We start from the raw sequence: 72089 nt of genomic DNA, 5'->3' as shown, positions 1-72089 counted from the left end.
ACTCATCTCGATTGTTGATGTCGGTGCCAGCGAGGTGGTGTGGCTGTCAAATCACATACATTGTCCATGTCCCACTCATTGGTTTTAATACCTTTGGTGCTGGGACCTACTTAAAGGTTGATTCGTTTTAAAACAACTGAAATTAATTAGAAAGCAGTTAAACGTAGCCTTTTAGTTATAATTTAACTATTATTAGCTGTTATTTTCGATACGCTGGCTGGTTCCAAATTGTCGCCATTCATGGATGTTTAGTCCGCAAAATTTTGACAATTTCACACCCCTGGTCGGTGCTTCCCCACAAAATGCGATAGCGTTGGCATCGCAGCCGATAATACAGTCTGTGTTGACTTCTATGCAGAATTTGACGAACGCCGCAACCTCTTGAGTTGCAACCTTAGGAACGTCTCCAGGAAAATGGGGCGATGCTACGATAATATCGGATTTCCCTTGGCGATTGATACCTCAACTCTGATCGCCACTATGTCTCGTTTGATGAACTCTGTAATGGGCAAACAATTAATGTTTGCGTTGGCCAAGACAGCAGCTCTCGGAGGATCATATTTGTCATCATAGAAGAACTTACATGTTCTTGTTTGAATACCTTGTATTCTTCCTTTGTAGACCCAGGGCTCTTGAATCAGGGGTGGTATTGCGATTTTCGTTTCGAGTGATTTTAGTTCGTTTCGCCCATTCATTTAACGTGGTCGAAACGAACCAAAATCACTCGAAACGAGAATCGCAATGTCACCCCAGGGCCAGGTCCACGCCGTGTTCGATAAACCTCCTGAAAATTACGCCCGAAACAGCTTTCGCAAGTGGAAGGTTTATCTGCACTGTATTTTTGTGATTTTTCCGCTCACTGGCATTTAGGAGAGACGGAATTACCGGAGGTTTGGCCTCATGGAGGCCGTAGTTTTCTTACTACCAGTAGCCGAACACACTTTGGATCGAGGGGGAGCTGGCTTCGTGTGGTCTCGCCTTTCCCACGTATATTACCGGAGTTTCCTAGAGACCACTTTTTTGGTTCCGCTCGAGGTTTCCACTCCTAGCGCCGAGGTTGCGACCCCGTTGACGGCCGAGCGTATCATACTCCACCCGTTTTCGAGGGTCGAAGCATCTAGCTTTAAGCGCACGTGTACTGCTATTAGGTAATTGTCCGAGTCGGTATCCGTACCCCGTAGGGAGTGTACGTTGGTGATATTCGAGAAAAACCGGCCCTCGATGTGAATATGGTCGATTTGGTTCGAAGTTCATTGGTCAGGTGATCTCCAGGTGGCTTTTTGGATATCTTTGTGGGAAAAGAAAGTGCTTCTGATCACCATCGCTGGTGATCATGCATCGCTGGCCGTTGTCGTTCGTATCGGTGTGCAGGCTATGGGACCCGATCACCGGTCTATACATTGCTTCCCTGCCGACCTGGGCGTTCATATCGCCGATGACGATCTTGATGTCCTGTCGTGTGCAGCTGTCGTACGTTGCCTGCAGCTGCACATAGAACGCTTCCTTCTCGTCGTCGGGTCTACCTTCGTATGGACAATGCTCGTTTATGATGGTGTAGTTGAAGAAACGGCCTTTTATTCTCAACACACACATCCTCTCGTTGATCGCTTTCCAGTCCATTACGTGATCCTGCATTTTTCCTAATACTACGAAACCCGTTCCCAGCTCGTCGATCGCTCCACCGCTCTGGAAAAATTTGGCTTTACCGCCACGGATCCTCCACACCTTCTCGCCTTTGCGACAGATCTCTTGCAGTGCCGCGATAAAAATGTGAGCCAAAATATTTCGGGGGATGGGCCAAGGCCGCCAGGCCCCCCTGGCTACGTGGCTGCTCCCACCATTATTATTACGGCAGATAAAATAAAGCTAATAGTATTTAAATATTCACCGTGATTATATAACATTTCGCCGAATTTTCGCGGAAAACCAATTCTCAGTTGACCATAATGCGGAATATAGTGTTAGCGGAATACCATTTCGCGAAAACCCTTTTAGCGAAAAGTACTATTTCGCGGGTGCGATCCTCACTTACCCGCCGTCGCTCGTTCGGACCCAACTGAAAGAAAGTAATAGAGGGCAGTAGACCTAGGAAAACAAATAAACCTAGACAGAGGTGTTTTCTCTGGGGACTGCCCCCCCTCGTAGTGGTCAGCGCTTCCGCCGGCAGTACTCGCGACCTGCGGCCGTCTCGCCCTGAATCATCTAGTGCATATAAGCAGTTTTTAGTGATCTTGATATTGACTAATGTTTATGGAAGAATTTTTCTCGAGTTCAATTAGTTTTTGAGTTTTGCAAAAATATCCGCTTTATTTGTGTGAGTACAACCCCTTCCAGAGAAGGGAAAACCCCACCTCATCCAAAATTTGGTTCAATTTGCTTGATTGGTTCTCGAGATATGTAAAATTTGGGTTTTATTTGTATGGGAGCCACCCTGTGTAGTATAGTAAAATATTTATAAACTCTATTATCCGTTGATCTAGTAAACATAGATTCTTGGATATGCTATTTAATATACATACTGGGAAGTACAAACTTTACAACTGGGCGGCACAGACGTATTTTCATTAGCAGCACTAGCTAGTACAATAAGAACCTTCCCTGGCCCTAAAAACCGCATACAAATTTTCACTCCGATCGGTTTAGTAGTTTCCTAGTCTATAAGGCACATGCAGAACAGACAAAATTCATTTTTCTGTATACCCAACAAACATTTTTGTTTAATAGTATACCTTATTAAAACCATTGTATAGCTAATACCGAGTAGCAAACGCCTGATAAGTTGTTATATAACAAAAATATTTGTTGGGTACAATATTTTCTTTTTCTTTATATTTTCCGCAACATATTTTTAAGAAAATTTGCATCTGTTACTTGCTTCCGAAATATCGAACATAACCGGATTGCAGCTCTTTACAAAAACTAGGAATGAGCCAACACCATCCAGCAATCACATTTAGCCTCTATTGTGCGAACGGTATTGTTGCCGGGTCCAAGATCCACGTCATAGATCTTCTTGATTCGTCGTAAATACAATACAATGATCACGGTTTGCTCACCAACAGATGTTTTATATCGGAATCCACAGGCCAGTGAAACTTTTTATTTTATTAGGCCAGTGAAAAAAAAAGAATCAATCCAAAGTTTTAATCGTCGTCATCATAACTCCATACCGTACGGACTATAGGAAGCACCATTTGTGCTTTAGGTAAAGAAATAGAAAAATCATCTTTTATTATCTTCAAATACACCATAATAAATAACTCTTTTTAGGACCAGCAATGAACTCGATTAGGACTGTTTCAAACGGTTGAGGCTAATATGTTGTTTTCCAGGTACAGTGTTTTACTGGATATTTCAGCAAAAAAAAACAGAAGTAAATACGTTTCGACAGAGGAAAGCGGCAATATAGTAGACCGACAGGAATCAAAAGTTAGTACATATTTTTCCTGACCGGTAGAGTGGCAGGTGCGGAACAAGCGTAGCATCCAGATGATCAGACAAACCAGTTCGAACATCCTGCCACACGTACAAACAAAAAGCAGGTTCTGGAACTGCCAACGATGGCTGATTCGTGTCGGGAATTGAGGATTACACTTTCGGTACCTTCAGTCGAATAATTCAAAATGACATCCTATGTAACACCAGCTAGACCAGTGATGGCCAAACTGCGGCTCTTGAATTTGGCCTTTGCGGCCCGCGAACTGGTTTGATAGATGGCGGACGGACACTATAGGTTGAATTTATTAATGTCAGAAGTTATTTAGGGCCGCGGATCTATTGGGGAGATCTGATTTAGCCCGCAATATGGTTGTACCGTGGCCACCACTGAGCTAGACCATCGTCAAACTATTTCCGTCAGCAGACACTGGAGCACAATAGACTTCTAAAACCGATCAGAGTCACAATTAGCAACTCCGAGACTTTGAAATATTTCAATCGTAAAATCTACTTCTACCAGCAGTTATGACGTCCTACTTGATCGGAAGATTTCGGCCGGCCTTTAAACTACCCCGAAACTACGGCATATCCAACGAACGAACGAAGTGAGTATTTAATTTTTGTCGTATTTCAATGTTTATTCAATTTTGTTCATTTCAGTCGTCTGTTATTTAAGTTGCTGACACACTACGAACGGCAATAACGAAAACATCGCTCACAGTCGATGGTATTTATTATGTGGTTAATTCAGGATTTGTTGAGCAAAAAGTCTTCATCTCAAAAACTAGAATGGAACGTAAAACGCTTCCGATGCTGGTTCCAAAAATTTAGCGTACCGATTTGACCACAATGATATTTCAGCTAGGAATTAACGATTTCCTGCAGTTTGATTTTATGGATGCTCCGCTAGTTGAATTACTGTTGCCTGCTTCAGACCTATTGCACTCTTTATCTGCATTAGACAACGAAAGACAGCCGGCATGATTAGATTGCCGTATGACAGACTTTCCCTTAGAACCGAACATATATAAAATGCTAATTATGTCGGTTGTATCAACCTGTTCTGATGAAATTGATCAGAAACCAATTGTTAAATCACTTGACGGAGATCACCTTTGCTTGCCGTTTATAACAGATGAAATAACAATATTTTCAATGCATGGTGCACGGTGGAGAATCTTATCCTGTAGTTAAGATCATATCCTGTCCTGTGGCATCATGGATAGGCTTAAGTTAGACGTGTTGTCTGCAGTCAAGAATACGGCATATGTCCAGAAAACTATTTCCAGGATTATCGATTTTCCCATCCGTACAGGATTCTGCTGCATAATGCCCCCGGGAGATGTTTCCAATTTATTCGAAGTCCCAATAACCGATGATCGTCATTGGATGTGCCATCATGATAAGGATTTTTAGAGTAGTAGCTACACGGGCTCGACAACTTTGAGGTAAGTATTGGTATGTGTTAGTTTAGCACACGTCTAAAACCGCTTCTCATCCCAAATAGGATAACGTGAAGTCTATGCCACATTCGATTAATGTTCAGGCTGTTCAAACTAATAGGTAGCCAGTGGTTTCACTTCAGTATATTCCAGCTAAATATGCCAGATCTGACCGGCTCTGCTGCAGGCTGAACATCGCAAATTGTGGTTTTAGCCGCGGATGAATCTATACTCGGAATGCAGGTAACCACAGTCAGCAAACCTACACTGCAGAGCCACACCAAAAACGTACGTAAAATTCCTGTTAAAATTATAGTAATCTACGATATATATGTATAGACATAACCGATTGTTTGTTATTTGGATTGTGAAATAATGAGAAATCCGTCTAATTTATTTATATATTACCGTTCACATTATGCTTACTTCGAAAGAATCATATGAATCTTTTGCAATAATTGAATGTGGTGCATCTGCAAGTATACTTGAAAGTTTCTCTGCAAGTATACCTGCAGGTGCACCACATTCATTTATTGCAAAAGATTCGTTTGATTCTTTCGGAGTAAGTATAACGTGAATGATGATAAAAACTATAAAATTTATAGTTGAGATGACTACGTTCATGGTTATTTCAACAATAGTTAATAACGTCATTTTTACCACGAAATTGTCACGACAACCAACTCGTCCCGTTCATTGCGTGTTTAAGATGACTATTTTCTTGTCAGCAATATCATACAAAACCTGGTCATGATAACAAAACCATTGTCATGATGACAATTGTATAGTTTTAAATTATAGTTGTCCCAACCATACATGGTCATTTTTACCATAAAATTGTCACTGCAACCAGCTAGTTCCGTTTATTTTTTTGTCCAAGATGACTATTTTCTTGTCAGTAAAACTATACAAAAAGTGGTTATGATAACTAAAGCATTGTAATGATGACAATTTTATGGTATACAGATTATAGTTATGCCTACTATGCGTGGTCAACCGTACCATGCGTCCATTGTTCAAGCTTATAGTCGAAATAACCATGAAAATGTTGTCTAGACCAGTTTTCCCAGTCGGTTGAAAACCACCATACTTTTCTGGTCAAGCTTACCCCTAAAATGGTAGAATTTACCATGAAATTTTTCTGTGTGTACATTTGGGATGACATGTCGCCACTCTGTATATAGCACGGGAATGACACTTCCAATACCAACCTATACAAAAAAACGTAGCCAACATAGAGCGGGCCCAAGCTGACAGCTTCATAGATGGGCTCAAGCTGACAACCGAGTCGGATGTATAAATTGTTAAATTTTGTTAGTTTTAGTTCGATTTTAGTCAAGGTTTTAGCATCACATAGCCAATTTCAGGCAGACAATTAAGCGAAATACATGAAACTGTGAAAATGGTTAGATAAATTCGTTTTGTGAAATCGCTTTGCGTTTGCCGCCTTTTTCATGTGAGCAACGAAAATGTGACGTCATATCAGCCCCCTGGTATATAGTCACTCTAAATTCAACCAATTTCAACCAACTTCAAAAGACAGCGTGACAACGACAAGGCACAAGGGGTTTGAGCATTTGAATAAAATTATAATATTCTTAGTGCCATTCAGCTAAATATTTTGTATAACAGAAGCGCAATATTTTTCAATATGGTTAGTATTGAGGACGTTACAAAGGCTGCCAATTTTATGAAAGTTACTCCGGGAAAAATCGGATACAATTCTGAAAAAGTGAGTATATAACTGGGTATATCCTTTTATAGAATTAATAAAAATTTATCATTTTAGATAATAACCAGGTATATACCAAAGTCTAACGAAAGTATTTCTGGATATTGCTCTATTTTGTTGTCTTTGGCACGAGAAAGTAAAAATGAAATTATTAAAGATAGTTTCAAAGATATTGAAGTCGAATCGCAAGTAGCACAATGGATTGACTATTCAGTCTTATTTGTGTTACCGGCAGCTAAGGATAAACATATTGCAAAGATAGTTTTAGAGGTTCGTTTAACATTATTATATTATGCTTATCGCAAAATACTGATTAAATTATAATTTGTTTTACTAGGAATTGAATAACTACTTAGCCGTGCGTTCATATCTGGTAAATTACACTCTCAGTTTAGCAGATGTAGTAGTCTATTATGCTCTGCATGATACACTGGTAAGCAGGTTTATTTTGTTTCAATATCATATTTTGAATACCTACTAAAATGACGTCATAATAAGAGCATTTATTGCACAAGTATTACCGTGGACCCCCGTTCGTTTGACCGTTCTTAATCTGAACACTTTTTAATTTGAACCCCGTTGGTTTGCACGACGTGCAAATTAAAAATGGTTCAAATGTCATTCTCAATATGGCATCATTTGCTTATGAAGACAATGCACATAAACACGATTTGTTTGTACTGATCTAGCGTGTTTATTCTGTTTCACGTTGCGTTTTTCCAACGATTATGATAGAAATTCGATCGTAGAATGAAATATTCGCTGCTTGCAACTGCAAACTAATCAAACCACCAAAACAATAACAAAGAGACGGGCGACCAGTTCACACAAGTTTCTGCATATTTCGGGTTACCAGTTGTTCAAATTAAAAATTAACCCCGTTAGTTTGCATGAGTAATCGTTCAAACGAACGGGGGTCCACTGTATTACTTTTTCCGATCACTTGATTTTTTCTCATATAACATCTGAAACTTAATCCAAAAAGGTATCAAAACAGATAATTTTTCATTCACGATTTTTCTTCAATTGTCAAATATTGGTAATTAAGGTTCAACCTGAAATTTCTCAAGTGTGATTTTATCATTTCTTACCCACATAACCAATAAATGCTCCGTAAAATTGTTTTGGCAAAATATACGGCTGCTTTAATGCTAACCTTCTTGTAGTGCTGACAATGCTTATTTACAGTTGATTACTGACAAGAAGAATTTGAGTAGTTTTGAAGGCTAAATTACAACTATACGTAATCAAAAGCTAATAGCGTCTTTTTCTAATTCCCGTCGTAATAAGGAAAGCCATTCTAATTTTCATCTTTTGCTGGATGGATTTAGTGAATACTCCAAAAGTTCTTGTACTGTTTTGACTAAAACACACTTACCTTCCGATCCGTGAACTTTGAAATCACTGAAAAGCGACTATTAAAGCATATTATTGAAATTACGCAACTGACTTTATTGCTAAAATTCGTCGTACCGTTTTAAAATCCGTCCAACAAAATTTTTCATCGTCCGAACTAAAAATCACAACAATGTTTACGAAGCTAACGCGCATGTATTTGTGTAGGACGGCATGACAAATGTTATTCTACAAAATTTCTGCAGGTCAGGCAAGTTTTTCTGGCTGTAGAATAACGACAATGCCTTGCGTGAGTTATTTTCATTTATGAATGACGGAAATTAAAACGATTAGTCGACATTGTCTTCTTCGTCGCACGAAAAAACGTAGAAAATTTGGCTGGTAGGACTTCTTTAATGATAAAAAGCATTTAAATAGATCTCAGCTCACTTTGATTGATTGCGTATGATAGACAACTAACTAAAATATTAGGGAATAACTAGTTTTGCATTGTGTGTCATAAAAATGCTGATATTTTTAATAATTTGTGTTGGATAGGACGGGAATAGGCAATTACGACGATGTAGCAACATACCCTATATACAGCAGCTTGCAGTAAAATACGCCAAAATGAAAAAAAAGTTATTTACTGCTAATGTTAATACCTATGGGTTATCTCGGTAAAAACAAAAGTCAATGATACAATTTTTATACTAATAAAAAAAAACTGAACGACGAGAAAGTCGGTAAACATGCAAAGCCGATTATTTTATTCAAAAGTTTAAAAAGTGAAACCCTTGTGCTGTTAAACACGCTACATGAATGCATTTTTATTGGGTAAATTTTAATTACGAGACTAAATTTTTTACACAATATTATAAATGTTGTTTCGTAAATAGTACCTATCAACGTTTCGTTATCATGCCTTGAACACTACCCTAATGATATTATAATCATCTAACTCAACAACAATCACTTGTTTTAGGCCACTTTATCACCGTTGGATAAGGAAAATTACCTTAATATTTCACGATGGTTTAATCACTTACAACAGCAAAACGGAGTACGCCAGCAGGAAAGTTTGATAAACTTTTCAACCTTACACTTACTAGGATGGGCAACCGGAACCCACGTTTGAATAAATTTTCTCTTCAAAATTACATACAATAGGTAACTAAAGCAAAAAAAAACCAATAAACTCAGAATATAGAACACTGTTAAGCATACCTTACAGTAATTGAAATGTTTTTGTCTTTCTACTTTATATATAAAAACCCGATTTAATCCACGTAGTGGTGAAAGGAACCTTTGTTATACCATCTTATATGTCATTTAATATGGGCATTTCCAGCTCAAATATTATTTTTGATTTGTATTTGAATTTATAATTTTTATACAACTGGCAGAGTCAAATTCTATACGCATCACTTTGAACTAAATTCTTAAATAAACTGTTTCTAGGCCCAGTCATTCTCAAGTTATTCAGATGTGAAATCTAAAAATTATCTATTAGAGTTAACACATGCAAAGTATCCGATAAGAACCGTGTAATCGAGCTTCACTAATTTGAACCAAATTTTATCAGATTGTTCATTTTAGGTCAGAAAGCAAAAATCTTAAATTTGGTGCCGGTTGATACCCCCCACGATTAGTGGTAGTATCTCCTTTTTAAAAGAAAAGTCCCGTTTTGTCGAACCTTTTTATTTTTTACTTACAGATAAACATTAAAATCTCGACCAACATGTCAAAAGGTCCAATATGCAAATGAGAGATTCTCTTTGCGTCTCCTCTCTTATGCTTAATACGGCGGCATAAATGCATTTCAAGCTAATTTTTCTGAAGGATTAACTTTTCAATAACACCGGCAACCGTTTCATGCAAAATAGACGCATTCAAGTGCATTTATGCCGCCATAGTAAGCGTAAGAGAGGAGACGCAAAAAGAATCTCTCATTTGCACATTGGACCTTTGGTACTAATGAAATCCGTCCAGGAATAGATTTTTATCCATTTTGAGTACATTTGATGGGTTTTCCACGAAATGGCCACTCCGGAACAGGTTCCTGTGGGGCCCTATGAGGACGCTAATATATTTGGGTAGAAACCCTAGCAATATGTATGTCAAAGGTCATGAAATCTCTCCAGGAGTTGAGTTTTATCAATTTTGAGTCCATTTGATGACTTGTCCCGGCAATGGCCACTTCGGGGCAGATTCCCATGGGCCCTGTATGACCACAAGCATGTTTGGATAGAAACCCTAGCAATATGTATGCCAAAATTCATGAAATCCGCCCAGGAATTGATAATTATTTATTTTGAGTACATTTGATGGGTTGTCCCAGGAATGGCCACTCCACTATTGCTATGGTTTCTATCCAAATATGTTTGTGGTCATAATAGACCCCACGGGAATCTGCCCCGAAGTGGACATTCCGGGGATAAGTCAATAAATGGATAAAAATCAACTCCTGGAGTGATTTCATGAACTTTGACATACATATTGCTAGGGTTTCTATCCAAGTATGTTAGCGGCTTCACAGGGCCCTACAGAAAACTGCTCCGAAATGACCATCTCGCGAACAACCCATTAAATGTACTCAAAATGGGTAAAAATCTATTCCTGGACGGATTTCATGAGTTTTGGCATACATGTTGCTAGGATTTCTATCCAAACATGTTAGTGGCCTCATAGGGCCCCACGGGGATCTGCTCCGGAGTGGCCATTCCGGAGAAAACTCATCAAATCGACTTAAAATGCATACAAATCAACTGCAGGAGTGAATTCATGAATTTTGATATACATATTGCTAGGTTTTCTACCCAAACAAGTTTGTGGTCATACAGGGCCCCACGAGCATCTGCCCTTTTAATAGCGCCAGCTGGGAAGCAATCGCTCGTTCGCTGGTTAGCATGACGGTTCCTGTGTATCTGCAGGATTTTGAAAAGTTACTTTCAGAATCGTACACTGATATACGAGACAGACAGAGTGGAGAGAAGGATTACAATCACGGCAGGCGTTCCCCAGGGCTCCATCCTTGGCCCGCCGCTATGGAACGCGATGTACGATGGAGTATTGAAGCTGAACCTCCCCAGGGGTGTGGAGATTGTCGGCTTCGCTGATGATGTGGCGTTGATAGTAACTGGCGAATCAAGAGAAGAGGTGGAGGTACTCGCCATGGAATCCATACATATGGTGGAAGATTGGATGGGAGAGAATAGGCTGGTAATAGCTCATCATAAAACCAAGGTGGTAGTGATTAACAACCGAAAGGCAGTGCAGCAGGCAAAGATCATAGTTGGAGAATGCATCATCGACTCTAAGCGTGACGTGAAGCAGCTGGGCGTGATCATCGACGACCGACTAAATTTCAATAGTCACGTAAATTATGCCTGTCAGAAGGCTGCAAAAGCGATCACAGCGCTAACCAGAATCTTGCCGAACAATTCGGCGATAAATAGTAGCAAGAGGAGGCTCCTGGCTAGTGTAACCACGTCAATACTCAGGTATGGCAGCCCTGCATGGATCTCGGCATTAAGAACGAAAAGAAATCTATCGCGTTTGAATAGTACGTACAGACTAATGAGCATGAGAGTAGCGAGCGCTTACCGCACCATTTCACTGGAAGCGGTCTGCGTCATTGCCGGCATGATTCCCATTGGATTGGTATTGGAGGAGGATCTAGAATGCTACAGAAATAGAAGCCTCCGCGGAGCTCGAAAACGAAGACGGGTAGATACATTGCGTAAGTGGCAAGTGGAATGGGACAACGCAATCAATGGAAGATGGACTTATCGGTTGATCCCGAATGTGTCCACGTGGATGAACAGGAAACACGGGGAAGTCGACTTCCACCTGACTCAATTCTTGTCAGGCCACGGTTGCTTCAGAAAGTACCTGCATAGATTCGGTCACGCAGAGTCACCTCTCTGTCCGGAGTGCGCTGAAGTAGAAGAAACACCGGAGCATGTAGTGTTTGACTGCCCACGATTCGGGGCAATGCGAAGCGAAATGTTTGCCACCAGCGGTGAGGATTCCAGCCCAGATAATGTAGTCCAAAAAATGTGTCGCGACATTCACACGTGAAATATAATCAGCCGAACCATCACACAAATCATGTCGGCGCTGCAGCGAAAATGGCGCGAGGATCAACAGTCGAGTCCTTAAATAGAGTCTCATGTAATCGGTCTCGGGGAATGTTTCACCGCCGGGGAACTTCTCGTCGGAGTAGGGTAGCTTCACCGCCGGGAACTACTCGAGTCGACGATAGCAGAGTGAAAGTTGACAAAATAACAACACTCACGGAAAGAAATCCTGCGAGGGTGGCCGTGAAGGGATGGACGTTAAGTTGGTCGCCGTCTCAGCATCGGTTCACGTCTCGACAGGTGTACGGAGCGATTTACAAACACAGCCTCCCCCCGAAGTAATACTTAACGGTAGTTCCGGGGGGGTTAAGGTCAGACGCCCGTGAGGTTTTTAGTGGGTTAGAGTCCCACACTGTGCCACATACATCATTAATGTGCCTGGCATAGAGCGTTTCCTCACGTAAAAAAAAAACACACACACAGAGACATTGCTCAGTTCATCGAGCTCTATCGATTGGTATATGTGACTCGGCCCTCCGGGCCTCGGATCAACTGCGTATTTTTCGACCAATTTCTAAACATTTGTTATATACTATAACAAATTTAAAAAGGACTACAGTCGTCTTTCGTTGGTTGGGCCACCACCTCGGCCCAACTAGTGAAAGTGATTCGTTAGTTGAGCCAACTGACAAAAGGGAAAGATTTCATGAGGGGTGCATGAATCTTGTTTTGTTGGTGTTACAATTTTGTAAAACAATGAATCGATATTGAGCTAAGCTGATTTATTAAAGTGGATTTGCATAGCCGTAGACTTAGGCGAATTTAATCATTCAATACGTTGAGAACAAAGTATCGGAAGCTACGCGACTTGAATTCTTTGAACTAATCCAAGCTTGGTAAAGTGAAATGGGTAATATGCGGATGTTTTTCTTTTTTAAATAATCTGTGAAAATTTCAAAAATTGATTATTGAAAATTAACGCGAATTACAAGTTGATATGCTTTTGCTTACCCCTTGAAAGAATCGAGGAGTGATTGTCAGTTCTAACTTGACAACCAATTTTAACATCCAGTTTCGTTTTAGTTGGACCATAGCCCAACTAGCGAAGGCCCAACTAAAACGAAGCCCAAGTATTAGAGGCCCAACCGGCGAAATTCGACTGTATAAAGGTATCACAGACTAACAGACGTAACACTGAAGCCTCATTCCATCGCCAATAAAAACGATCATTTCAAATGTTCATTTAAGCCAAGACTCAAACAACAGTCGCTGCGCGAGAACGCCGCCGCTCAATAATATAAGGGTAAACGGGGTAACAACGCCCGCCGGGGTAAAACCGCCCACCATGGTTTTACAGGGCCTTGCTCAAATTGGTGTTAAATGTTGATGACAGTCATATTACTGAATGCGTATGCAATATTTTACAATACCTTGTACAGCAATATCGTATAAACTATCGGAGAAATAAATAAATAGATTTTTCGTTATAATCGTTTCGTTTTTTATAACTTTGTTCCGCAGAACTTAGGGTTTATTTTATTCAAAACGTTAAAACTTTCAGTAAATCCAACCCACATCGCTTCTCTGATCCTGTCTTCATCCGACAGTACCTAAAGTAGGTAATTGTTCATGCAGTTTTGTTGAAATAAATAGTGAAATGTGCAAATCGGTCATTTGGGGGTAAAACCGCCCACAACGAACGGCGCAAGACCGTCGTGTACAATGCTAGTGCGATAAGGAGATTTTTAAAATAATTGCATAGTTTGGACCAAAGAATCTCAGATTTACATAAAAGAATATAAATGTGCTTAGTTTATAGCTGGTGGACTGTTTGGAAAAATCTAAATCGCCAATTTTCCCTGCGGGCGCTATGGACATTTTCTTGTTTTCTCGGATATAGCTTTTTTTAATCATTCCTCCCTCTTGGAACAAATAACATGGAATAAACATATTTTTTATGAAAATATAGCAAATTATCTTAGCAATGGAAAAGTAATATGTATCTGCTTTATCAATCAGAACAATTTGAAATGTCAAAAAATGACCTACCGGATCAATTGCAGGAACTTTAATACCCATATTGTTATATTTTATCTTAGATCCTCTCTAGTCCTTAAAGATTGACTCCAGGAAGACTAACCCGATCCATCTTGTTGTCTAAGGACACGGTATCAATTTCAAGACTGTTGGTACCTATATTACTGATATTTTTCCAATACGAGTGGTTGCCGGACACTCTTTCGAACTTTCTCGGGGAACTATGTATTGTTTGATAGCAAACTGATTCAATTTGTTTAAATTAGATAAATTCATGAATCCAATGCACCAGTTTCATTCAAATCGGTTGAATATTGTTAAAGTTATACGCTATGGCGGTTTTACCCCGTTAGTGGGCGTGTTTCACCCCGCATGGAAAAAATACTCTATTTTTTGGACGTGTTTCCAAATCGCAATAAAAAATAGAAAATCATTACAGATATTTATGTTTTTATTTTTTATATGTAGGTAATAGATCAATTGTTCATTTAAAGCAGATAAATTAGAAATTGAGCTACAACTTTTTTTTATACAGGTGGTTTTGCTTAGGCGGGCGGTCTTGCCCAGCTTACCCTTACAAGTAAATTTATACCATTGCTAAATTTATAGCAAGCTGTTTTGCGTAGCGCGAAGACTACACTAGGTGTTGCTAGTGTTTTTTCCAAGTTTTAGGGGTGTCATTGAAACGATGTTTTGTTAGAAAATTTGTTCGAAGTGTTACGTCTGTTAGTCTGTGAAGGTACTATACCTTTCTATAATACATATCACTCTGAAAACCGAATTTCGAAAGGAGGTACCACTTGACTTAGAGGGGAAACCAAGGAAGATCTTTCAAAAAATTGATTTTCCTATAATAGACCATATCAGGAATTTTCCAGTTAATTTCCAATATTTTTTGAGAAAACCTCGCAATATTATATTTCACTAGCTGACCCGACAAACTTCGTATTGCCACAAATTAAACTGTGTTGTATCGTGAATCTCGGATAACCTTTGTCACAATCTCGAGTTTTGCAAGTTCCTGGGGAGTTCATGGGTGTTTTAATATACAAATTTTCCTCACAGTAAAGTAGAAAACAACTCCCCCCATTGCTTAACCTGATAAAATAAAGCGGATAGCATTTAAATATTGGCCATCATTACAAACCATTTCGCCGAATACCATTTTGCGGAAAACCAATTCTCGGTTGACCATAACGCGGAATATAGAGTTTCGCAGAATACCATTTCGCGAAAAACCTTAGGCCGGTATCATTTCACGGAAAATCTTTTCGAAGAAAGTATCATTTCGCAGCAGGGGTGACCCAACTGAAGGAAAGTACAGTCGCATTTCGCTGGTTGGGCCACCACCTCGGTCCAACTAGTGAAAGTGATTCGTTAGTTGGGCCAACTGACAGAAGGGCAAGATTTCATGAGGGGTGCATGCATCGTTTTTTATTGATATTGCCCGTTTCTTTGGTAACAAAACGCGCTGCTCACTTTTTTGATAGCTTGAAATCGTCGCAGAAAGAATCTGCTTGGCTGTATGTAAGTTATAAGTATATATTATGCTTGTCTAGCACGTAAACTATTGATTTACTTGACAAAATAAACGATATTTGCTCCCGCGACGATTCCGGGGATGGTTTCGCCCGCGACGGTTATAATTCATCGCGTACGAAAGGGTGGGAAATTGATAATATTACAATTTTGAAAAACGTTGAATCGATATTGAGCTAATCTCGGATTTTTGTTTGTTTGAAGCATAAAATGAGGTGTTTGTTTTGAGAACAGGTGTAAAATGCACAACAATTATATATGTATATTATATGTATATGAGTTGAATATATTGCTACGTCAGATATGTAAATAAGGAATGCACTAAGAAGCACCGCACTAGTCCTGTGCTCTCCCTGCGAAATCTACCGTATAAAAAAGCTACTTTTTCGAAAAGACCTAAGTAAGCTGATGTATTAAAGTGCATTTGCTAGACTTAGTCTTCGTCTTAGCTAAATTTAATCGTTCAATACGCTAATAACAATAATGTATCGGAAGCTACGCGACTTGAATTCTTTGAAATAATCGAAGTTTCGTGAAGCGAAACGGGTAATATGCGGATATTTTTCTTTTTTAAATAAACTGTGAAAATTTCAAAAAATTATTATTAAAAATTAACGCGAATTACAAGTTAATACGCTTTTGCTTACCCCTTGAAAGAATTGACGACTGATTGTTAGTTTTAATTTGACAACCATTTTTGACATCCAGCGAAGGCCCAACTAAAACGAAGCCCAAGTATTAGAGGCCCAACCAGCGAAATTCGACTGTAATAGACGTCAGAATATCTAGGAAAATAAATAAACCTAGATATAGCTGATCTCTACAGAGGGCTGGCCCCCTGCAGTGGCCGGCGCTTCCGACGGCAGGTCGCCGGCAACACTCGCGACCTGTGGTCGTCTCACGCCGAATTATCCAATGGTACTATTGATAGTTTTTGGTGGTCTTGTTATTGACTAATGTTTTATGAAAGAGTCTAGAATTTCTCGAGTTTCGACTAGTTTTTGAGTTACGCAAAAATTTATGTTTTATTTGTATGATAGTCCTTATCCCCTTGCCACAGGGGTGCGGGGTCTCAAACCATCATAAACAAAAATCCTGCCTCCAAAACCCCCCACATGCCAAATTTGGTTCCATTTGCTTGATTAGTTCTCTAGTTATGAGGATATTTGTATTTCATTTGTATAGAAGCCCCCTCCATTATTGACGGGAGAGGGGATATAATTCCCCTCCTAAAGAGGGGAGGGGCTTCAATTCACCATAGAAAAAATGGCATATAAAAACACCCACATGCTAAATTTGGTTCCATCTGCTTGATTAGTCCTGGAGTCATGATGAAATTTGTATTTCCTTTGTATTGAGCCCCCCCCCCCCTCCTAACAAGGTTAGGGGTCCTAATTCATCATAAAAATTTCATGCCTCCGAAACACCCACATGCCAATAAGGTTCCATTTGATTAATTAGTTCTCGAGTTATGAGGAAGGTTGTATTTCATTTGTATAGGAACCCCCCTTCTAAAGTGAGGAGGGGTCCTAATTCATCATAGAAAAAATTCTTACCTCCAAAAACCTTCACCTGCCAAATTTGGTTCCATTTGCTTGATTAGTTCTCGAGTTATGCAGAAATTTGAGTTTTATTTGTATGGGAGCCCCCCCTCTTAGTGTAGAGAGGTATCTCTGACCATCATAAGAACCTTCCCTGGACTCCAAAAACCCCATATGCGAATTTTCACGCCGATCGGTTTAGTAGTTTTCGATACTATAAAGAACATACGGGGAGACAGACAGAAATCCATTTTTATAGGTATAGATTTGTATGGGAGCCCTCCCTCTTAGTGGTGAGGGATCTCTAACCACCATAAGAACCTTCTCTGGCTCCAAAAATCCCATATGCGAATTTTCACACCGATCGGTTCAGTAGTTTTCGATTCTATAAGGAACATACGGACAGACAGACGGACAGAAATCCATTTTTATAGGTATAGATATGGGAACGTTTTCCTCTCTCTCGTACGGCTTCTTGAAGTTAATCACCAAAACATGCGGTGGCGCTCGTCGGTTTATCATAGGCTGACCAGACGTCCCGGATTTGGATGGCTTGTCCCGGATTACTAAGCGTCATGGAAAGTGTCCCGCATTGATCTTTTTTTTTAATCGAAACAGTTTCTAAGGGTGCGACATAGGAAATTATGTTACATGTATGAAAAAACCTACTGCTGACACCGCACACCTTCCCCAGTGACGACCCCGGCAAGCCAGCACCTCGAACTCCTCATCTGACCAATGTCGCTGGTGACTGTTCTCTTCATCTTCAGCTTTCGCTCTATTATCCCCCAGTCTTTCAATACTGGACGAACCCGGGGACAATTTGGTGCACTCAGCTCTTTTGAGATGAACTGAAGTCCATTGTCCATTATAGTAGCATGCATGCTGAAGCTGCGGCAGGCTGTCATGGGACTCAATGAAGGGCAAAATCCGCCTGGGCACCTATCCCATAGTACCTCCGGATTTTTAACCGCCACAAAACACTGGTTTTCACACGAATGCCAATGAAACAGATCCCTTGCCAAGTCATGACCTTTTATCACGAACCGATCCCCAAAACCTTTCTCGAATCTGCTACAAAGCCTACCGCGAGCCAGACCATGGAGAATTTAACCTCTGGGTTTGGCAGAAATCGGCCTTCTCGAAAGCTTATTCATCATCGAGTCAGACACGTGCATCGCGTTTCGTCACCGCCCGACCGCACAGCCCACGAGACCGGATTCTAGGCTTTATGTATTGTTTGAGGCTCCTGTTGGGCTCCCCACTTGCTCGGTAACACTTGTAGCCATTCCGAGGCGGATTCGCCGTACAGTACAGCGGTCAGTATTCAGTTTTTTTGCCAAAGCACAATCCGTGATGGTGAGATCAGCCTTGACTTTCCGAATGATCCTCAACCGCAGTTGACGATCAAGAGTTCAACTCCAACGTCTGGCGTGCGCCTTGCGGACAGCCCTGAGAATTTCCTTGCACCCCTCAATTACTCACACCACACCTCTTTTAGAATAATCCAAAAGTGCCAAATTTCTAAACGATCCCATCTTGACTACCGGACCGATTTAGCAAATAAGCCATTCAATGTGTCCCGCATTCATCCAAAAAAAAATCTGGTCATATTAGTTTATCAGAAATGATAAATTCCAAAATTATGAGTAGGTAGTGAACACAAAAATATACCAAAAGTCTCTGAATCATTTCTATAGAACGTTGAACATAGTAAAATATCTGAATACAAATTTCGATTTGTAACTTGTATTGATTCAGACACATTCCAATGTCATGAGACACTAGGAGCAACCAATTTTTCGCAGCAAATTTGTTCATTTTGACGTAGGACTACGTCTTACGGCAAGGTTTGGCTGGATAGGGTGTCATTCCAATAAATCTTTCTCGAAAAGTGGTCAGGTTTTAAACGCTAATAGCTTAGTGGTTTCCCGATCGATTTTCAATATTTTAGAACTAATCGATCGGAACATCTTCTAAGAATTGGCTCAAATGAAGAACGCTATTATTTCGTAAGTGTACACTATTGAAAAATTGAAAATAATGAAGCATTGTCCAACTATAAATTATCGCACCCTGATTGGTCGAAGAAAAAACGTCCTCATGGCTTGCACGTGTTGTTTGCAAAAAAAGTGACAGAAACTCCTCATCCCAATAGATCGAAGATTCTTTACGGCGCTTAAACCTATAACAATTTGATATCTATGCTTGAGAAGCACCTCAGAGTGCAAAACCACCCCTCTTTTTCAACCGATGTTATCGTTTCAGCATTAAATCTAGTCCAATGTGATGTCCTGAAGTTAAACAATTTTCTTAAAGTATGAAACCACCCCTTTTCTTCAGCCGACTTGAACATTTAAGATTGGAATTAGTCCAGATTGATCTCCTGATGGTGAAACGTCATCGAGAAGTGAGCGGTCATTCTTTCCTTTTGCCAGATTGTATCCAAATAGGTACTGCAAGAATTTGTTCGAAACTGTTGTCTTGCATTTGTGCATGTGACGTGACACAGAATTCTCAAAGCGAGGAAAATCAGCGACTCTCTTATCCGAGAATAGTTTTGAACTTTTCATTTGCTGCTTTGCATCAGTTAGTTGCTGGCAATTCTTTACATAGTTTCCATAGTCAAGCATTGCCTATAAAAGCATAACTGTCCCATATGGAAAAACGTGAAGCGTGGGAAAATGAGATTGAAAGTGGCTGACTGATTTATATATTGTGCATCATTATACAAGAATTATTTTACTTTATTCGACAAAAACATCACGTTACACTAGTAATTGAACTATCCACATAAATTTTGTTGTAAAATTAAACACCAATGCAATATTTTTTTCAAAATTTCGAAGATGGGACAGTTATGCTTTTATTTAGAAGTGCAAGTTGCTAAATAAAAGCATGTCTGTCCCATTTTTTTTTTTTTCAATTTTTGCCAGTACATAGTGAAAGATAGTTTCTGTGCCAAAGTATGCGCTACAGAAACGCTCCTATAATATTCCAAGATCTCAAGGTCGTGATTAAAGAAGGCAAGAAAGCCGTCGCCGTGTTGGACATAAAGTCGTCGATCTTTTTCGAACCAGTGATGCTGGCTTCGTAATCACAAATTATAAATCCTAACCAAGGCTATACCTCGAAGATATTTGAGAAATAATATTCAAAAAGAGCAGCCTTGCTGTTAAAGATAACAGCAAACTTGATGAAGTTCGAGTTTCGAACTTCAAGTATGTGCTGCTGTTGAAAAAACAACACTAGCTATTGTTTTGAAAACTTTTCAATCGAAATAATACATCAGCATAAAGGATATCGTGGAATCAAAACGAAGAGAAAAGCTGCTCTATTAAATACTCTTTTACCTGACACCGCCGAAGAAAATTGTGCCAGTGAAAGCTTCGCCGATTAAGAAAAGATTGTGGTCGAACATTGAAATAAACTTAGAAACAAATATGTATTACTGTCATATTTCTTTTTTTGTTAAGTTTTTATCCTATTCAGGTGGAAATTAAAAGAATATTGTTTTATCAAAGCTATATGCCTTATGGTTGCCTCAGCTGACAGAAAAAAATGTTTATAATGGACAATATTATTATGGGACAGTTATGCTTTTATTTTTCGTATGGGACAATTCAGGTTTGATATTTTTTGGAAAAATTTTCGAACAAAGTCCGGTTAAATTAAAGTTTTTTAGATAAATTAGGATATAAATAAGCTACTTTCGTGCTTTTCTCAAAATCGATAAAATTCCATATGGGACAGTTATGCTTTCATGGGCAGATTACATTTAGATTAATTTTTTTCGAAAATGATGGACAACACAAGGCAGGAGGGACCCGTAGAGATGCTAATGTTTATTTAACTGTCAACTCAGTATAAGGCAGCCAGGTACAAAACATTTTGCAAATAACTTTAACTTATTTAGTAACTTTCAATCAAGAGAATGAATAAAACGCTGTAAAAAATATCAACTTGCAAAAATTTGGATTACTCAACCTGCAGCACAACCAAACCATTTTAACATAACAATTTTTCGATATCATTATATCAAATACATAAATAAATATATATCTAACTAAATAGTGTTTGATGTTGAAGCAAGATTTGAGGAGCTATTATCATTCATTCAAAAATAATTGAATATTTTCAACCTGCAGTCTCAACAAACCCTATGCTGATATCCATATGCTTCATGTATACATGAAGAATCGTATTATTACATGCATGCATGCATTACATATATGTTACTATCGCCACAAAGAGACTTACGTAGTCCTGCGTCACCTATATGCGGTCGTGTCTTATACATAATCTCTGATTTTTTACTAATAATTTGACAAATATCTTTCAAAATAGATGTTTTGAGCTGTTATTTAGTAGTATGTATACTTTCCATTGACGTAAGTAGTGCTCATTTATAGCCCAGGCATTTTTTAGACCATTGTATTCCGTCGGATATTAAAATGAAATCAAATGGTACTCACAAATAGTGGAATAGCATTACGAAAATAATGTTGACTTTTCTTTCTTTAAACTTATAACTTAGTCGTAAATTATTTTTTGATAGTGGGACGAACCAAATATCAATCAGCATCCTCAAGGTGTCGCGTTAGGGTGAAATGCATTATAGAATGTTGTTGACTTTCCTCATCACCCCCTTCCATCTTCCATCCGGGTTCACACCATGGGGCAGAGCAATCAAACCCAATAGGTAAGCGTTTACCTAGGACTCATACGTTTGAGAAAAAAGTCCGAGGGTAATTCTTTCCATTTTATTATATGCACTTAATGCTGCTGATACTTTTGTGGACAAGATTATTAATTGAATGGTCGAAAATAATAAATTACTAATATACACGCATTTGACCCCTTATAGAGCGCCAAGTAATGAGTTCACTCTTATAACCTTCTCGAAATAAACAATCGGCTGCGGTGGTTTTGTCTGGATGAAGTGAGCTAATAATACGAATATGTTGGAGAATAATTCCATTAAATCTAGCGAGTTTTTTGTAAACCTCGAAAATCCGAAAAGGAATTGTGTCCGGCTGTGAATGCAATTTTGAACCTAGTTTGCAGCCACTTCGCGGGTTGCTGATGAGCTCACGGAATTATTGAGATCCGTTGGTTCAGTACATTTCCATAGACCATAGGTTTTACCAACGGTTGTTTGCCATAGTCGTAGCGTACCATCTTCGGACCCACTAGCATAAAGCTCACCATCCGGACTAAAGCTTACTGCGTGTACGGGTCCAAAATGTCCTTTAAATGATTCTGCAAAACGAATATTTTAATATTATACACCTATAATAATACCATTAAAAATAATTACCAATTTCATTTCCAGTTATGTAATCAAATTTGTACATTTTGAAGTCTTCTCCACCACACACGAAAATTTGCTTGTCTGGATGCAAACTAGCCGAGCTAACTTTAGTTGGAACCATGATTTCCTTCATTTTTTTCAGTGTTTCTGTTTCAAAAAAGGCAACATTAGAGCCATAGGTAACTGTTAATATATTTCCATCCCGCGACACTTCAAGACTGTTTGGATGTGCGTTGAATTCAACCCGCATAGTTTCTTGACCCGATGCACGGTCCCAAAGACGCATTGTTTTATCATCGGCACAGCTGATCACATATTTGTCATTACGAGCAAACATGGCCCGTTTGATGGTTCCAGCGTGCCCGGAGTACGATTCCACGGGCGTACCTGAGGCATTCAGATCAAAGACTCTAACTAACTTCTCATTACTGCCAGTTACCAGACATTGACTATTGCTATCGAAGGCCACAGTCTTTACAATGTGATTATGTTGTAAGCTGTGAACTTCCTCGCCAGTTACTGCATTCCAAATCTTTCCTGTAAAATCGGCTGCTCCAGATGCAGCGAGTGTTGCATTCTTATTAAGAGCGACTCCCCACACGGCACCCTTATGACCTTCAAAGGTACCAACCCAATCTCCTGTATCCCCAAGACGCAGCATTGGTTTACCATCTGAAAATAAAAACACAAAAAGATATATTGGTACAGAATGTTATAACTTGGCACTTTGATGACACACTCCAGCAGAATATGGAAAAAAATCAGCAAAGCAACATAAAAACCAAGTAAAAAATTTTTTGCATGAAATGGTCGTTTCTTTATGTGAATTAGGATTTAAATAGTGTGATGTTCTTAAAACCAATTTTATGAGTTTGGACGCGGTGGAAAAGCTTCTCTTCAACACATCCAAGTTCTTGTTATGATTGTAAAAATTCTTGGTTCACAAAGTCACAATAGAAGATGCAACAGAAATGATAAGAAATATTGCAATGGAGGATAATCTTGAATAACTGGGAGCTGCGTAAAGACGGTGTCGTTGAGAAAACATGTTGCGATTGCCGTTAAAAGTGTGATTTGTTGCATTTAGCGTTAGGGGTAAATGTAGGCGTTTTGGTCATACACTCGGGTTATCTCCGTTATAGTGAATCTACAATCTTAAATGAATTTACGTGTAAATAGATTCGATTGATCTAAAACTTGGTTAAAACTTCACAAAATTCTCTTAAAGTGTACAAACTCCGATTCTAAATAGTTTTTAACCAAAAAGCTTGTAGTCTGAAAACAAAACAGTGGTATTTATCACAGCGAATAATTCAATTTCCGGTAGCAAGTAGCCAAAATTCAATGAATTTTTCTCAGTATGTAAACTCTGCTAAGTCCAACGCATTTACAGGAAAACGTATTTAAGAGTGTAGGTTATCACAGCAAAAAACTTGCTAGGGACATTACCTCGGGATATTACTTGTGGCTTTATAAAACTTTTTCCAGGAAGGTACCTATAAGCCATCTTCATCTACGTTTCGTCGTCTATGACGATCCATAACTTGATTCGATCCGCGGATCTCCCAGCTTGGGTTATACAAACGTTATACAAACGACCCTCCCTTCCCTAATTTTCCGCGCTTTTTCCTTTACGCCTTGTGTACCCTGAGATACTATCATCACCTTTGATTCATTACTTTCTTCTACCGTTCCCTCCGTCGAATACAAAAACTACCGTACAAAAAAAAATGGAAAAAATACACTAGATTGTGCTTCAGTATCCTGTCTGGTTGCTTACTGGCCCCAAAAGATCGAAATCCTTCTCACAGACGAATCCTTCTGATGATGCTTTGGCTGGCATTAAATTTCTTAGCGATATCATAATCCGACAGCCCTAAACACCTTCAAATGCAACTTATGGTCCTTAGTTGCACTACGACACTTGCTACCATCTTACCGATCGATAGTATGCGGCTTACGACAATATTTGAAAAAGCTGCACACGGTCGTTTAAGCCAATATCAACGACTTCGCGATTTTTGAACCTAAGTACCTACGTCGGATTTTCGAAGCGGGTATCCAAATTTCATTTTCGGATCGCAGCTGCCGTCACGTACCTATAACTTCTTTGGAACAAAATCAACCGTGAGGAACTTTTCGATACTGAAAAAGCAAACATTTTAAACTGGGGCCCTGTAGCCACAAGGTAACCGAGTCTGCTTTGAGAAACGAGTGGTCGTGGGTTCGAATCTTTGTAGAATCAGGTCATGTTATCATCTTAGCAGAATCAGGATGTTAAGTGACTTTAGCATGCGTGTATTCTCACGCTCCTCCACATGCTTCATACAAAATTCTGCATTTACCAACAATGAAGCCTCTTGCCAGGGCAAATTATAGGAGTGGTAGGGTTATCACCGTATTTTGGACCCCTTCAGCAGCTGTACATAATTTGGACACTTACAGCAAAATCAAATGGAAGTGTCCAAATTATGTACAGATGCTGATGGGGTCCAAAATAGGTTAGTTACCCTACTGGCTCGAGCACGTATTAAAACCTATATTTGCGTAATGAATTATATCTTGTATCTAGTTCTAGGAACGAGATTAATCGATAAATTATGCAAAGTAGTAAGGGAAAAAACACATACACACACATCCTCCTTTAGTGCTGAACTCTGCTTTAACGACCATGAGGCCTCTAGCCGGGTCCAGTTATAAGAATAGTATTGGCCCGAGGTGCGAATGAAGCTTTTTGCCCAAGGGTAAATTATAACTAGTTTTCCCACTTCCTCGCTGTAGACAACGAAATTGGTTGAAAAGTAGTAAAAGCATTAAAAAGATGAAACCGCCGACACTTAAGCACGGATAATAAGCAATTCGCGCACTATATAGCAATAGCATAGCATAGCATAAACAGGTGCACAAATTCGTAGTTTAAAAGAACAAATAAATTGTGTTTGTAACCAGGAACATGAAATTTGGGGTTTAATTTCATGCTCTTAAACAACAGTCAAATGCCTTCAAAGCATGGTCACTGTCCTGGCCACGTCCTTGCAGCTGTTGGGGATGGGAAAGGAATTTTAGTCCAACATTTACTTAAGAGAACCGCAGAGAACTCTACGTGCCCTCATAAATGTCCCGGGAGCTGGGAAATACTAGTAAGTAAGGGAAACCCAAGAATACATCTGGTAGATGTTGTGGGTTCGAAATGATTTTTATTAATTTGTTTATTTCCTAAAGTACTGATAGTATAAAGATTTAAAAGATAGATTGTCCCGTATTTTTTGTTTTACAGATTTGAAGATGTTTATTAAAGATTAACGGACAACAACTAAAATTTTGGAATTTTTTTCTCAAGCTGTCAGAAAAAGACAAAGATACATGAAGAAGATCTGATTTACCGAAATTAAAGATGCATTATCCATTATTGAAAAAAATTAGTGTAGGGGGACCCGGGGCAAGATGAGCACCCGGGGCAAGATGGGCACCCCTCCATTTCACAGCTACAAAACAGCTTTTGGTTAAAAAACTCCCACTAGTGATGTCCCATTTTTTCAGTTAATCGATTAGTTAACAATCGATTACTTTTTAGGCGGCTAATAATCGACATCGATTAATCGGCGCTACACAATCGATTAATCGAAATAATCGATTGGTTATAACCTTTACGTCCTGTAACGGGGCGGGATGGGTTTTGGGGCAGGAAGCACAACCTTCACTTAAGCGCCAGGCAAGGATTAACTTGCCGTGAAGGAGCGTGTTTAGCGATACAATCCCGGTCCGGCTAGAATACCTCAGGGCAGGTCCATCAAACGCTCAACTATAATCTTACGAACGAAATGCCGACTAACCTAACATCGGTTGAATCCGTTCGGCCGACTCAACAGGGGGACGAGAGCAACCATCGGCTAGTGCAGTGTCCCCTAGGCATCCTACACTAACCTACCGGAGGCTAACTCGCGAACCGATCTGGGGGGGGCACATTCGGGGACTCACACTTTCCGAGGACACATATCGTAGCAAACACCATTTCGAGGGTTAACAGATCTTCATTTACACGTTTCGCTTAATCTAATGGTTAGTTTTCTTCGGCCTCTGCTTCTTGTCGACGAAGGGTCTCTGATGTTCCGATGAAAAAAACTACTGTGCTGACTGTGCTAGACTAGCGGTTTCGTAGACCGCTTACAGATAGCCCGTACCAAATACGTGGTGGCTGGCAAATGGTGAATCGAATGTTTTAGTTCGACCGGGTCCGACATCCGGTAGCCGGTACGAACGGTGATGAATCCACGGACAGTAACAATTGGTTATGTGGTGGGTATAGCATACGGTTGGCTCTTCGGCGATCGGTTCCAAACAATCATGAATGTATTCCATAGTCATGAATGTATAGCCCTGACGGAGTTGGGCGAACTCGACGCTCCTCCAATGCATGTCAAAAGATTGTGCCCACTCGTGTTCAATATCCGCCATTATCGCTCGTGGAAAGCTGGATAGAAAAATACGAAGGGTATATCCCAGTTTTCTAAAAATTCCTTACAAAATTCCGTGTATGACAGACTGACAAATTTTCGAATTATTTTTTGACGGTGGGACGGTTAGTATCTAGATAAAGTTTAGTTTGGTTTTTAGGCTTCAGCGTGGTATTTAAACCGGCCTGCTGCGTGTAAACCGGATGATTAAAAGCAAAGCCTTGGTCTGTGCCTTGGGGTTAAACATCCTTTCTAAGATTTGACCCATCTTTATCGACAGACTTCACAGCCAGATATTAGAGTACAAGACAGTTACGGGGCTATTGCAACAATCCTACTGACTCTATCTAGAAGCACTGCCTAGCTGAGATTTGAACATACTACTACTGGTTTCTTAGATCAGCATCGTATCTCGAAACCAACGAGCTGGCTGATTGCGTGTGGTTAATTTAGAAGGTAAGCGCCTGCCACTGTAATAATTAAATTTGTTAGAAATTGTCAAAGAATAAAATTTTAAATAATCCGGCATAATCGATCGGCCAGTTAATCGATTATCTAATAATCGGAACATAAAGCAATCGATTAAAAATTAATCGATTATTTTTGCGGATAATCGATTAGTTCGATTAATCGAGAAGTAATCGGACATCCCACAAACTATTAAATTGTCGAAACGAAGTAATGTTTTAGCGTTAAACATAAAATATCACGCGCTTGTTGGAAAAATTCCATGAAATAAAATATCGTTTGACAGCCTTGATTTCTTATAACATTTTGCCATCAGAAAATAAACATTTTAAATGAATAAAAGATGCTTATTTATAAATTACAGCCCTTTTACGATTGAACAACATGTACTTTCCCAATTGAACCGTTTAAAAATATTTTTTAGTGATTCTTTTATATTTTGTAACATTTTAAAAATATGTCGTTTTGCCGGGGTAAAATGAGCACCGTTTCCCGGGGCAAGATGGGCACCCTTGAACTTTACAACATAGCTTGCAAAAATATAAATTGGAGCCAAATTCAACTATTTTCATTGTCATAAATGTTTTTGGGACGAAAACGGTTAATGAATAACGTTCTTCGAGCTGTCGTTGACGCATTGAATGTGAAAGGTTATTTCATTAGAAGATACGGAAGAAACGCAAAAGACTATGGCATGCCGATGTAAATTCTTGAATGATATCCCGAAATGCTTGAGCAGGTAACGAATACCAATGAAATGAGGCTATTTAAAATCATATTCAGCAAGAAACGAGAGAAAGCGATAATCCATCACATCCTTGTAATTAAAAATGCTAGTATTGAGTGACCCCTTGGAGCTTTGGCATTCAAACTAGCAAAACAAAAAAAAATTCTTATTCATTCGTTAAAAATGCAATGGTTTTGCCTTTCTACTATATAAATATATAGTATAAAGGTATAGAAATCACTTGGAAAACCGGAAATGGAAAGAAGGTCCTGCGGGCCGAATGTCATATACCATTCGACTTAGTTTCGAAAACTGAGCATTTTCTGTGTGTGTGTATGTATGTGTGTGTGTGTGTGTGTGTGTGTGTGTGTGTGTGTGTGTGTGTGTGTGTGTGTGTGTGTGTGTGTGTGTGTATGTGACGCTTTTAATCTCACTCACTTTTCTCGGAGATGGCTGGACCGATTTTAATGTTCTTAGTGTCAAATGAAAGGTCTAGGTGTCCCATTGGTCGCTATTGAATTTCATACCGATCGGACTTTTAGTTCAAAAGTTATGTATAAAAATATGAAAAATATGGGACTTCATTATCTCATAGGTCCCTTAACCGATTTGAACAAAATTGATTGCATATGAAAAAGGAGCCTTGCAAACCCTTAACTTCCAAATTTCATGACGATTGGGCTTGTAGTTTGAAAGTTACATAACGAAATGTGAAAAAATAGTATTTAAAACATATTTTTGAAACATATAAACATTAATTCAATGAAAAACATCACACATTTTATTATTATTTGAAAATTACTGCTGAGATCTATCAAACGAAACCGAGTTATTAAAAATCGGACGGTTCATTCAAAAGTTATTTAAACTTTAACACTTAAGCACCGTATATTAAACCGTTAAAACGCGTGAAATCAAAACAAATGTTGATTGTAGTCAATGTGTGTGATGTATGTGTGTATGTATGTATGTATGTATGTATGTATGTATGTATGTATGTATGTATGTATGTATGTATGTATATATGTATGTATGTATGTATGTATGTGTGTGTGTATGTGGTCCCAAGCAACAATGTGAGTTTGATTGTACTCTTGTGGTGGTTTTCATGACCAATTTTGGTCTAGAATGCCATCATAGGAGTGTAATAAAACTCAAATTGTTATTTGGGATGACAATTTGCAATTTTTAAATTTGCATTGAAATTCAAGAAAAGATGTTTCTCACTTTTGTGAATCAATTGTCTGAAGTTTTTGAAGCCTCTTAGTGGAATACGAAATTTGAAATCAAAGAAAAGAAAAAACTTTTACCGACTAAATTCCACAATTTAATATTTATTTGTGACAAATACGTATACGCTTTGAAATAAGACACTGATGAAGCCTGCACGTCGTAGACGAACTACGTATCTGTTGCAAATAAATATTAAATAGTGGGATTTAATCGAAAAGCTATTTCTTTTCTTTGATTTCAGATTTCAATTGTCATTTTGTTCACTTGCTGTTACTCACAATTGTACACGAAAAGCAAACAGCGAAAAGAAGCAGTTAATTTAAGCATGTAGGTATAGTGGTGTATAGGATTAAAAATACTAATGAGTTTTCCAAATAAATTTATACAAATTTCAAACAAATTTTACGCATCAATAGACGCTCTTTTTAATCAATAGATACTGGAGCTTAGAAATGTTATATGAAAAATAGGAAGTAAACTTTGCACGGTAGTAATTTTTTAGGATTTGTTTTCGTTAATGACATTTTAAAGGACAGATGTCTTATGTCATGTATCATGTTTGAACAAATAAATCAAAAATGACAAGCACTGGAAATCATATCGATCATATTTCCCATTCTCAAGCATGTTTAAGGCGCAGCTTGCACTATTTTTCGACCTCATCTTGTTTTCCTAACCCTCTAACATTGTAAAAACGATGCGATCAAGCTAATGACTATCTTTTCATGAAAGTACATTCAAAAGAATCTTAAGTTTTGATTTTCATGCAAAATAATTATCTGAAGGAGCGCCAGCTAAGAAAAAGTTCAATTTCTCTTTTTCATATCTAATGCTCTATTCAGTTATTTTTTCTAATTCAAATATATTGCAAAATTGAAGCCAAGCAAACTAATAGTAAAATTTTGAGATTAATCATTTTGTTGTCGATATCCTTTGTCTTCAAAAGCGAAGTATAATAATAATTTTTCTGAACTCTTGTTTTTCAAAGATGCTCACTTTTGAACGCATGGTATTAATTAATTATCAAAAAATCTGTTATAACCACATATTTCATATTGTCAATTCAAAACAAGTTTCGTATGTGGCTCTGAAGCCCGAAAGTTAAGGCCGACCGATTATAAAACTAAATAAGGTATTACAAGTATTTACGCACCCAAGGAAAGAAAATTTAATTATTCTACGCAATACGTTGGTAATTTTACTGGCAAATAAGGATTTTCAGGAATACGGAACGGATATTTAAAAATATAGTCAAGTTAATTATACATAGATGTTCCTGAGAAATTAAATAATGATTATTGTGGCAGTAGAAAGGCTAGGTCACGCCGCTAGGTGGATTAATTCGGGTTTTTCATAAACAGCCATGCAAATTTATAAATTTCAAAAACAGCTATGCAGCTTTAGCCTGGAATCCCTTAACAAACTTCAGTCCCCAAAACTCGAAACTTAAAAGTGACTATTGGTAAAACTAATCGAGTTGTTTAAAAATGTTGCCCCACCACCGGTTTTTTCATCTAACACGACGCTTTTGGAACTAATATTTAGTAATTAAGGCTTTACTAAAAACTAAGAACGTAGCTTAAAGCAAAAAATTCATTTATTAAACAGGTGCCCATCTTGCCCCGTGGGGGTGCTCGTCTTGCCCCGGTATGCTTCAGGCGGGTGAAAAAACAACTATTTTCTTATTACACTTTGTTCAATATAGTTTCAAATATTTCAAATCAAAATTGTATAGGAAAGTTAGATGGATAATAGAACAACTGTTTAGCAACAGTTAGCTGAAAAAAAATCGTGCTTTTTATAACCAAAACGGAAGCTGAGCTTATAGGGTGCTCATCTTGCCCCGGGTCCCTCTACATTTGAAAACGGCCCGTAATCGGCTGTTCGGCGAAGCTTTCGTTTGACGTCGAAACAGGAGCGTTGTACGGCCGTCATATCAACTTTGCGATTGCATCTCTTGAATCTACCAGTCAACTGTTTGCAATTCGTGGCTCCCCAGTTATTTTTGTACACCAAGCAACTCAAAATCCCGAAGAAATCTTCGATTAGGCGCACTGAGGCAGATTTTTCGGGTCGTAGTTTTGGGGTAAAAATGGGATCGAATGGGTATTCAGGAGCGATTGTGTTTTTGGCGTAATGCGATGATGCCCCAGCCGGCCAAAACACGTATTGTCCATCTACATGATGTTTTTGTAGAAACGGGATCAAAATTTTCTTCAAACATTCGGCTCATCCTAATTGATAGCCAAACCAGAGGGCTTGTTGTTGAAGGCACGAGAAAGAGAACGATGTGCTTCTGCGTCCATAATTTTGGCTGGTCTTCCCACTACCTTGCTTGCGCATAGTTGTTGGGCATCTTAGGATATGGGAAACAGTCAAAGCCGCAACATATTGCCCGTTTCTTTGGTAACGAAACGCGCTGCTCACTTTTTTAATAGCTTGAAATCGTCGCAGAAAGAATCTGCTTGGCTCTATGTAAGTTCTAAGTATATATTAAGGTTGTCTAGCACTTTTGCTATGGATTTACTTGACAAAATTAACGATAATTGCCCCCGCGACGATTTTGGCGACGGTTTCGCCCGCGACGGTTATAATTCATCGCGTACGAAAGGGTGGGAAATTGATAATATTCACTTTTTAAATGTTGTACCGTATATTTTTTGTCGAGATTTCTGTGACAGTTCGTAGAAGTATACAACGCGCTCCCGAAATGCTTCTTGTTTCGATGCCATTTTAAGCAAACCTGGGCTGGGCAAGCATAAACAAAACCAAAAATATTGATAAAAAGAGGAGAAAGAGAGAGTTAACACATATATACTCTCATTTCTCTCTGAACTCGTTTGTTGTTGAGTATAGGAGCCTCAAAAAAATTCCAAAACTTTAGTTGTCACCTGTTACTTCTATGAGCTGCACAGAAACCATGGCAAAAAATATACGGTACAACATTTAAAAAGCGAAAATGTTGCGGTTTCGACCGTCTACCATATCCTAAGATGCCCACCAGCTACTCGCAAGCAAGGTAGAGGCGGAACAGCCAAAATTATTGACGCAGAAGAACATCGTTCTCTTTTTCGTGTTTTCAACAACATAGATTGCGTGAGCCAACGGGATGCCGTGAAAGAGTTCAACTGTTCTCAAACATTGAAAAGAGTCGGAATAAAGTAGCGAAAGAAGACAAGAGCCCTGCAATATACTAAGGAACAGATTTAAACGCTGAAATCCCAATGCTGCTGGTTGATAAAACAAATATGCCGGAAAATGTTTTGTTTTGAATGACGAATGTTACTTCCCTCTTTCGAAGACGCACATTCCCGGAAATGATCGATACTATTCCATGGGTACCCTACTAGCACGGTTGTTACCAAGTTGTGTTGTGTCGCAATCTGATTGCTTCAACTAAATAGACCTAAAGTGTGTGGGTAATGCTACTGCATCTCCGAACATAAAATATTAGTTTAAACATAAGTTTGAACAAAAAGTGATGCTGTACATTGCCATTTCTGAGAGAGGTATTTCTAAGTCATGGTTCAAGCCCCCTAGTTTGGCTATCAATTAAGATGTGCACCAGAACGAATGTATAAGAAAATTTGAACTCGTTTTTACATAAACATCATGCAGATGTACAATATATATTTTAGCCGGATAAAGCGTCATCGCACTATGCCAAAAAACACAATCGCTCCTGAATACCCATTGGATCCCATTTGTACCCAAATTCCACAACCTGACAAAATTACCAGTGTTCTGAAGATTTCTTCAGCATTTTGAGCTCCTTCGTGTACAAAAATAACTAGAAAACAGCGAATTGCAAACAGTCGGTTGGTAGAATCAAGAGATGCATTCGCAAAGTTGACATGATGGCCGTACAACGTTCCTGTTTCGACGTCAAACGAAAGCTTCGCCGAACAGCCGATTACGGATCGTTTTCGAATGTTCAACAAGAGACTAAGTAAAAGGAGTTGCGTTTCTCTTGCATTAAATCGATTGCAGTTGTGCAAGTGACTTTGAGAAAAGAAGGGAGAGCCAGCAAAGAGGAATATATGGTAAAACCCGATTTAATCCACCTAGTGGTGAAAGGAACCTTTGTTATACGGTCTTACTTGCTATTTGAGATAGAAATCGAAACATCTTCGGAACATAATTCATCTATTGGTTAACGTTGTGTAATGCGTTGGTTTACATAAAATTTTTGAAAATTGAATAAGTTTACAAAATTTGAACAAAATAGGAACACTTTTAAATTTTGATAGATCCTTTTTTCATGAAATTGCTGAGTAAGGATAAGTAAGTTGTTATTGATCTGAGTAAGTGCAAATAAAAGTAAGTTGTAAGAGGAAATCTTATTCTGTAGTATTTTGCCTTGTAAAGGTCTAGTTTATAGGTTTTTGAACTATGCATAATTTCCTGTAATACCATTCTATTTGATTCACATCAATAGAGTTTTCTCGAATAATTTTCATCAATTTTTAATAACCTTCGGTTACTCAGGCTGTTGTATTTTCTACAACACGTGTAGGTTTTTCAACACCATATTGTTATAACTTTATAATCGTTGTTTAAATCGTACTTTAAATCGTCGTTTAACTACCGTATATGCTTCAATAAACTTATTCTGAGCAAAATGTCATTATTATTCAATGCATTAATAATTTAAATTGTTAGGAAAACAGATCAGCATAAACCGACATCACAGAAACGAAGCAAGCAGCATGTGAGGTATACCGCAATTGGCCTCAACTGGAATTTTCTCTCGTTTTTTCATATGGAAAAATGGTGTCTGTATACAACAAAACTATCAGCCAATGTTTAAAATGTATCCGTCTGCTGGTAGTCGAGTAATTCGTAGTCAAAATTAAGGTATTTTTTATAATCAAAGTTCTACAGTTCCTAAACAAGCAAACATAGAGGTATACTATATCCAGCAAAGTTGTGTATTTTTATCATTTGTACAACTTTGTAATGCACGAAAAAGTCATACAACAATTACAAAAAGAGCAAAAATATAAAAACTGATTTTACAAATTCATATACAATAAATAAGATTTTTCTATCTTTGCTGCAGAGATAGAAGGTTACTGTCTTAAGCAAAATTTCTTGTATAAATATGCTCTATAACATTGCAGAACACATCAATGTGTTATATTGACACTAAAGAATTTTTATATTTTTACCTTTGTTATACTATATTACCTTTGTTATACTATAACAAAGGTTTAGGAATTGGTCGAAAAACACGAAATTGATCCGAGGTCCGGAGGGCCGAGTCACATATACCAATCGACAGGGTTCGACGAACTGAGCAATGTCTGTGTGTGTGTGTGTGTGTGTGTGTGTGTGTGTGTGTGTGTGTGTGTGTGTGTGTGTGTGTGTCTGTCTGTCTGTGTGAGTGTGTGTCTGTGTGTGTGTGTGTGTGTGTGTGTGTGTGTGTGTGTGTGTGTGTGTCTGTGTGTGTGTGTGTCTCTGTGTGTGTGTGTGTCTGTGTGTGTGTGTCTGTGTGTGTGTGTCTGTGTGTGTGTGTGTGTGTCTGTGTGTGTGTGTGTCTGTGTGTGTGTGTGTGTCTGTGTGTGTGTGTGTGTCTGTGTGTGTGTGTGTGTGTCTGTGTGTGTGTGTGTGTGTGTCTGTGTGTGTGTGTGTGTGTGTGTGTGTGTGTGTGTGTGTGTGTGTGTGTGTGTGTGTGTGTGTATGTGTGTATGTATGTGAGGGGCGCAACTTTTCTATCGCCTGTTTCTCGGAGATGGCTGAATCGATTTATCGATTTGTTCGCTATTACTTTTGTTTGAAAGGTATTATTGCCTAGTATATCACTATTGAATTGCTTCGAGGTCCGACATTTCGTTTAAAAGTTATAAGTAAAAAAGTGAAAATTATGTGACACGATTTTCTCCGGAACCGAATGACCGATTTCAACGATTTTGGTATCGAATGAAAGCTCTAACGCTAAATTTTTCGGGTAAATTTTATTGAAAACAAGGGCCAAAAGACATGCGCACTAGAATTTTGACTGGGAAAACTTGGTTTTAGGTTTATGGAACCTTCGGAAGAGTTTCTTGAAATTAAAAGCTCTATCGTCTGGTGGAATTTCAATTTTGATTAATCCCCCTAAAAGTGAAATATAAAAATTATTTTTCTTCAGTTTCAATATAACACATTGATGTGTTCTGCAAAGTTTTAGAACATTTCATTACAAGAAATTTTGTTGAATTCAGTAACCTTCTATCTATTCAGCGAAGATAGCAAAATCTTATTTATTGTATATGAATTTGTAAAATCAGTTTTTCTATTTAAGCTCTTTTTGTATTTATTGTATGACTTGTTCATGTACTACAAAATTGTACAAATAGTAAAAATACACAACTTTGCTGAAAATAGCATACCTCTGTTTGCTTGTTTAGGAACCGTAGAACTTTGATTATAAAAAATACCCAAATTTTGACCCCGAATTACTAGACTACCAGCAGACGGATATATTTTAAACATTTTACATTTGCTGATAGTTTTGCTGCATACAGACACCATTTTTCATATGAAGAAATGAGAGAAAATTCCAGTTGGGGTCAATTGCGGTACACCTCACATGCTGACTGCTTCGTTTCTGTGATGTCAGTTTATGCTGATCTATTTTCCCAACAATTTAGAATATTAATGCATTGAATAATTATGACATTTTGCTCATAACAAGGTAATTGAAGAATATACGTTAGTTAAACAGCGATTTGTAACTTTATAACAATATGGCATTCAAAAACCTACACGTGTTGTACAAAATGTGTGAGTAATTGAAGGTTAATAAAAATTGATGAAATTTTTTGATGTCAATCAAAAAGAATGGCATTACAGGAATTTATGCATAGTTCAAAAACCTATAAACTAGACCTTTACTACGGAATGTATATGTTAAAGAATAATATTTCCTCTTACAACTTGCTTTTATTTGCACTTACTCAAATTAGTAACAACCAACTTACCCTTTCTCAGTAATTTCATGAAAAAAGGAACTATCAAAATTTATAAGTGCTGCTATTTTGTTCAAATTTTGTAAACTTATTCAATTTCCAAAAATTTTATGAAAACCAACGCACTACGCAACGTTAACCAATAGATGAATTATGTTCAAAAGACGTGTCGATTTCTATCTCAAAGAGCAAGTAAGACCGTATAACAAAGGTTCCTTTCACCACTAGGTGGATTAAATCGGGTTTTTATTTCACTTTTAGGGGGATTAATCAAAATTTAGATTCCACCAGACGATAGAGCTTTTAATTTCAAGAAACTCTTCTAAAGGTTATTTTTTCATGTTTAAAAATCAATTTTCTACAACTTTTGCTTAAACATAATTTCTGAACAAACGATAGTTTTCGAAATATAGTCTTTCAAACATAATGCACATGAAAATAAATACGCAATTTTTAAAAATGAGTCTTGAATCAATAAAAGGTGCATATTTACCCCTATCAAACACGTTGGTAAAGTTTCATCCAAATCAGAGACGTTCATTTCAAATTTCAGATTTTTTTGGACGATTTGGCGTGGAATTGCTCAATAACTCTGATTCAATGACATCTACCGTTTTTCTCACTTGCGCGACCACCGGAATAGAATAAAGTTCACCTCACCTTTGTTTCACCGCGAAATGACCCCGGCAATAAGCATTAAAGTTCTAAAAAAATTAATGTCAGCTATCTATAGGGGAAATTAGCTGTTACTGATGTGTACTCAAATTTAGACTCGCTTCATAATGTTGATGATAGATTTATTTCAAAACAGTAATAGTGATATTCATATAATACAATCAAATTTCGTTAATTGCATTAAGCTTAGCATCGATTTTTACAAATACTTTCATTTATTGGCTTCAACTGTTGTTCATGTCATCTGGTTGCTTTATCAGGTCAACAAAATTAACGAAAATTGTTCGCAAAATCGGCAATAATATTAGTACAATTAACGAAATTTGGCTGTAATAACATTACCATCCGGATTGAACCCGTGATAATGATAAGTCGTTTTAATTTCATCAATAAGGAGCATTATCAATTATCATCAGAAAGATACCGCAATGTTCACAAACGATCGCAAAACGCAAACAGCTAGCAAGGTTCATACAGTACCTTATTTCCTTGAATAAGAAGGAATGGATTTAGTTTCGCTTTTATTCAGGAACTAGAATCTCACGTCCCGATCAAAAAGGTATAATAAGAACGAATAATAAAATGCCACACAACGTAACCCGTTGGCATTGAAAATCAATTTCAAGGTGATGGAATATCAAACAGCGAAACACTGTACTGCCCGTCTGTTTCCTAGAGCCGAACGCGGCTACATAAAGGGAGCGCATGTACCGTTGTGTTGCCTGTTCAACTACTGTGAATGTCTCGCGTGTGTAAGACTAGAGAGACAGTGTCTAGATCAGTATGGGATATCTATTGGAGAGCTTCCGGGTGTTAGGGAAAGAGACAAATGTGTAACTGATTTACTGATGGCGATATACACTTCTAGAGTTTTACTAATATGTACTACCGTATTAACATTATCGGACGCACTTGATCAACGTTAGTTTTCTAGTTTCCAACAGTTTGCTCTCACTCCATTCTTTATCGTTTAGTGGTACTTTTGTTACGACTTGATCCAATTTGAGGAAATACGAATACATATATTTGTAAAATCGCAGTTAGGGTCACCTTAGTTTTCTTCCGTTCAAATAATTAATTTATGGCAAACAACAAAGTATATTCACACCATTCGGGAAATACAGAAAAAAATTACATTTAGCTTATCGAAGCCCAGTCTCTTTTAAAAGTGCGCTTACTGAAGGCCCGGGACTCCAAGCGAGCAAATATTTGTTTAATTGTGGTATTTTTGTTATCGTATGCGCTGAAAGGTCTCAGGATGATTTTTTTTTACCAATTTGGTTTAGTTTATAAGCAACTAAAATTGGGTTTTAATATAAAAATTCATTCACAACCGAAACCACACACAGCTTAAATCAAGTTCATGGTCAACAAGCATAACAAAAACCTTCGAAAAGGAAAATAATATCACTAAAATATTCACGCATACTAGTACGAATTGCTTCTTACAGCTTAATGTGACTGAACAACTAACAAATCATAACTAGGTCAATGCTCCAGAATACAGACCTTAATCTTGATGCACTGTATATTGTGCATATTTGTAGGCAATCGAAAATGGATGCTCTTCGACTCTAAATTCACGATAAACAAAAACATTGAGCGGTAACTATTTCCAACAAGGGACTGGCAACCCTGTCCTTACTCTATGTGTTTGACAGTAGCCAACATCTACTGCTGGCGTGGGTATTATTTGCAAAAATCTGGCTAAGATTTGAAAATAATACCCATCTGCAAGTATACCGCTTTGCAGCGTATAGCGAAGAAGAGATTTGTTGGTGGGCAAGCTCATTCGTGTAAAACATAACGTCACCAAATCAAGCGTGCCCCGTACCGGTTCCTCGCAATGAAAATCTTGGATTCATAAGTTCACTAAACTGTTGAATTATCCTAGACCCAAGGAGTATGACGAAATGATTTGGAGGATATCTGACCATCGCCAGGAAATCCCTAAGTGACAGGAAAGCACCGTAACCTGAACTAATTTGATGTCTGGAAAGTAAATTGTATTTCAGTTGACTAATACAATGGTTGTTCCACCTCACCATAACATACGTTTCGCATTTTCTGATTCTGTAATATCTTTTTGTTTATGTTTCTCTTTTTATCATTTTCTGTTACTCTGATATTCTTCACTTGCTACGCCACACTCGTTCAACGAGCGTTGGTAACAAGGTGAGGAAAGTGCTAAACTGGAATGCTTTATACAGCGTCAATGGACTCTGATCACACTTCTATTTTTTGTTGTTGCTGAAAAAGCTTGAATTTTAAATGGGTCTCCTGTAGGGCTGTCGGTATTGGGGGCTTTTGATGAAAACCGGTATTTCGGTATTGGCGTAGAAAATACCGGTAATACCGGTAAAATACCGGTATTGGCAGATTATTCGAAATCAATAGAAATATTGATGTTTTTCAGTAAATCTTTTTATTTTGAAACATTAGCTTCAGTATTGTTGCTTAGCAAAATAGAATTGAAGCAGATATAATACACTTAGTGATTTAATTCCCTTACTATAGAATGAATTTTATTGCCAACACTTCCAACAATTGAAAAAACTTCCGCTTTCATCGATGTCTAGCGAACGGCTCTAAGCACATCACGAACTTTCCTTACATTTCTTCAAATTTATAGTAGGGAGATCCGCCTTTAATTATTTACAAAATATCTTGTATTGTTGCTTCCAGCATAATTAACGCCCCGGTCTACTACAGCCTCTCAACAATTTTTTCTCCATCCCCAAACCGGAACTCCTGCATAACGTTATCCTCCTCATCATCGTTCACAAATACCTTCTATTCTCTGTTATCAATCCCACTATTCCAAGATAGTGGGATGCAGATTTCATCTCCTTGTGTGCAAATTCTTTCCTGTCAGATCCTTTGTTGGCAAGAATGCTCAAAACGCGCAAAGATCCCCGTATTCTGATCAGAGCCCGGCATCGTCGAAACAAATAAATGAAGCTAACATTCCCTTACATTCGCTTCATATATGAAGCGACTTGTTTCATTTGTTGAACAGAACGTTTCCAGCAAGCTTCAGCTGAAGCTATTGACTGTGTCAAATGATGACGATTGACAGTCATGCACGATTTGTCGATGTTGAGTAGATTAATGTAGGAAATGTTACTCAAAATCAATTCAATTGCATTCAAAGTCTAGGCTGACCTTTTTCTGAATATTTGATAGAGAAATACAAATGAAACTTTAAAACCGGTCGTCATGATGAAGTGAAAATCGTTTCAATGACGCTGATTGAAGTCAGTTTTGAAACGAAGCGGTGCTGCTTCTGTTAAAACTGAAGCTTTTTGTTATTTTGTGTGTGGATATTATCACTACGACCAGCATTTTGATCTATTGTGATGTTATCCGGGTGTTGTTCCGCACTTCGTTGTTATTGCAGTATCGCTATATTATCTGTGCTTAAAGTGTCGGTGTGTTTTCACCCCGTTTTCCCTCTACGCTTTCTACTACTTTTCAACCAGCTTAGCGCTAGAGCCAGGAAGTGCGGAGACTAGTTATAATTTGTCCTTGGACAAGAGGCTTCATTCGCACCTCGAGCAAGTATCATAACCAGTCCCGGCTAAAGGCTTCATGGTCGGTAAAGCAGAGTTCAGCACAGAGTGAGGGTGTGTATGTGTGTATGTATGTGTTCCTTACTACTTATGCATTACCAATCTCATTCCTAGAACCAGGATAAGGAACAAGCTATAATTTGCCCTTGAACAATAGGCTTCATTCGCACCTCAAGCAAGTACCACTCTTATAACTTGCCCTGGCAAGAGGCTTTCATTGTTAGTAAATGCAGAATGCAGCAGGAAGGATGTGGAGGGGCCTGAGAATAAACCCATGCTAAAATCACTTAACATCGGAACGGCCTGATTCTACTAAGATTCGAACCCATGACCACTCGCTTGTCAAAGCAGACTCGGTAACCTTGCGGCTACAGGGCCCCCCAAAACTGAAGCTTTATTACTTCATTGTTGAATAACAATTTACTAGTGTTAGGTACCGCTAATTCGCTAACCGAGCAATCGTGAAACACTAATTAGGCTTCATAATTTATACTCAGACTAGCCGAATTGTTGCTGATCCTTAATTCCAAATGAAGTGCCGCTGTTAATTTTAAAATAGTAAACTGTAGAGGATTATCCGAATTATCCATTATTATAGGTTTTGATCTTAGTTTTATTAAGAAAGTAATAATTTGTACAGTGATAGATTACAATGCAAGTTGTTGTGATATATTCAAAAATAAACTGTGACTGTTAATTTGCAGTTTGCGATTAGTGATTAGCGAAATTTCCTCGATTATCGAGCAAATTGAATTGCTTAGCGAATTAGCGGTGCCCAACACTGCAATTTACTATCGTAAGTGACGTTTCTGGGCCCTGATCTTCCCAGTAAACCATTTGGTTTGTATATCTCGATTGCAACTGAGGTATACGAAATCATATCTGAACGAAAAAGTTATATTTCACGCCATATAAGAGCATATATGTACCAAAGTGGAGGCGATATACGTGCGAAAATTTCGACAACTATTTGTAATTCTATTTTGCGCAGTTTTTATAACACGCAACTAAATACTCCTGAATATATGATATAGATATAATCAAATATTGCAATTGTCTATCCTGCTTTATAATTCACAGTCATGAATTGTATATGAAGACACGCACGACTGCAAAACAACTTATTGTTCACTTCGATTTGACATACTCTAATTATTATACAATTCCAATATGAAGTTGACATGAAAACGATTTAATGTGAACTTTCTATTACAATTTTGTGTTATCTGGGTTGTTTCCTAAATTCGTTATTTGAGAGTTTGGAATAATTTGGTGGCTTTTGAATAACAAGTTGTTCAAAAATAAATTGAAACGCGACGTCTGGCTTATACAATGAAACATTTTTACACCAAAGTTACTCTACTGTGCCTTAAACGGGTTCAAGAGCTGAAAGAATCTCGAAGAATCTCGTCGGCATTAACACCAAGTTGTTTTTATAAGAGTTTTATAATCTTTTATCAAATTTAGTTCTTATTCGAATAAGGAATTGGAAAAAACAAGCAGATTAGAAAATACCGGAAATACCGGTTTTTTGCCTTTTCAAAACCGGTATTTCGGTATCCAAAAATTGGCCGGTATTACCGGTTTCGGTACTACCGGTACTACCGGTTAGACAGCCCTAGTCTCCTGCAAGCTTCATTCACACTGAGTACAAATTTTGAATATATTTTACATAATCTTGACATTATCAGCAAACATATAGGATACGGAAGAGTTACTTGACACAAATTAGAATTTTTCAGATGATTCCACTGATTGATTTTTCAGTTGAAGAATTTCACCTCTTCTTTTGAAGAAAGGACTAAACTAAATCCATTTTCTCCTTATTCGAGGAAATAAGGTACGTCACATGTTTTTCCAGTGTTGGGGATTTACCACCGCGACCATTATTTTGATCTATTGTGGAGTGTCCTCTTTTATTTTATGCCATGTCGTATCAGTGAGCTATCAAAGTTTGATTGACTACCTCTACAACTGTAGCCATTTATCCCAATCAGGCAATACATTTCGTATGAAATTTATCACCTGATTAAGAGCAGCATTCCAAATATCGCCAGGCTGAGTCAACCCGTTGTCAAGTAAGATATCTACGTCGTTTCTAATATAATGCAACACAGTCGCACAACAAATGTTCGGAGCTTTCAATCTCATAATTACAAAAGCGACAGTTGACTTCATTAGGTTTACCGATGAGTTTCAGGTGATACTTACAAGGACAATGTCCTGTCATCAAACCGGTGTATGTACTCAAGTCGGATTTTGAGAGGTTTAATAGTTTAAATATAGTACGAAATACAGTGGGATATTTTCCCATTGAAACTGAAACGTTAATCCCTGGGCTTGTTATACCGACACCTACAATGTTATTTTGTCTAGATCCATCTGTGTAGAAAACCAGTGGTCCTGAGCGAAAATTAGTTTCACTGGAATTCCAATCAGAACGAATAAAATCAAGAACAATCAAGAAATTTGTGATCGAAGTAGTTACGCTAAGGCATATGGTCTTCATCCATTTATAGGGCCCTATTCTGTAAGTCACGTCGAGCGACTCGGCTCGACTCAGTCACTGTCGACTGTCGAGTCCAAGAAGAACGGGCAGCATAGCGGCTCAATGCACGACCAAAACAAAGCTAGCTCAGGCGTCACTTGCTAACCGTTTAGTCACTTGCTTTTTGGCGGTGGACTCAGTCGAGTTACTCGACAAAATCGGGTCGCGTGTGACTTACATAATACCAAAAGACGACTAGTCGAGCAAAGTGACACTCGACGTGACTTACAGAATAGGGCCCATATTAAAGTTTTTAAAAACTCTTTGAGAATGCTCAAATGTCCAACGAGATCGCTATCGAGTATCGAGGAACCTCATGGATCGTTTGAGCCTTAGAGCACTTTGCACAGCATCCAATTGAATGAATTGATGTAAAGGAAGAAGATTGAGTAGAGCTTCTAAGGCTTTAGAGGGAGTGCTACCCATAACTCCTGTTATGGAGAAGAAAATAGGGAGCGGAACAATTGGTGTCGACCTACGCGACGAAATAAAGACTACGATTGGAAACTCGGAACATGGAATTGCAAATCGCTCGGCTCCCGGGTTGCGATAGTACTTTCTACCAGAGCTGCGGCACCACCAACGAGCTGGGAACCGGCTTTATAGTAGGAAAGATGCGCCAGCGTGTGATTGGTTGGGAACCGATCAACGCCAAATTGTGCAAGTTGAAGATTAAGAGCCGTTTCTGCAAAACCAGTATCATCAACGGGCACTGCCGTCACGAAGGGAGACCCGATGACGAGAAAGAGGCGTTCTACGCGCAGCTGGAGCAGGTGTATGATGGCTGTCCGCCACGGGACGTGAAAATCGTCATCGGTGACACGAACGCGCAGGTAGGACGAGAAGTTGTGCGCAGTGCGAATGTATATTCGGACCATTTCCTAGTTGCAGTCTGCATGCGCTCGAAACTCTCGACGGTGAATAACACGCGTCGAAGTCGTACGCCGCTACCCTACATCGTGCAGCTACTTGCCCAGGAATACGCGCGGCAGCTGGAAGCAGTGCTACCAACGGAAGAGCAACTTGGCGCAGCAACTCTTGAAGATGGTTGGAAAGGCATTAAGACGGCCATCGGTAGTAGTGCTCTAGCGGCACTAGGTACAATGAATCCGAAACGAAAAAACGATTGGTTCGACGGCAAATGCGAGCAATTAGTGCAGGAGAAGAATGTGGAGCGATATAAACAAGCACGGAACAGGCAAAACTCGGTATTCCGGAGGAAAAAGCGCCAACAGGAAGAACGAGATCGCGAGGCGATGGAAGAACTGTACCGTGCTAACGATAAAAGGAAGTTCTACGAGAAGTTAAACCGTTCGCGCAAAGGCTATGTGCCCCAGGCCGATATGTGTCTGGACTCAGACGGTAATCTTCTCACGAATGAACGTGAGGTGATCGGGAGGTGGAAACAGTATTATGACGAGCATCGTTAATTTGTGTTGTTCGAATATCAGGGGCAGTCTCGAGTCCCTTTGAATCTTGAAGAGGGTTACGGCAAGGTGATGGGCTTTCACGTTCGCTATTCAACATCACTTTGAAGGGTCCGTCCAGCTTCTTGGTTTCGCTGACAACGTTGACATCATTACACGTACCTTTGAGAGGATGGCGGAAACGTACATCGGACTGAAAGCTGAAGCCAAACGGATTGGACTTGTCATTAATGTATCGAAAACAAAATACATGAAAGGAAGAGGTTCTAGAAAGGTGAATACTGGCCTCCCTCCCCGGATTCATTTAGACGGTGATGAAATCGAGGTGGTGGGCTCACTGGTTACCGCAGACGACACCAGCAGAGAAATACAAAGACGCATTATGGCAGGAAATCGTGCCTACTTTGGACTCCGTAAGACGCTGCGATCGAACAAAATTCGCCACCGCACGAAGTTAACAATCTACAAGACGCTGATTAGACCGGTAGTCCTTTATGGCCATGAGACATAGACTATGCTCGTGGACGACCAACGTGCCCATAATGTTTTCGAACGGAAGGTGTTGCGCACCATCTACGGCGGAGTGCAGATGGAAGACGGAACGTGGAGGAGGCGAACGAACCATGAATTGCATCAGCTGCTTAGGGAACCACCTATCGCTCACACCGCAAAAATCGATCGCCTGCGATGGGCTGGGCACGTCATGAAGATGTCGGACGACAGCCCGGTTAAAAAAGATCTCAATAACGATCCGACTGGAACGAGACGGCGGGGCGCACAGCGAGTAAGATGGTTCGATCAACTGAAAGGCGACCTGCGGACCCTACGCAGACTACATGGCTGGCGAATTGCAGCCATGGACCGAATGGAATGGAGATAACTTCTTCGTACAGCAGAGGAAACCACGGCCTGAAGCTGATTAAGTCTAAGTCACCTTAGTTTGAGCCGTTTTACCTTTGTTATACTATAACAAAGGTTTAAAAATTGGTCGAAAAACACGAAATTGATCCGAGGCCCGGAGGGCCAAGTCACATATACCAATCGATAGGGTTCGTCGATTTGAGCAATGTCTGTGTGTGTGTGTGTGTGTGTGTGTGTGTGTGTGTGTGTATGTATGTAATGATTTTTTCTATCGCCTGTTTCTCAGAGATGTCTGAACCGAATCGTTCGCTATTACTTTTGTTTGAGAGGTATTATTGTCTAGTAGATCACTATTGAGTTGCTTCGTGACACGACGTTTCGTTTAAAAGTTATAAGCAAAGATGTGAAAAATACGTGACACGGGTTTCTCTAGAACTACACGACCGGTTTCAGCGTTCTTAGTATCAAATAAAAGCTCTTATTAAAGCTAAATTATTCAGCAATTTTTAATTGAAAACAAACAAGTAGTTTAAAAGTTATGCTTAAAAAACCTGTTTTGACAAGGTAATAATTATCGCCTGTTTCTTAGAGATGGCCAAACCGGTTTATGCGCTATTAGTCTCATTTGAAAGATAATATATCCTAATAGATCACTATTGAATGGTTTTTTGATTGGACGTTTAATTTGAAAGTTATGAGCAATCGAATACACCACACCAAAATTAACAATAATTTATAATGATTTTAACCAAGATAATTTACCTAATTTCAATTATTTTAATATCAAACGAGAGGTTTTGACACTACGAATATATATGCAAAATTTCATAAGAATTGGTTGTAGCGGTCAAAAGATATTAACCCTCGAACACTCGCGCCAACTTTTGTAACGCAGTTACTCGCGCGCCCAATAGCCTCAAACCAAAGAAAACGTGCGTACTAGAGTTTTGACTGGGAAAACTTGGTTTTAGGTTTATCGAACCTTTAGAATAGTTTCTTGAAATTAAAAGCTCTATCGTCTGGTGGAATCTAAATTTTGATTAATCCCCCTAAAAGTGAATAAAAAAAATTATTTTTCTTCAGTGTCAATATAACACATTGATGTGTTCCGCAAAGTTATAGAGCATATTATTACAAGAAATTTTGCTAAAGACAGTAACCTTCCATCTCTGCAGCTAAGATAGAAAAATCTTATTTATTGTATATGAATTTGTAAAATCAGGTTTTATATTTTTGCTCTTTTTGTAATTGTAGTATGACTTTTTCATGTATTACAAAGTTGTACAAATGATAAAAATACACAATTTTGCTGAATATAGTATACCTCTATATTTGCTTGTTTAGGAACTGTAGAACTTTGATTATAAAAAATACCCTAATTTTGACTACGAATTACTCGACTACCAGCAGACGGATACATTTTAAACATTTTACATTGGGTAGTTTTGCTGCATACAGACACCATTTGTCCATATGGAGAAACGAGAGAAAATTCCACAATTCCACACAATTGCGGTACACCTCGCTTGCTGATTGCTTCGTTTCTGTGATGGCGGTTTATGCTGATCTATTTTCCCAACAATTTAAATTATTAATGCATTGAACAATTATGACATTTTGCTCAGAATAAGTTTATTGAAGAATATACGTTAGTTAAACAACGGTTTGTAACTTTATAACAATATGGCGTTGAAAAACCTACACGTGTTGTACAAAATACAACAGCGTGAGTAACCGAAGGTTAATAAAAATTGATGAAAATTATTCTAGAAAACTCTATTGATGTGCATCAAATAGAATGGCATTACAGGAAATTATGCATAGTTCAAAAACCTATAAACTAGGCCTTTACTAGGCAATGTATATGTTAAAGAATAAAATTTCCTCTTACAACTTACTTTTATTTGCACTTACTCAAATTAATAACAACTTACTTATCCTTACTCAGCAATTTCATGAAAAAAGGATCTATCAAAATTTAAAAGTGTTCCGATTTTGTTCAAAATTTGTAAACTTATTCAATTTTCAAAAATTTTATGTAAACCAACGCATTACGCAAAGTTGATTAATAGATGAATTATGTTCCGAAAACGTGTCGATTTCTATCTCAAATAGCAAGTAAGACCGTATAACAAAGGTTCCTTTCACCACTAGGTGGATTAAATCGGGTTTTTTGTTTTGTTTTCGGCCACCAAATAAGCGATGCATAAGTGATTCTGGGCTTAACTATTGCTGAGTATATCCAGTAAATCATAATTGGTTTAACTCCCCATTTTTTCCAAAGGTTCTTTTACAGACCCAAAAAGTATTTATTACCTTACCTATTTGTTGTTCAATATGTGTATTCCAACAAAGATGTTTATCTAAGGTTACGCCCAAATGCTTGATGTCTTAAGATAGAGACAACTTAACGTCTCCTAGTTTTAGATCAGTGAAGGACACTTTGCGTCTTTTGGTAAATGAAACAATTGTTGCTTTTGTAGGATTTATGCTCAATCCCTCGCGTTTGCACCATGTGTGAAATTTAATGCACTTTGCACTCTATTAGAGATGATAGTATCGTATTTTCCGCGGACTATGATAACAATATCATCCGCAAATCCAATTGTTTCATATTCTTTATGCTTCAGTTTCACGAGAATATCATAAACTACTAGAGACCACAAGAAAGGGGATAGGACACCCCCTTGAAGACAACCTTTGACAGCTGTTGCTTTTACTTCTGTGTCGCCGAGTGCCGTCACCTTGCTACGGACCTTGTTAGAAGTTGTGATCGCTCGTGAATCTTTTCTGATGATAATTGTTATGCTTAGAATTTATCAAACCAATGATAGTATCTCTTATTGATGAAATTAATACGACTGATCATTATCACGGGTTTAATACGAAAAGTAATATTAGTCGCATATTATTTTATTTTCTTATAATTTTTGACCTGGGAAGTGGTAAGTGGTAATGTAATCAAACGCAATTGGTGAACGTAATCTGCACCAATCCATAAGCGTGTTGATATCCGTTTGAAGTGCGCAACAATCTGTCAGCGTCATAATTACTCGGTAAAATTTGAGGCCCTCAGCGTATATTAATGTTAGCAAGTTCAATTTCTAACATACATCGTTAATAAATAAAACGAATATTAATGACCCCAGGACGCTGCCCTGAGATACACCAGATTGAATTTGGAATGGGGTAGAGCAGACACCGCAAATCTTCACTGTTGAGCTACGACCCGTAAGATAAGGCAGAATCCATTGTGTTATCCGTTCTGGTAAGCCTATTATTTTGAACTTCTCGCCCACTAGAATGTATGGAACCTTGTCAAAAGCTTCCATGTTGTTTTTCCATTTTGTCCACAAGAATCGAAACGTAGCTTAGCAAATTAGTTTGTTGTGGTCGAGTGTTTTTTCATAAAACCGTGTTGATCTGTTGCAATTATAGATTTAACAGTTTAGTAGAGTACACCGTGCACGATACTTTTAAATGCTTTAGGTAGACAGCTCAGAATGAAAATTCCACGATAGTTCTCCACTTCGTTGAGGTTTATGGAGCAAGTGCAATGGAAGAAGCAATAGATCTCAGAAATCAGATTATCGGGTTACTAATAAAAGGTTGCTTCAGTATGCACAAATTCTGGTCAAATTCAGAATCATTACTGAAAGATATATCGGAAGCAATGCGAGAATGTGTTATAGACATCCAAGACCCAACCATCAACACAGTGATCAAAACTGTAGGCGCAGCCTGGCGTCCAGAGGAGGATTGTTTCACATTTGTCGTTCCGGAGGTTTTTTTCGGTGAACTTGATGCATTCGCGAAACAAGTCTCAAATTAGCTTGGGATCAACCATTCCCCACTGAAATGGCGAATCTGTTGATAGATTTTCGAAAACAGTTACGCTCCTTAAATGAATTAACAATACCGGGATGGATTTTGCTTAATGAAACATGCATTATGACGCTCCACGGATTTGCAGACGCGTCAGATTTGGCGCCTATCTATACACCAGACGAGAGAAATGTGATGGATCTACAGTCATGAAATTTATTTGTAGTAAGTAGGGATGGAAAATTAGTGATTTTGATCAAACCTATGAGTTATCGCCACACGCACAGATCACTATCCGTACAGTACATGACAAACAGTGAATCTTTAGCATTGATCACAAAATTTTGTTCTCTAAACAGTCTCAGTAGTCGATCACAGTGTTACATCTTACCTAACTGCAAGAAAAAGGTTACTCATGCTGTTTGTATTTAGATTCATACGTTGCACACAACCAATCGTCTGTATTTATATTTCTCAACACAATCATGCAATGAACATGATCTGACATGAGGTTTATCATAAACTGTACAGATCGCAACAATGTATTTGACACTTACAAGTAGTGATGTCAATGAATCAGAATCTCCTATGATCCTGATCGCTGGAAGCGATTTTTTTCCATCTCTGGTAGTAAGTTCAAGATTCTTCCGAGAAAAAAGGGTAAACAAAAGTAGATAAACACGCCACGAGTGGAGCGCTTAGCAGCTTCTTTCAAGGCTTACAGTAATGCAAATGGATGCCCTTGTTGTCAAATTCTATTCTGTGGTTCTTGGAACGATTCATAGATAGTCATGTGTTGGTTACGAAAGCCTCCCGGTTTTCTTACTGCTTATTATGTCGGCACAGTTAGCTGACGGCATAGTTCAACTGGAAATACATACATGCATTTAATCCTGCGGATACGATTTCCAGAGGCATGCAGCCAGCAAACATGAAAACGCATGATTTGTGGTGGAATGACCCATCAATCCTTCGATGTCCTGATGGACACTTTGGCGAACCGATGCTTGAACGGGAGGATTAACCAGAACTTCGAAATGTTTCGTTAATGAATACACAAGATTATCCTAGACAGAAAATTCAACGTGCTGTGATGTACGTTGTTCGTTTCTGTGACTGCATTAAGAATGATAGGAAATTTTTGACCACGAGATTGCCCACTGCATCTAAAATGATTAAAGCGACCACATTGATTATGCGGTTGATACAGAAAGAAGCCTTTGCATTGAAAGTTACCATACTGAGAACAGGGATGGGCATAAGGTTCCCAACACGTAATTTGAATACCTTTATAGACGAAGATGAAATTTTACGTGTGGGTAGTCGCTTGAAAAACGCGGCAATCCAGTACCCACACAAACATCAAGCTCAGTTGCCTGAGAAACATCCATGGACAGTGACATTGATACGACATCTAAAAGCAAAGCCTTGGGCTGGGGGCTCTGAAGTCGCAAGGTTACCCAGTCTGCTTTGACAAGCGAATGGTCATGGGTTCGAATCTTAGTAGAATCGGGCCATTCGATGTCAGTGACTCTAGCATGGGTTTATTCTCAGGCCCCTCACCACCCTTCCTTCATACTGAATTCTACGTTATCCCGATATGGCCTATTGACGGTGCAAAAATGAGACCCTTATTTGCGCCAGGGCTATAATTGAGGACAGCGCTGTCATGTGGAACGAGGTGGATAAAATGGAGAAATGCATTGAGGGAAGGGTACCCAATTACACACAAGCACGCATAAAATTCAATAAGCATATCGCTCACTCAATAGCAATTATAGCAAAAATAAATGCAGTGCTGGTTATACAGCAAATACCCGGGCGATATCACAATAGATCAAACGATACTGGTCGCAGTGATGAGTCCATACAAGAAAAAAAGCCTTGGTTTAAGTCTTTCTTAGACTTGACCCTTCTTTATCGACAGACTTCACGGCCGGCTATTAGAGTACAGGACCGTTGTGTGGCTAGTGCAAAAATCCTACTGGCTCTATCTAGATTCTGGCAGAACCGCCTAGCTGAAATTCGAACATACGGCGACTGGCTTGTCAGACCAACATCGTACCACGAAGCTAACTGGGCAACATGTACATTGCTCAAATGCCCATTTATGTAGGAAACTCCATAGGACTGTTATGCGATTCACGGCAGTATGCATATTGAACAACGAGGTCTTTTGGGTGTCGTTCGTCAGCTATATTGACCAATGAATGCGAAAAACGTGATTCGTAGAATCATTTCATTTTTCAATGTATCCCTTGCTTTCGGGCAAGACATTAGTTGGTCTTGCATATGCATTGTCTTGGTATGCATAAAGAAAATGGACTTTTTTCGGATGGTGATAAAAAAAACTAAGACAGTTAATTGAGTTTGATAAATTTTCCGTGGAAGTAATTGTTCTTGCAAAAAAATTAATGGAAAATTTGGCACACTATCGAGTGCAACCCTTGCCAGTTTTCTCGCATACGGGAATAGACTTTGCAACCTCGTTCAAAATTCGATAGAACACGACGTTACGGAATGTTGAAGTACTTAAAGGATATGTATGCGTGTTCATATGTATGGCTACACGTGCTCTACTTCTTGAAGCAATCTCCGATTGACGTCCGGAGGTTTTCTGGGAGCCCTATAAAGTTTTGCAAGCCGCCGTGGACTCGTTGAAAAGTTATATTCTGACACGCTACTAATTTCGAAAGCGCGAATAACGAAATGAACAGACTTGAAGCCTAGAAAAGCAACATCAACTGGAGCTCAATGAGTTTTGTACTGTACGATCCATCGAGTGGTCATTCATTCTACCACGCAGTCTGCATTTCGGCGGAATCTGGGAGGCCGGCGTAAAGTCGGTGAAATCATATCTCAAGTTGGTATTAGCGTAACATGAGTTGACGGACCAAATCTTCACCCTGCGGCAGATCCTCCAGAAGTGCCGCGAATTCCAAGTCCCCACGCACGATTTCAAAGCCGCATCAATTTCAAAGCCGCATATGATAGCGTAAACCGACAAGAGCTATGGAAAATTTTGGACGAAAACGGCTTTCCGGGTAAATTTACTAGACTTATCATGGCTACGATGAATGGGATCCAGTGCTGTGTGAGAATCTCTGGTGGATTGTCGGACCCATTCGGATCTCGCAGGGGACTTCGACAAGGAGATGGTCTTTCCTGCCTGCTATTCAACATTGCGCTTGAAGATCGTGCCTCGCATTTCGATCGCCGCTCGCCTTATAACACCAGGCGAGCGACGATCGAAATGCGAGGCACGATTTTCAACAAATCCAGTCAATTTATCTGCTTTGCTGACGACGTCAATGCTGTCGGCAGAACAAATGAGGCGGTGGAAGATCAGTACACCAGACTAAAACGCGAAGCAGACAAGATTGGATTGAAGATAAATACGTCTAAAACGAAGTATATGCCGGGACCGAGCGCGACAGGGCCCGCTTGGGCAGTACCGTGGTAATCGAGAGTCAACAGAGGAAGCAGACGCTTTTGTAGACACTCCTTGAGATAGATCTGTCCATTTATGAACAAACCACTTCGTTTGCCACATGAGCAGAGCAGATCGATTGCCAAATCATGTATTTCTTGGCAAACTTTGAAACTTTCTGCTTCCTTCCGGAACATCAAACTTGTGCTGGGTGGTAAATAACAGTAACCCCGGAAGCTGCCGAAAGTCCGCCTTGACGTAAATCTCATCATCCATGATGAGACAATGAGGCTTCGTTAGCATCTGGGTGTGCAGTTTCCGAGCCCGTCATTTTCCCACCGTATTTTGCAGTTTGTCACTATTTGGGACCTTCTGCACTTTGTACGTACGCAGTCCCTCCCGGTCTTTGGACAGATTCAACTTTTTGGCCACATCCCTGACCGAAGCAGGATTCCGCTTAAAAGCTTTCACGACACTCTTGTAATTCAGATCACTAATAGAACATCCATTCTGACCGCATTTCTCCTTCTGTTCGATGCTTAGAGTTTCATAGAAATGTTTAATCATATGACTCACCGTTGACTGCACAATTCCGAGTTGTTTTCCGATGTCGCGAGAGTAGTTGAGGATGAGAGAGAGTTGAGTATTTTCCAGATACTTGCACAAAATCAATTCGCGACGTTGCTTTTCGGGTGATGCCATAAAAATACAGTGTAAGCAATACTTTTCAAGCCAAATTTTCTACCCAAATTTTTTAGAGAAAATTCCCGATTTGATGTGGGACACCCCTTAGTTTGAGCTTCACACCGGACATGGACACGAAATTAGACACGAACTTTTCGTCTTATTCACTCACGCCTTTTACTTCTTTTCTGTTCCGTTTTTTCCTCTTTTCTGTGCCGTTCCTTGGTTTTTGCCCTCATTTTCCTTCCGATTTGCCTCTTTTTTTCTTTTTTTTTTCTATGCCGTGTTTCCTGTCTCGTTATTTTGATTTCTTTCCTGTCCCATTTTTCCTTATTTTCTATCCAGTTTCTCCCCATTTTTGTAATTTTCTTTTCCGATTTCCGCCGGTTTCTTCTCTTTTTCGCGCTTTTTAGCTCTTTTCCTTTCGTTTTTTGATGCCCCGTTTTTCCGTCTTATCTGTCACGTTTATTCTGTTTTTGGCTTCTATGCTCCCCTTTCCTTTCTGGTTTTACGGTTTTTAAACGGACGAGAACGTTTTTCGCCTTTTATTCTTCCGTTCTACCTTTTTCCGTAGTCCGTTTTTCTTGTTTTCCTTTTCTTCTTTTTTCAGTCATATTTTTCCCGATGTTTGTCCCATTTTTCTCCTTTTATATCCCGTTCTACTCACTGCCTCTATCGCGTTTCTTTATTTTCTCTCGCTATTCATGCACCTGGAGGCATCCAAATGGAGACTCTAGCTTTCAGGTCGATCATGTCTTGATTGACGGGCGACACTTTTCAGGGGTGACATTGCGATTCTCGTTTCGAGTGATTTTGGTTCCTTTCGACCACGTTAAACGAATGGGAGAAACGAACCAAAATCACTTGAAACGAGAATCGCAATGTCCCCCCAGATGTCATCGATGTACCGTCTTTTCGGGGATCAAATAACGACTCTGGCCACTATCTCGTAGTGTGTAAGATTCGCGCAAGGCCAATGTAAGGAAGATTCTCGTAGGGTCTCCAAATACCCAGCTTTAGCGCCAGACGATCACTCATCTGCCGGGATTACGGATCAGTTTGCCCAGGCTAGCACGTTTTCCTAACCCTACGTCTGAATCCACCTCCAAAACTGCAATTCCCAAACTCCAAAGTATCAAATCCTTTCCTCACCTGATTTCTTCAAATTTGAATAAATTACCAAATTCTTTACTTTTCACCTCGTCTCTCTATTTCAAAATTTCAACAAGCCCAACTTACTTTTAACAACATTTAAACTCACTGAGAGGACGCTGCGTTTCAACATCCAGCGGTTGACGGCAGATGACGTGGAAGTGGAGTACGACAGGAAGCTTGATCAACGTTTCGCAGAACAGCAGGTAGAAGGAGAAGATATGAATGGGCTGTGGAGGAACATCCATGGTGCCATCGAAACAGCTACGAGAGCTGTACTCGTAGGTAGTCGGCGAGTTCGTATACCTTGGCTCACTGGCTACAGAGGACAACAATACCAGCCGTGAGATTAAAAGACGTATTGTCAGCGGAAGTCGGGCCTACTACGGACTCCACAAACACTTGCGATCGAACAATTTAAGCCCCCGTACAAAGTGCACACTGTACAAAACGCTAATTAGACCGGGTGTCCTCTACGGGCACGAAAGGTGGACACTGCTAGAAGAGGACTCGGAGTTTTCGAACGGCGGGTGCTAAGAACCATCTTTGGCGGAGTGCAAGAGAACGGTGTATGCAGGCGAAAAATGAACCACGAGCTCGCGCGTCTCTCGGGCGAACTAAGTATTCAGAAAGTGGTTAAAGCTGGACGGATACGTTGGACAGGACATGTTGTTAGAATGCCGGACAATTATCCTGTAAAAATGGTTTTCGCATCAAATCCGGTAGGAACAAGACGAAGAGGAGCACAGCGAGTGAGGTGGCAAGACCAGGTGGAGCGAGATCTGGCGAGCACTGGGTGCCCGCGGAACTAAAGATCAGTTGCCATGAACCGAAATAGATGGAGAAATTATACTGCGCAGGCCTTGTCGTAAGACGTTAGGCCAATTAAGTAAGTAAGTAGAGTTGTCGTTTGAGCAGTTTTCAACCGTGCTGGGGCAAATAGAAGCTATCATAAGCTCGCGCCCACTTGTTCCAGTGTCAGATGACCCGAATGATGTCTGTGCCATCACTCCTGCTCACTTTCTAATTAGGCGCGAGTTCCAATCGATTTCGGAACCGTCGTACGGATGTACTCCGCTGTCCCAATGGAAATTAATTCAGGACATTGATTAAGCCAAGGGGTCGGTCACTCGGCACAGCCGTTTTTATGTTAGGCGACTTGAAACCAGCCGAACTGTGCCGATGCTGTACCGAAAGTGCCGAACTGCAAGATTTGTTAAATTCGTTATAATCTAATAGATCTGGCAACCGTGCGAGATGATTTTGACAACTGGCAGTGCTCCCATTTCATATGTAAAATTAAACCGGAGGTATGTAAAACCCTATAAATGTTATTTTTATAAAGCTTTAGAGGTGTGCCGCTTGATATCTCTGCAGTGCCGCGGCACTATGTGCTGAGTGTCCGACCCCTTGGATTAAGCAGAAGTTCTGGAAGCTGTGGACGAAGGACTACTTACATGCACTACAGATGCGCTCGAGTGGTGAACGGCTAAATGGTTAAAGCCACATTAAAAAAAGAAGCACCCAAAGGACCTTGAACAATCCTCAGGTAGCAAATTTGGTCCTCATAATCGATGAGAACACTCCGCCATAACAGTGGCAATTGACTCGTACGTTGACCTACATCTTGGCAAGGACGGCCACACTCGCGTGGTTAGTCCTCGAACAACTCATGGATTAACGAAGTGAGCCGTGAAGAAGATTTGTATGCTCACCTTGGACAACGAAGGAGAACGTCAAAACAGTTAAAATTCTTGAAATTCCCAATTTTAACACCCCGGAGAATGTTAAACGCACCAAAATATCCCGCAATACTGTCAATCTGTAAGAGATAGAATTCACATAACTAAGTAAAAAGAGTAAGTTGATTTTATACCGATGAAAAGAGCAGACGAAACTGTGTTTCACTCCGCGTATATTTTTTTCGTTTTACAGTCCACTATTCTTTCCCGTGTTGTTACCACGCTACACCACGTCAAGGTTCAGTTCGTAGAGGCCTTCGAATTAATCAAACTTAATACAATATTGCATTACGCTTTTAATTATCGATATATGCGAATTGCGAATATTGATTTATTGTAATTTTTTCCAACGTATGTGTTTGAGAAAATCGAACCACTGCAACCAAATTTAACCAAATTTAACCAAATTTAATGCAATGAAATTTAACGCATCTTTGAAGGATGTCAAGCCGTTTTTGTGCATTTCTCAAAATTTAAAGACTTTTACGGATTCGAGTACTCGTTTTTTCGGCATGAGATTACATTGACACTTCTTGCTTGTGCAAGTTCTCACATTCTCAGTATCCTTTTCTCTCTTCACAGGTTCTAGGTCTACCGGATATCTGTAATTCACAAAACGTTCCGCCACATACACTCTTAAATTTTTTTACCGAACACCGCAATTTTTTGACGAAATAAAACTGCTGAATGTTCGGTAAAAATTTCGACGACCTTTAATTTAATAGCGAAAATAATTGGTCAATTTCATGCTCAAATGTTTTCGTTGGCATCACTCCATCTAAACGTCCGTTCCCTTGGCAACGTACAACGACGGCCGTGGATTCGAAATTGCCAATCGAAACGAAGTAAAGTTTTCCAAACTTTTTTTTTTTTTGAAACGATGATTCTACAATTGATGAAGGGACGGTAAGGGAAAGTAATGAAGAACGATTTTTTCGGGAATGAAGGGGAAGGGTGGAAAGGAAGGGGGGGGGTAATAGGTAGCTATGATTAACAAGTTGTCGTTGTGACTCCTATCTTTTGTCCAATGCTGGAAGGTGCATGGGTCGAACCAAGCTGTAATCAGAGATTATAACCGGATTTGAACCCACAACACCTGCCAGGGCGTGTCGCTCACTGGTACCCGTGTACCTTTGAACCACAGAGGCGCTGGTCCAAAAAAAAATATTAATATATGCCTGACCGCATTTCAAGGTCATGACTAAAGTCACGAATTTGGTCAAAGTTTTCCATATTAATTCAAACTGTTCACGTTTGAGCAAAATCATTATATTATCTTTAGCAAATAACTGTTCGGGTGGTAATTGGTAAATTAAAGTTTTCTGTGTCTCAAGTTAAGTTTCGCGAGTGATGTGACGAATGGAACGGCCGAAAAAAATCAATAAAAAATCTACTGCGAAAAAGTGAAAATATAATGATGAATATTAATTGGGTAGAAATCTCAGTATTTAGTGTAATTTATGCCCCAAAAAGCAAAAGAACCTATAGAATGTAGTGTTTAGTGAATCGAATTGCAAGATTTTATTACGGCTAACAGGTTAGTTGAACTAATATTATTTTTTTTGTGATGGTTTCCCGAGTCCATGGGAGCATATTGGTACACTGAAGAAGGGAAGGGAAGGGTGATAGGCGGTGCCATACTGACTGCCATAAATGGACTCTGACGACCTTGTCGTTAACAAAAATAAAAAGTGCAAAAAATAAATCAGTAGGTACAGTTGCTAATCTTTCTCAACATTTATAATTCATAAGACATATGCAATATGTGTCTTCAACAGCGTAAGTCCCCAGTCCTGGAAAAGGTCTTACGTGCTCCCGGTGTTTAAGAAAGGAGAGAAGGCAATATAGAAAATTAACGTGGAATTACATCTTTATGTACATGCTCAAAATTGCTGGAGATTATTGTCTGCAAGATTTTGTTCACTAAAGTGAAATCATATATTTCAATATTTGCGGTTTTAATCCAAAGCGCTCTATTGGTACACACTTATTACAGTTCTGCTCGTTCTCTTTCCGCCATATGGAGAACAGTGCTCAAATTGATGCAGTGTATACTGATCTTAAAGCTGCTCTCGATCGCATAGACCATCAAGTTCTGCTACATAAGCTGAACCGACTTGGAGCTTCTAACGAATTTCTGCTGGCTCCAAACAAATTTAACAAATCGTAGCCCCCCGGTACGCTTGGGCACGACCGAGTAGAATAGTTTTTGCAACCACAAGGAAGTAATTTGGGCCTATTGCTATTCCTCATATACTTCAACGATGTTTGTTTTGTGATACCACCTGGAAGCAGGTTATTGTGTGCGGACGATTTGTGTGAAAATCTTCCTTGCTGGAAGATCAGTTGAGGATTGCAAAGAACTACAAGTTTTAGTTAACCGATTTGCTGATTGGTGCAGTCTGAACAATCTATAAGCGTTGCCAAGTGTTCAGTTATCACGTTTTCCAGAAGCAAACACCCATCCATATACCGATACTGGATCCAAGGGACTTCTCTTGTACGTGCTGCTAGCGTTAAAGATTTGGGAGTGGAACTGGATTCGAAGCTGACCTTTCACAACCATTATTCCATCATTCACCGATATTCTATATTTCGAACGGATTGGTATTTTGAACGAAAGTTTTTTCGAATGAAATTTCCGCCAGCAAAATCAAATGGGCAAAACATCTCGTTCGAAGCAAGTCGAACGAAATAAAGGTTCGTTCAAAATACAGAATAGGGGTGATTATCTCAAAAGCCAATCGCAACGTGGAATTTATTATGCACTTAGCTGAGGAGTTTCGTGATCCGTACTGTCTGCGGTCCCTTTACTTCGCACTAGTACACTCAATCCTTGACGCAGCTTGTGGAGTCCATATACACAGCTCTAGATAACAAGAATCGAAGCAGTGCAACAGAGATTCATCAGGCATGCATTAAGATCCCTCCCCTGGAATGATCCTTCAAATCTCCCACCGTATGAGGATCGATGTAAACTGTTGAACATCAACACCTTGCTCAAAAGAAAAGAGGTTTCTCGAGCTATCTTCGCTGCCAAGCTGTTGAAGGGAGAAATCGACGCTCCGGAAATTCTATCCCAGCAGAACATCAATATAGCGCCAAGAAATCTCCGGACCCGCGACTTTTTCCGACCTATATTTCACCGTACTATGTATGGTAGCAACGAACCGATCCAGGCCATATGCCGCGTTTTCAACCGTGTGTACCATCTCTTTGATTTCACGCTTTCAATTGAATAGTTCAAACAAAGAATTTATAACTGTGATATTTTAGGTTAAGCTGTGAAATTGTGATTGTGTAAATGTATTATAATGCTTTTAATTATGTTGTATGACTATTATGTATATAAAATTCTACGTGTAAAAGATGATGGGTTTTTGTGCCAATTTGAGAATGGTTATGATGCTATCAACTGAAACTGGCTTTTCCCATTCGCCTCAACAAGATAATGAGTCAGTTGAGGTTAAGTAAATAAATAAACAAATAATAAACAATGACTTGAATCATTTACTTGTTTATAGGTAATCAAGGGTTAAAACAAAAAGATTGATCTTCTTTAAAATACTCAAATTTGATTTTACAATACTAGCTAATATTTCTGCAGCTTTGGGACGAACCAACTTAGCAATTGAAAGCCTTTTAAAAAATAAATAAATAAACACCTATACCTACTTCTGCAGCTGCAGCTATAGTTTAATTGGAAATAAAAACAATTCTATGCAACGTACATTTTTTCTGCTGCTTTTTAACATTCAACGGTATTATAAACGTTAAAATTTAGAAAAATCATGAGGTAGAACCAATATTTATAGACACGCAGCTGTCATGTAATATAAACAGAAAAATAAATATCTGCGAAGCAAACGTAAATATAGATATTTTCAAGGAGCTATACAGTCAAGGACGAATGTATTCCATTGTGCAAACGTTGTTTCCATGCTAGATTTCCTTATACAAGCTAGAAGAGGCATTTTGACGCAGGACAAAGTGACTACAAGAATTTTCAAGGCCCTGGCTCAATAACCTTTACGTCAAGAGGAAGTGATAGTGACTAAGATGTAATGAGAAGTAAACTATCTTCTGTTTGTTTTAGCCTGAGAGTACAGAGGTGCACAATTTAATGAATAATAGCAGCGAATAACTTGTCTGTGCCTATTGAAACATATTTAAATGATCCCCATAACTTACCTTTGCAGGCTGAAATCAAGAAGTATCCACAATCAGTCAAATCACTGAAATCCAAATGTACCACAGGTCTGGTATGGCCAGAGCAGGTCAGGGGAATCTGCTTCATATTTGCCATGATTATTTGTCTCGGATTGTAGATGCCTGACAGAGCACTTAATTTTTGGCTGAGAGCTTAATCACAAATATGAATAAAATTTCGCTATTGAGCTGTTATTTGGCCTATCCAAAAATCTCTAACAGTCTGAGAAAAATTAGAAAATGCACACTAACAGTTGAATTTTTCACTACTCTTCAAGCACTAAAACTTTTAAATTATAAACTATGAAAAATATACTAATTTTCCTTACTTCTTAGAAGAGGACATTAAAAACAATGTGAACAGAATGAAAACTAAAATACTGCAGTCACGACTTACGATGACAGCAGCTCGAGAAAGGAACAAACTCGACGCGACGCGACGACGACAAAAAGCAAACTGCGAACATCGCGGGCACACGATGAACCATGACAAATGAGTTGATTTGAGAGGGTTCGAGACGTGAGAACGAACGAACGATTCGTCGAAAAAATTCAGGCATATACAATAGGCGAACAAAAGCTTCATTCGACAAGTAGCTGGCGACGCGGTAAAATGATTATACAGTGATTTACCGATTTTATATACCCATCTGAAAATTATTGGTAGATATATTTGGAAAGTAGACAAATTTGGGGAATAATTTAAATGAATAAAAAGTATTGTTAATATTGATCATTTTCTTCAATTATGTATTAGTTTAGCGTAATTTTACGCACAGGGCTCATTTTATTCATATCAACCATTAGCCATAATGCATGTCAACTCAGCAATATTATGAAAAACGACATATCGAAATTCAAAATTGCTCCGATTTTATTCAAATTTTGTGTACTTATTCATTTGCAGTAAATTTTAGATGCGTATTTTTATATGGTACTTAGGGTTCTCCTTTCTGAGTCATTGTGGTCCCAAAAGTTACCATTTTTTCCACCTTTCTTTCTTTAAAAATTCATAACTTCTGATCCATTGAACCGATTTCAATGATGTTAACACCAAATGGAAAGTATTTTAATGAGCTTTTCAGAAAAAAATATTGGACTAAAGCCCAATTTTTTTTTTATTATCGCAAACACATTGAAAACATTCACTTTTTATGTTTCCATGGTGTGTAGACCAAAGAAATTCTAAGTTTTCATAAAGCATCGAGAATACAATGGAGACGCATGGTTTTTGTTTTTACTTGTAATAAAAGGGGTTTTTGACAAAGAAATGCGTCTCTAAAATAAAACGCCATGCTAGTCCATTGCATTCTCGCATCTTTATTTCTTAAAGAAGAGTATCTCAAAAACTAAAAATGTCAGATACCGTGTACCCCCGTTGGTATGACCTTCTTTAATCTGAACATTTTTAATCTGTACCCCGGTGGTATGAATGCGTTCACATTAAAAACCGATCAAGCGTCACACACAATTGACGTTAAAGTTGACCGGTAAATTAAAAAAAAAGCAAAAAATCTTAATGCGTTTCCTCTTGCTCAGGAGCTTTGGCAATATAGCTCATATGCAACTTACCTCTTTCCAGCGCTCAAAATAGACCATTTTAGTCGAAACCACCGAGCCAATTTCGTCTTCTACAAACCGAACCTTTAGAATTCGCGCATGTTTGAAATGTTTTCAAAACGTTTGTTTTTGTCAAATCAAAACAACAAGTTCATAGGGTGCACGTCTTGCGTGTGTGTGAAATTGAATAGAGTTACCAAATATTCAGATTAAAAATGAACTCGCCCAATCTGAACGAGCTGTTTTTCATATTAGCGGGGGTTGAATGTATCTGTTTTTTGATATCGTATGTAAACAACTAGCTTGCCATTGAAAGTATAATGAAAACATAAAATCTTATTTCCATTTCCGGGTTTTCGGGTAATATAGCAATTACTTTATACTATCCAGCTTTTTACGAGCCATAATGGTGGACGTGTTCGTAATATTTGAACAGCATTTTTGACATTTCCCTAATACATCGCACGTTTTCTTTCCGCGCGTTCACGGTATAACTAAAGGAATGTATTCTGGCTCGTAAAAAGCTGGATACCGTAACGATAACGGGCACACCCCGTCTTCGCTAGAAACTATGGTTATCAACTTTCTTTCCTTAAAAATTCTAATCTTTTGAACCATTGAACCGATTTTAAAAATTTTATTACCAAATAAAAGGAATTTTAATGAGATATTCAGAAAACAGATCACAGAGAACAGATTAACAGGCTCGAAGGAAGTAATCGATTTTTTGTGTGTAAAATCTGTCGGTAGCGCCCTCCAGAAATAGTTTGCTAAACGCATCAAAAAATATCCATGTACCTTTATCAATATTTCTTTGTGCTGGAGTGCGATATCGTTCATAAAAGTGCTATTTTGCATTAAATCGTTTCGGTATTTTCGGCGCACTTTTTCGTTATATTCCAAGCAATAAATGCGCCGAAGAGACCGAAACGATTTAATGCAAAATAGCATTTTTATGAGCGATATCGCACTTTGGATGGTACAATTTTTCTTGCAATTGACTATATCCGTTCAGCGAAAAATTGTAACTAATCATCATTTTCTTACTGTGTTACCTGTCTCACTGCGAAATGCGTTGTATTCGCGGGATCGTGTTGGTTCGAAAGGTTTCGAAAAATATCGCCCTTGTATCGAAAATATCGTTAATTTTGATCACTAAAAATAACGTACTTAAACATTATATTTCAAGTGCCAGTAGTACGCAATAATTGTATTGTGAAACTGAATTGTTATTTATGAACTTTTTACAAATTAAATGCAATAACAAAAGCACAACTTATAAAAAATCGTTTGTTATCGATATTAACTGCATATGCGTTATAAACGAATAAAACGTATGGTTACGTTTTATTTCAACAATACGCATATTCGCAGAGTCAGGTAAAACAGTAGTTCGGACAGCCAAATGTAGGAGTCGCATGGGCTTCATTATAAGTTTTGCGTTTATTCGTCTATTCTCTATGACGATGCCGCAGTGGAGACACCTACATTAGTTTCGAGTTTGTGTGTAGCAGAATCAGCGGGGTGCTATCCCATATCTTAACGAACGGTGTTTGACAGTCGACTTAACGAAGGGCGCTATTGCAGGAAAAGCGCCCGTCTGACAGGTAAATTTGCTGCCAACCTTGTCGAAATGTGCTGAGGATGTTGGCAACAAAAAAATGGCAACCATCGCAAGCCCCTGAGCAGAATAGAGCTTTCTGACAGCTCAAGCACCCACACTAGCAAACACGAAATACGCGTGTATATACATGATGTTTACCCAGGCGTATGAAACTGAATGGTAAAGAAGTAGCTAACATCTTTTTACGCTTTCTACACGTCTGACACAAAAAGAAAAAAAGCAAAAAAGTAACTTTGTTCGGGAGCTTACCAATACAGATTCATCCGAGGCTGAAGTTAGAGCGGGCTACTCACAAATACATTTTGTCCGAGGCAAAGTTTGTTGTGGGCTAGATGAGATGTTGGCTACACGAAAAATGTATGGGAATGACATTTGTGGCAGTGGGGTGTGTTTACCTCATTTTGGGGAACAGCTGATGCTGGAGGAACAAACCGAAAAATAGCGATTAGCAGTTGTGTTTCTCTGTTTGCCACACTGCAGAGCACATATTTCGGTCAAATTTTCTATCCTGTTCCAAATTCAAGCTCATATTTTAAAAACTTACTGGTATTTAAGCCAGCGGAAGACGAAATTCATTCTGTACCTTGGTGACAAAGGAATGCATCTCTTTTGTTTACTGTTGTTGTTTGCCTCATTTTCAAGCACCAATACACACATAACTGGAAAGCTCTATAGCGATTTGTTAAAGAGTGCAAAAGACAGAATATGTCGGAAATAATTTTCACGCATTCAGCTACGGACGGGCAGTTCTGTAGGTGGAAAAGAGATCGTGCGGTGCCATCATAGCAAATAGGTGAATTCACGGGAATGACACTTCCAATACCAACCTATACAAAAAAACGTAGCCAACATAGAGCGGGCCCAAGCTGACAGCGTCATAGATGGGCTCAAGCTGACAACCGAGTCGGATGTGTAAATTGCTAATTTTTGTTAGTTTTAGTTTGATTTTAGCCAAGGTTTAAGCATCACATAGCCAATGCCAGGTAAGCTATTGATGCGAAATATATGAAACTGTGAAAATGATTAGTTAAATTCGTTTTGTGAAATCGCTTTGTGTTTGCCGCCTTTTTCATGTGAGCAACGAAAATGTGACGTCATATCAGCCCCCTGGGTGAATTCGAGAAAAACTGATAGCAACCGTTCGCTACCTGATTCCGATTATTGTGCATTTACTTGATCGATGGATTCCGAGGGGAGTTCAGATACTGTTTCAAACGTTCCAAAGGTAAAAAATGACTAAATTGGCAACACAGTTCGTAATGTTTTATCGCCATAACTGGCAACACAGGCTCATTGCGTATCTGTCGCAACCTTAATCGTGACCTCGTGTTAATCATACAGAAGCATTAAACAAATTGTTTTCGAATACGAACGTTATTGCTTGTTTGGATAATGAAGGATAAACTACGCTTTATTCACTATGAAATTTCGGCAAACCGGCGTTGAAAATACAAATTCATTTCATGCTGAATTCCGTTTCTTCTGATAGAACGGTAATTCCTAGGTTTATTTACTTTGCTCGATTGGTTCCAATAATGAAACAGCGTTGATGACACAATTTGACATTTTATCTGTCAAAAGCTAAAAACGACCCTTTTTACGACCGTTCAGAAACACGACTGTTTCAACCGTCGTGTCCAGTAAGGGAATGCGCGCACAATATTGGAACTGCAAAAAAAATGCAATTCCAATTCCCAAAATGTTGGCACCTACATGGAGTTCAACCTTAAATGTAATATTTTATTGAATTAACAACAGTGGGAATGATGAAAATGGATAATAAAGGCTGTGATAAAGGTAAGAAAAAGCATTTTCCTTTCATTGGATATATATTGTTTCTGTTCCGGAAGATTACTAGAGCTTTGCAAGTGCATTTATCATGTTTACGAACTGATAGGTTATATGTTTCGTTCTTGGCGCAGGTGATGCTAACACCCCATCGGCAGGCAACCATGTTTTCGCCGCCAACATCTCGTGTGTGCGAAAATGAGATAGCATGTCAGCACTGCGTTTCACTCAACTGCCAGCAGTCTGATTTGGGCCCGCTGTCAAATTTTGAGCCCCGGACATGCTGTCGCTGACGTTTACTGCAGCTCGATATAGAGATGTCAATGGGGTGGATGCTAATCACGAAAATCCGTTAGCACCACGGTTCTGCTAGGCAGCCATGTTATTTGCGTAAATGAAACAGCATGACACCGCTATACGTTCTGTTCGTTTCACTCTGCAAAGCCGGTATGCTGGCTGATGGGTAGTCGTAGTATTTTCAAATCTTAGGCTGTGAACCATTTCGCGAATTTTTTAACTTTTTGGTTAAAATTTGACAGTTCGATGGTTTTTCGAAAATAACTGCTCAGGAGCCAAAGTAAATTGAAATATACCAGGTAGAGTGACTATATACAGAGTGGCGACAATGTCAAAATTGGAATGATAATTATCTGTCAGTGTCATTGTCATTCCAATCGAGCAGACGACCTATCCAACGCGTATGCAGGAAAGAGAAAGAAAAACCTTGGAAAAACCGCATTGCATACATTTGGGATGACTTGTCGCCACTCTGTATATAGTCACTCTAATTAGAACGTTAAATCACCGCAATATTATGATTTAAGATTGCTTGATTCTTTTCGTCAAGTCACTCTAATACCAGGTATATGACAATGCGAGCTGTCATATACACTGTGCACTAACACATCTACACTAGTTCTGAGATTTCGAGCATTTTGTATGGAAAATTAGTTAATTTTTTAAAAAAATCGTTGGATACGCAAGGTTTGTCTGTTTTTTTCTCACAGCTTTTATGTTTATGCTTAGAACATTATTTCTAGTATGTATTTTCATGAATACAATGAAGTGCAACATTCCAAATTGCAAGCGAAATTTTTTTCGTCAAAACGGTATCAAGATGTCTTAAAGAAATGTCGTTATATCGCTTTCCTACAAGTAGTAAAACAAAAAAGATTTTTTTTAAAATGCTCGGACATGATTGTTCAATAAGCAGCATGAACAACATTGTTATCCGCCCGCGATATTTTTCGTCTGATTTCTGGCAAACTTTTAAAGTGTTAATTATCTTCTAAGACCGTTTTGTAGCAATCTAAGATTACTTTTTATAGTTCTCTACGTAGTGTTGAGACGGGTAAATTTATGATAAAAAGGTATCATCTTGGAACAGTGACTTCAACTTAAGGATTTTCAAGCAGTAGCACAAGCATCTATCCGAATAAAACTATTTTTTAAAAGAAGACATCAAAGGCAGATATTCAAGAGCATCATGCAAGCAAAATGTTGGATGGAACGTGTTTTAATTTAAGCAACCGTATACCGCATTGATCGTGAAGTATTAGAAACATTAATTGATTTTTCAATTGCACATCGAAATAGTTAGTCACCCATGTTCTCAAATTTTTACGCATAATAAAGAAGGCTACAAGTGCAAATGACTTTAAAATATATTCCTTACATTTCATTGTAAATGTTCAAATATTTCTCTGGAATAATATAGCTGCATTCATTAATTACAATTTAATTACAATTAAATAACTTAATTTTAATTTTCATGCAAGTTCCACCATATTTCAGAACTATTTCTTCTTCTTTCTACACACACTAATGCAACCCTCGATGGTCACATACCTGGTATATATCAATTTACTTTGCTCAGGAGCAAGGTTACACACAGAAAAATTTCATGGTAAATTCTACCATTTTAGGGGTAAGCTTGACCAGAAAAGTATGGTGGTTTTCAACCGACTGGGAAAACTGGTCTAGACAACATTTTCATGGTTATTTCGACTATAAGCTTGAACAATGGACGCATGGTACGGTTGACCATGCATAGTAGGCATAACTATAATCTGTATACCATAAAATTGTCATCATTACAATGCTTTAGTTATCTTAACCACTTTTTGTATAGTTTTACTGACAAGAAAATAGTCATCTTGGACAAAAAAATAAACGGAACTAGCTGGTTGCAGTGACAATTTTATGGTAAAAATGACCATGTATGGTTGGGACAACTATAATTTAAAACTATACAATTGTCATCATGACAATGGTTTTGTTATCATGACCAGGTTTTGTATGATATTGCTGACAAGAAAATAGTCATCTTAAACACGCAATGAACGGGACGAGTTGGTTTTCGTGACAATTTCGTGGTAAAAATGACGTTATTAACTATTGTTGAAATAACCATGAACGTAGTCATCTCAACTATAAATTTTATAGTTTTTATAATCATTCACGTTATACTTACTCCGAATGAATCAAACGAATCTTTTGCAATAAATGAATGTGGTGCACCTGCAGGTATACTTGCAGAGAAACTTTCAAGTATACTTGCAGATGCACCACATTCAATTATTGCAAAAGATTCATATGATTCTTTCGAAGTAAGCATAATGTGAACGGTAATATATAAATAAATTAGACGGATTTCTCATTATTTCACAATCCAAATAACAAACAATCGGTTATGTCTATACATATATATCGTAGATTACTATAATTTTAACAGGAATTTTACGTACGTTTTTGGTGTGGCTCTGAAGTGTAGGTTTGCTGACTGTGGTTACCTGCATTCCAAGTATAGATTCATCCGCGGCTAAAACCACAATTTGCGATGTTCAGCCTGCAGCAGAGCCGGTCAGATCTGGCATATTTAGCTGGAATATACTGAAGTGAAACCACTGGCTACCTATTAGTTTGAACTGCCTGAACATTAATCGAATGTGGCATAGACTTCACGTTATCCTATTTGGGATGAGAAGCGGTTTTAGACGTGTGCTAAACTAACACATACCAATATTTACCTCAAAGTTGTCGAGCCCGTGTAGCTACTACTCTAAAAATCCTTATCATGATGGCACATCCAATGACGATCATCGGTTATTGGGACTTCGAATAAATTGGAAACATCTCCCGGGGGCATTATGCAGCAGAATCCTGTACGGATGGGAAAATCGATAATCCTGGAAATAGTTTTCTGGACATATGCCGTATTCTTGACTGCAGACAACACGTCTAACTTAAGCCTATCCATGATGCCAATTAACTACAGGATAAGATTCTCCATCGTGCACCATGCATTGAAAATATTGTTATTTCAACTGTTATAAACGGCAAGCAAAGGTGATCTCCGTCAAGTGATTTAACAATTGGTTTCTGATCAATTTCATTAGAACAGGTTGGTACAACCGACATAATTAGCATTTTATATATGTTCGGTTCTAAGGGAAAGTCTGTCATACGGCAATCTAATCATGCCGGCTGTCTTTCGTTGTCTAATGCAGATAAAGAGTGCAATAGGTCTGAAGCAGGCAACAGTAATTCAACTAGCGGAGCATCCATAAAATCAAACTGCAGGAAATCGTTAATTTCCAGCTGAAATATCATTGTGGTCAAATCGGTACGCTAAATTTTTGGAACCAGCATCGGAAGCGTTTTACGTTCCATTCTAGTTTTTGAGATGAAGACTTTTTGCTCAACAAATCCTGGATTAACCACATAATAAATACCATCGACTGTGAGCGATGTTTTCGTTATGTCCGTTCGTAGTGTGTCAGCAACTTGAATAACAGACGACTGAAATGAACAAAATTGAATAAACATTGAAATACGACAAAAATTAAATACTCACTTCGTTCGTTCGTTGGATATGCCGTAGTTTCGGGGTAGTTTAAAGGCCGGCCGAAATCTTCCGATCAAGTAGGACGTCATAACTGCTGGTAGAAGTAGATTTTACGATTGAAATATTTCAAAGTCTCGGAGTTGCTAATTGTGACTCTGATCGGTTTTAGAAGTCTATTGTGCTCCAGTGTCTGCTGACGGAAATAGTTTGACGATGGTCTAGCTCAGTGGTGGCCACGGTACAAGCATATTGCGGGCTAAATCAGATCTCCCCAATAGATCCGCGGCCCTAAATGACTTCTGACATTAATAAATTCAACCTATAGTGTCCGTCCGCCATCTATCAAACCAGTTCGCGGGCCGCAAAGGCCAAATTCAAGAGCCGCAGTTTGGCCATCACTGGTCTAGCTGGTGTTACATAGGATGTCATTTTGAATTATTCGACTGAAGGTACCGAAAGTGTAATCCTCAATTCCCGACACGAATCAGCCATCGTTGGCAGTTCCAGAACCTGCTTTTTGTTTGTACGTGTGGCAGGATGTTCGAACTGGTTTGTCTGATCATCTGGATGCTACGCTTGTTCCGCACCTGCCACTCTACCGGTCAGGAAAAATATGTACTAACTTTTGATTCCTGTCGGTCTACTATATTGCCGCTTTCCTCTGTCGAAACGTATTTACTTCTGTTTTTTTTGCTGAAATATCCAGTAAAACACTGTACCTGGAAAACAACATATTAGCCTCAACCGTTTGAAACAGTCCTAATCGAGTTCATTGCTGGTCCTAAAAAGAGTTATTATGGTGTATTTGAAGATAATAAAAGATGATTTTTCTATTTCTTTACCTAAAGCACAAATGGTGCTTCCTGTAGTCCGTACGGTATGGAGTTATGATGACGGCGATTAAAACTTTGGATTGATTCTTTTTTTTTTCACTGGCCTAATAAAATAAAAAGTTTCACTGGCCTGTGGATTCCGATATAAAACATCTGTTGGTGAGCAAACCGTGATCATTGTATTGTATTTACGACGAATCAAGAAGATCTATGACGTGGATCTTGGACCCGGCAACAATACCGTTCGCACAATAGAGGCTAAATGTTGTGATTGCTGGATGGTGTTGGCTCATTCCTAGTTTTTGTAAAGAACTGCAATCCGGTTATGTTCGATATTTCGGAAGCAAGTAACAGATGCAAATTTTCTTAAAAATATGTTGCGGAAAATATAAAGAAAAAGAAAATATTGTACCCAACAAATATTTTTGTTATATAACAACTTATCAGGCGTTTGCTACTCGGTATTAGCTATACAATGGTTTTAATAAGGTATACTATTAAACAAAAATGTTTGTTGGGTATACAGAAAAATGAATTTTGTCTGTTCTGCATGTGCCTTATAGACTAGGAAACTACTAAACCGATCGGAGTGAAAATTTGTATGCGGTTTTTAGGGCCAGGGAAGGTTCTTATTGTACTAGCTAGTGCTGCTAATGAAAATACGTCTGTGCCGCCCAGTTGTAAAGTTTGTACTTCCCAGTATGTATATTAAATAGCATATCCAAGAATCTATGTTTACTAGATCAACGGATAATAGAGTTTATAAATATTTTACTATACTACACAGGGTGGCTCCCATACAAATAAAACCCAAATTTTACATATCTCGAGAACCAATCAAGCAAATTGAACCAAATTTTGGATGAGGTGGGGTTTTCCCTTCTCTGGAAGGGGTTGTACTCACACAAATAAAGCGGATATTTTTGCAAAACTCAAAAACTAATTGAACTCGAGAAAAATTCTTCCATAAACATTAGTCAATATCAAGATCACTAAAAACTGCTTATATACACTAGATGATTCAGGGCGAGACGGCCGCAGGTCGCGAGTACTGCCGGCGGAAGCGCTGACCACTACGGGGGGGGGGGGCAGCCCCAGAGAAAACACCTCTGTCTAGGTTTATTTGTTTTCCTAGGTCTACTGCCCTCTATTACTTTCCTTCAGTTGGGTCCGAACGAGCGACGGCGGGTAAGTGAGGATCGCACCCGCGAAATAGTACTTTTCGCTAAAAGGGTTTTCGCGAAATGGTATTCCGCTAACACTATATTCCGCATTATGGTCAACTGAGAATTAGTTTTCCGCGAAAATTCGGCGAAATGTTATATAATCACGGTGAATATTTAAATACTATTAGCTTTATTTTATCTGCCGTAATAATAATGGTGGGAGCAGCCACGTAGCCAGGAGGGCCTGGCGGCCTTGGCCCATCCCCCGAAATATTTTGGCTCACATTTTTATCGCGGCACTGCAAGAGATCTGTCGCAAAGGCGAGAAGGTGTGGAGGATCCGTGGAGGATCCGTGGCGGTAAAGCCAAATTTTTCCAGAGCGGTGGAGCGATAGACGAGCTGGGAACGGGCTTCGTAGTATTGGGACAAATGCAGGATCACGTAATGGACTGGAAAGCGATCAACGAGAGGATGTGTGTGTTGAGGATAAAAGGCCGTTTCTTCAACTACACCATCATAAACGAGCATTGTCCATACGAAGGTAGACCCGACGACGAGAAGGAAGCGTTCTATGTGCAGCTGCAGGCAACGTACGACAGCTGCACACGACAGGACATCAAGATCGTCATCGGCGATATGAACGCCCAGGTCGGCAGGGAAGCAATGTATAGACCGGTGATCGGGTCCCATAGCCTGCACACCGATACGAACGACAACGGCCAGCGATGCATGATCACCAGCGATGGTGATCAGAAGCACTTTCTTTTCCCACAAAGATATCCAAAAAGCCACCTGGAGATCACCTGACCAATGAACTTCGAACCAAATCGACCATATTCACATCGAGGGC

At 38.9% G+C, this 72089-nt stretch overlaps 2 protein-coding genes across 2 annotated transcripts; one reads left to right on the top strand and one right to left on the bottom strand.

The window, feature by feature from the left end:
* Window positions 1–6377: 6377 nt before the first annotated feature.
* Window positions 6378–9175, top strand: LOC128743201 (eukaryotic translation elongation factor 1 epsilon-1). Its single transcript, XM_053839731.1, has 5 exons — window positions 6378–6447; window positions 6513–6612; window positions 6670–6882; window positions 6950–7045; window positions 8933–9175. Exons 2-5 carry the CDS (start codon window positions 6532–6534, stop codon window positions 9083–9085), a joined length of 543 nt encoding a protein of 180 aa, XP_053695706.1. The 5' UTR covers window positions 6378–6447; window positions 6513–6531; the 3' UTR covers window positions 9086–9175.
* A 12636-nt stretch (window positions 9176–21811) lies between these two features.
* LOC128742105 (serine-threonine kinase receptor-associated protein) lies at window positions 21812–60805 on the bottom strand. The gene is made up of 3 exons (XM_053838322.1): window positions 60403–60805; window positions 22467–23132; window positions 21812–22408 (listed from the first exon to the last, which is right to left on the bottom strand). Exons 1-3 carry the CDS (start codon window positions 60515–60517, stop codon window positions 22203–22205), a joined length of 987 nt encoding a protein of 328 aa, XP_053694297.1. The 5' UTR covers window positions 60518–60805; the 3' UTR covers window positions 21812–22202.
* Window positions 60806–72089: the final 11284 nt, after the last annotated feature.

This window comes from Sabethes cyaneus, chromosome 3 (genome assembly GCF_943734655.1).
Source record: "Sabethes cyaneus chromosome 3, idSabCyanKW18_F2, whole genome shotgun sequence".
Classification (NCBI taxonomy): domain Eukaryota; kingdom Metazoa; phylum Arthropoda; class Insecta; order Diptera; family Culicidae; genus Sabethes; species Sabethes cyaneus.
Note: the sequence above shows the minus strand (reverse complement) of the source record. Positions and strands in the feature narration are given on the sequence as shown.

Coding starts and splice junctions, on each gene's coding strand:
- LOC128743201 (XM_053839731.1), top strand. CDS start 6,532: ATGGTTAGTATTGAGGACGTTACAAAGGCTGCCAATTTTATGAAAGTT. Junction 6,613..6,669: donor TCGGATACAATTCTGAAAAA/GTGAGTATATAA, acceptor TTATCATTTTAG/ATAATAACCAGGTATATACC. Junction 6,883..6,949: donor TTGCAAAGATAGTTTTAGAG/GTTCGTTTAACA, acceptor TTGTTTTACTAG/GAATTGAATAACTACTTAGC.
- LOC128742105 (XM_053838322.1), bottom strand. CDS start 60,517: ATGGCAAATATGAAGCAGATTCCCCTGACCTGCTCTGGCCATACCAGA. Junction 23,133..60,402: donor CTTGATTTCAGCCTGCAAAG/GTAAGTTATGGG, acceptor TTTTATTTTCAG/ATGGTAAACCAATGCTGCGT. Junction 22,409..22,466: donor CATAACTGGAAATGAAATTG/GTAATTATTTTT, acceptor TTCGTTTTGCAG/AATCATTTAAAGGACATTTT.